Source organism: Pristiophorus japonicus, chromosome 14, assembly GCF_044704955.1.
Source record: "Pristiophorus japonicus isolate sPriJap1 chromosome 14, sPriJap1.hap1, whole genome shotgun sequence".
Classification (NCBI taxonomy): domain Eukaryota; kingdom Metazoa; phylum Chordata; class Chondrichthyes; family Pristiophoridae; genus Pristiophorus; species Pristiophorus japonicus.
The window spans coordinates 128,621,340-128,693,428 of NC_091990.1; the positions used below are offsets into that span (position 1 = coordinate 128,621,340).

Below are 72,089 nucleotides of genomic sequence, written 5' to 3' on the forward strand. Positions count from 1 at the left end.
GTTCTCAATCCACGTCAGCACACTACCCCCAATCCCATGTGCTTTAACTTTGCACATTAATCTCTTGTGTGGGACCTTGTCGAAAGCCTTCTGAAAGTCCAAATACACCACATCAACTGGTTCTCCCTTGTCCATGGAAACATCCTCAAAAAATTCCAGAAGATTTGTCAAACATGATTTCCCTTTCACAAATCCATGCTGACTTGGACCTATCATGTCACCTCTTTCCAAATGCGCTGCTATGTCACCCTTAATAAATGATTCCATCAGTTTACCCACTACCGATGTCAGGCTGACCGGTCTATAATTCCCTGTTTTCTCTCTCCCTCCTTTTTTAAAAAGTGGGGTTACATTGGCTACTCTCCACTCCATAGGAACTGATCCAGAGTCTATGGAATGTTGGAAAATGACTGTCAATGCATCGCTATTTCCAAGGCCACCTCCTTAAGTACTCTGGGATGCAGACCATCAGGCCCTGGGGATTTATCGGCCTTCAATCCCATCAATTTCCCCAACACAATTTCCCGACTAATAAGGGTTTCCTTCAGTTCTTCCTTCTTAATAGACCCTCTGACCCCTTTTATATCCGGAAGGTTGTTTGTGTCCTCCTTAGTGAATACCGAACCAAAGTACTTGTTCAATTGGTCTGCCATTTCTTTGTTCCCTATTATGACTTCCCCTGATTCTAACTGCAGGGGACCTACGTTTGTCTTTACTAACCTTTTTCTCTTTACATATCTATAGAAGCTTTTGCGGTCCGTTTTAATGTTCCCTGCCAGCTTCCTCTCGTACTCTATTTTCCTTGCCCTAATCAAACCCTTTGTCCTCCTCTGCTGAGTTCTAAATTTCTCCCAGTCCCCAGGTTCGCTGCTATTTCTGGCCAATTTGTATGCCACTTCCTTGGCTTTAATACTATCCCTGATTTCCCTTGATAGCCACGGTTGAGCCACCTTCCCTTTTTTATTTTTACGCCAGACAGGGATGTACAATTGTTGTAGTTCATCCATGCGGTCTCTAAATGTCTGCCATTGCCCATCCACTGTCAACCCCTTAAGTATCATTCGCCAATCTATCCTCGCCAATTCACGCCTCATACCTTCAAAGTTACCCTTCTTTAAGTTCTGGACCATGGTCTCTGAATTAACTGTTTCATTCTCCATCCTAATGTAGAATTCCACCATATTATGGTCACTCTTCCCCAAGGTGCCTCGCACAACGAGATTGCTAATTAATCCTCTCTCATTACACAACACCCAGTCTAAGATGGCCTCCCCCCTAGTTGGTTCCTCGACATATTGGTCTAGAAAACCATCCCTTATGCACTCCAGGAAATCCTCCTCCACCGTATTGCTTCCAGTTTGGTTAGCCCAATCTATATGCATATTAAAGTCACCCATGATAACTGCTGCACCTTTATTGTATGCACCCCTAATTTCCTGTTTGATGCCCTCCCCAACATCACTACTACCGTTTGGAGGTCTGTACACAACTCCCACTAACATTTTTTGCCCTTTGATGTTCTGCAGCTCTACCCATATAGATTCCACATCATCCAAACTAATTCCACCCAGGTAAGTGGTGAGGCGATTGGGGGAGTTTGGCAGCCTAAATTACATTTTCTTTTAATTAAAGTTACCTACACAATCTAATTCCCTGCAGGTCTGGTCTGATAGGAAAGCCATCACTGTGCCCCCGCTCAGGCCTCCAACTAAAATTGCAGATCGGGTTCAGATGACATCATTGGAACCCAATCTGGATATTTAAAGAAGAACCCCACTGCCTTCCTGTGTGTGTCCCGTTCACCTGCTCAAAAGAACAGGTTGATATCGGGACACAGCGAGAAGGCAGCGAGATCAGAAGGGTAAATCACTGCTCTAATTTTAACTGCCCTGCCCAGATTCCATCAGCAGGGGGAGTTAAAATCAGTACCCCCGTGTCGAAGTTCACACATGATGCGCTAGAAATTCAGTTCTTAGCAATAACGGTATTTTTTCGCCAAAATTACCATTATCACTTCACTAGCAGGTCTGAAATTCAAGGTTTAATTTGTGCAGTGGTAAAAATCGGCGTTGCACGAGGACAAACCGCGAATTTCGGCAACTTTAGTCCGAGGCTGATACCGCTACGAATTGGGCCTTCGGAGGGCGGAAAAACACCTAAAAATAAATTGGGAAAAAAAAATTCACAAAACATTTACATTTATCTATCAGATCGCTGCAAAAGAATTTAAAAATAAAAACTTTAATTTACCTTTGTGCAGGTCTTCATACTTACCGCTACTGGCAGGCTTGCTACGACAGGTTTTTCTGTGTCGGTTTTTCTCACGCAAAATACGGGTGCGCACAGAGCCAAATTTTTGGTGAAAACGCTATTTCGGGTCTTGCGCAGTGGCGCTTCTCTCTCCAGCAGTATTTGAAAATTGCTGCCGCAAAATGTCACTGAATTTTACGCCAACCAGATTTTCGCCAAAAAAAGTGAAATAGCAGCAAAAACCCAGTCACAAAATTGCCGAATTTCCAGCCCAAAGAATGGTTACTTGATTGCTCAATGAACCATGCCCCATTATGAATTGCAGCTTTCAGAAGAGCAGGGGAGGAAATTTAAGAATCCCCTTCCTTCTCAACAAGTTTGTTTCAAACACTTCATAGTATTTTACATGGTTGTACAATTTGAAATGCTGTTTGCTTTAAATGCCCTCAAAACAGTGGCAAGTTAAAGATTGTAGAGGGGCAGTGGCTGTAATGTGAGCTCCGAAACTATTAACAAAAACGTGCACTTTAAATTTAACAAATTAACATATTAATGCTCACTTTAAGGGCAATATATTCCATACTGGCTTCAACATGATGTGGCTGTACATTTTGTAATCATTGGAATGAGTTATTTAGAAATTCCTTTTTGAAAAATATACTTAAAAGAAATCTTTCCACTCTATCCCCCACCGCAAATCAGGAAATCCAAATTTTACACTTCAGAAAATGTGAAAATAAATTATTTCTTCAGTGCTTGGATCTGTTAAGGGAGTCATGTTTGACTAACTTGATTGAATTTTTTGAGGAGATAACAGGGAGGGTCGACGAGGGTAGTCTCCATATAGTCTCCATGGATTTTAGCAAGGCTTTTGACAAAGTCCCACATGACAGAAAAGTAAAAGCCCACGGGATTCAAGGGAAAGTGGCAAGGATATCACAGCTCTTGCTGGTGGCAGGAAATCATTGAGAGGGAAAACATAAACTTTATGCTTCGATGGGAAAGATATAAGGTGTTTATTAACAGTTCATTTTAAAAGTTACCACAAAATCGTGGATTCTAGAGTTGGGGATACATAAATCATTGATGCAAGATGGGCAGTTACTGTTTTTCTACATAAAAACAAACACTTACTTCATCCCATGTTTTCATAAATAGAATTTGGATGAACAGAGCCCAAAATGTTACTTTTTTGTCAAAATTAAAGATTGTTAACCCAAATGCTGTTAGATAAATAGGAAACCCTTAGAGCTAGCACAATTAAATTATTAAAGAAACAGTAGCAAGACATTTGGAACAGCTAAATTCAGTCAGGCAGAGTCAGCATGGATTTATGAAGCGGAAGTCATGTTTGACAAATTTGCTGGAATTCTTTGAGGATGTAACGAACAGAGTGGATAAAGGGGAACCAGTGGATGTGGTGTATTTGGACTTCCAGAAGGTATTTGACAAGGAGCCACATAAAAGGTTACTGCACAAGATAAAAGTTCACGGGGTTGGGGGTAATATATTAGCATGGATGGAGGATTGGCTAACGAATAGAAAACAGAGTCGGGATAAATGGTTCATTCTCTGGTTGGCAATCAATAACTAGTGGGGTGCCACAGGGATCAGTGCTGGGACCCCAACTATTTACAATCTATATTAACAACTTGGAAGAAGGGACTGAGTGTAACGTAGCCAAGTTTGCTGACGATACAAAGATGGCAGGAAAAGCAATGTGGGAGGACACAAAAAATCTGCAAAAGGACATAGACAGTCTAAGTGAGTGGATAAAAATTTGGCAGATGGAGTATAATGTTGGAAAGTGTGAGGTCATGCACTTTGGCAGAAAAAAAATCAAAGAAGTTATTATTTAAATGGAGAAAGATTGCAAAGTGCTGCAGTACAGCGGGACCTGGGGGTACTTATGCATGAAATACAAAAGGATAGTAAGCAGGTACAGCAAGTAATCATGTAGGCCAATGGAATCTTGGCCTTTATTGCAAAGGAGATGGAGTATAAAAAGCAGGGAAGTCTTGCTCCAGCTATACAGGGTATTGGTGAGGCCACACCTGAAATACTGCGTGCAGTTTTGGTTTCCATATTTACGAAAGGATATACTTGCTTTGGAGGCAGTTCAGAGAAGGTTCACTAGGTTGATTCCAGAGATGAGGAGGTTGACTTATGAGGCAAGGTTGAGTAGGTTGGGGCTCTACTCATTGGAATTCAGAAGAATGAGAGGTGATCTTATCGAAACGTATAAGAGATTATGAGGAGGCTTGACAAAGTGGATGCAGAGAGGATGTTTCCACTGATGGGGGAAGACTAGGGGGCATAATCTTAGAATAAGGAGCCGCCCATTTAAAACAGAGATGAGGAGAAATTTCTTCTCTCAGTGTTGTAAATCTGTGGAATTCATTGCCTCAGAGAGCTGTGGAAGCTGGGACATTGAATAAATTTAAGACAGAAATAGAGAGTTTCTTAAACGATAAGGGGATAAGGGGTTATGGGGAGCGGGCAGGGAAATGGAGATGAGTCCATGATCAGATCAGCCTTGATCTTATTGAATGGTGGAGCAGTCTCGAGGGGCCGTATGGCCTACTCCTGCTCCTATTTCTTATGTTTTAAAATATTCCATTGTTCGTGCTTTAAATGATTCATCCTTTATGTGGTTCTGATACATATCTATACTTTATTCAGAGATCAGTAGCAGATAATAGCAGTTGGGTCAAATTATTCCAGTTTTCTTTCAAAACCAATATAAAAATTAGGCATGAGACAGGTTATTCTGGCCAACATACTTCTTGATCAATAATTTTTTTTTCTAAGTCTCTTAGAATATTTTATAAACTTTACTTTTTTGCTTTGAGTTCACAATAAGGCAGCGAATGATTAAGAAAGACAGCCACAGTATATTAGCGAGATTCACTCTTGCTCAGAGGTGAGCTTGTCAGTGTTACGGGGAGGGTGAGATGGTTGGAAACTGTACAAGCAGTCCTTCCCTCTGCCCGGCAGTCAATGTAAGGTCGTTGTATATTCATAGACATTTACAGCATCGAAGGAAGTCATTCGGCTCACTGTGTCCGTGCCATCCGACAATGAACTATCCAGCCTCATCCCACTTTCCAGCTCTTGGTCCCTCCTCCAATTAAGTATTTTTATTCTAGATTGCTCCTTTTCCTTCTCCATATCTAATCTAAACCTTACGATACGAAGATCATTATTCCCGAAATGCTTTCTAACTGTGACATTCTCCACGTGACCCACCTCATTCCCCAGGACGAGATCCAGCAGTGCCTCCTTCCTTGTTGGGCAGGAAATACACTGATGAAAATTCTCCTGAACACACCTCAGGAATTCCTCCCCTTAACACCATCACTGCCCCATTCAATCTCCCACGGTTAAAGGCTCCCACGGTGATTTCTTTGCAAATCTGCTTCTTAGCTCCTTCACATTATTTGGTGGCCTATGAAATACACCAAGTAGTGTAATAGCTCCTTTATTGTTTCTCAACTCCAACCAAATAGATTTCATCCTTGATCCCTCAAGGACATTCTTTCTAGCCTTGTAATATTTTCCTTAATCAAAACTACTCCCCGTCCTTTTTTATCCTTCTCTATCTTTCTTCAATACCTTGTACCCAGGTTCAGTAAGATTTTTAATGCATTGTAACAGCACCCTCCCACAAACTCACAATTCAACCTCTACCTATTAAAAGGACTTCAATGTTTCTGAAACAGAAACATGCTGCACTTTTAATTGCACCATCTTTACTCATGTTCCACTCTCCTTGGTTAAGAGGATGCAAACGTTCAGTTCAGCAATCAACACTGGGAAGAAATAGAGGAGCAAAAAAGGAGAAAAACGTACAGGAGGAACATCCCTATCAACAAGAGTTTTGAGTATTTCCATCCATTCCATAAGGTTTTGTTGGCTTATCAGCTCCAACAGTAGAGTGTACTGAACAAGTGCATAGAAACCGGCAGGAGCCCTGTGAATTGGGAGCCAGGAATGCGGACATGGGGCGTTGCAATAAAAAAGCAGCTCAAGACTGGCATTGATGGAAAAATTCAAAGGCCAGACATCATGCTCTCTTATGTGAAAGGAGCAATTTAGATTAGGGCAAGAGATTAAAAAGAAATGCCCAGATCCACTCAGAAACCTTAATTTTACTACATTGGGACATTTTTAACAGAATTCCAGTACTCAGGAAGGAAATAGAGCTAAATTTAGAAATTTGCAAGATATATCATGAGATATTGCACCATACCAAAGCACTTGCCCTTTTATTATTAAAAACATTTATCTTCATCTTGAACAAGCTCCACTCTGCACTTTTTGACATTAGTTTGTGGAGGTAACACAGCAAGGCATTTGCCCAGTGATCTGGATTAGCACACAACAGTACCAACTCATACAAGGGCTCCTCGGCCAATCTGGCCAAGGTTACAATAAAACTGCTCATTTCTGGTCGTTAAAAACTTGGCTTTCCCCTCTCCGACTGGCTACCTGAACAATGAAGGGCCACCTTGAGACTTCGTCGATAGTTCACAATTCTCATCAACTCGGAAGTGACGACCATCAATATCACAATACAAGTTTTATTCGAGAACTGCATCTGGTGATACCAGATTTGTATTCAAATTTCTTTGCAGACAGGAACGTTGCTGGCACCACTTCTAAATTAACCGAAGTAAGGCATACAAGGTTGGTATCTGAATACTTTGAAACAGATTTCAAACTGTCCAGTGCATGATTTGAAAGGCATTACATCCTTCCTTCAGTTAGGTAGATGCTTTTGACCCAAATATCTTCCCCCAAAAATGGGAATACTTGAGTTAGACAGCAGGTTTGTCAGCATCACTAAAGCGATAAGCTGTGCTGATGTTTTGGGTGTCGACTTTTAGTCAGGGGTCATTATCTTTCGTCTTTACAGCAGTCAATTGGCCTGCTACGTATTTCGAGCATTCTGATTCTGTTTTCTTTCAGCAATTGGAAGTTTTATCAGGATTAAAAAGTGAGTGGATTTCCCAGGCTGTTGATAATCGACATCCTGCACAAATTATAAATTAGTAAGAATTTGAAAATTGCTTCCATAGTTTATTTAGCAGCAGTTTTGTTTGACAGCTGAACAATAAGACTTTGATCATTCAGGTTCACTGTTCAAGATATATAAGACAGCAGAATTGCATTGCAAGCTCTCATGCAACAGTCTTTATTATCTTCTGTGATCCCACTTCAAAAGTATTTTTCCCTTACTCCAAGGGTTTCCTTCAGCCATACTCAAACTCTTGATTAGGCAGGAAACCTTCCTCCGTCCTCCACAGGCCTCTCCAAACAGCAACTTGATATTGTTAGGACAAAACAAGAGTGGCCTAATATGACTTGCTCTGATTTCTCTCTTCTTGCCCCCACTCTGCCCCCCCCCCCACCCCCCAATTACTCTATGAGGTGGGACATCAACCTCTGCTTGATGTCTCCTCCAGATAGCAAAGCTGAAACTGGGAATTCACCAAGAGGCTAACCTTATTGTACCCTCCATAACACCAGGTGTTCAGAGGTGGCATGCCACCTAGTGGCCATTTTATTACTAACATCAGTACAGAAGGGAAAATTATAATACCTGTCCAACCATTTTCAGAAAACACATGCAATCGTCTACAGTGCAGTTAGGCATCGTGCTACTTGTTCTTTAGGATTTTTACAGACACTGGTTTATTAAAATTACAACATATAGCCATATTATACTACTTAAAACTGAACAAATAGCTACACAGGGAGTGAGTACAGAATTAACAATCCAGCCTCTATCCCATCCAATAAATATTTGGACCCAGAAAGTTAAAACTGTTGATATTATGTAACCATTTAGGAACCAAAAACATGTATGATACAAATAATGATATGCCAACATTGTGTGTATTTATTGCAGTGTTGATGTTCTTAATACTGTTACAGGCATAGGATTTCAGCTAGTTAATTATTTTTTTTAAATTGGAAGTACCTTGCACAAATGCCTCCACAACATGTCACCACAAGCACAGAAAAAAGGCTGGGTATAAAATGTGCAAAGTGTGGAAGTGAGCTGAACTTCGCATCGGAATTGGGAAGGGCTTGCTGCAATTCCATCGCGTGCTTAACACAGTTCAGCTCCATTCTGCACAAAATTCCATTGTGAAGAATAGAAAAGCAGACAAGCCATATGCAGTCATTCTAATCAAAAGCCAGTACACGACATATGGCCTAGACAATGCTAATGTAGGGGAACTAAAAACAGGCAAAGGTGAAAATGTTATGACCAAAGAATAAATGCAAATCACATTTTGTGCACCATTAGAAAAAATGTTAAGTGATTTATTTATCTTTAAAATCCAAATATAATTTTTACTACAACCCCACTTAGTGGACATTCGTTAGGCCCTGTGTAACTGAAGGTAATTTAAAGGCAAATTCTGAGCCAAGATGTATGAGATGCAAGATTGTGCTATGGTTATGAGAACTTTTGCTTCAGCTTTTTCTGAAAAAACACTGGAAGGAGGGAGAGGACTGCCAAGATCATGAGAACAAAGACTGAATTCCAGGAAACAGCTTCGCCTGCCGTTGTAAGTTGGTAAAGGGTTGTACCAGCTTTAATAGCCACAAACGATGGAGGTGCCACACCTGAAGGGAAACAAAAGGACTTGGTTTAACAATTTCTTTAGTGGCAATATCCATGTCATTTGAACTTTGACATCAACATTTTAGTGATTAAGATTATTTTGATTAAAATTGATTCATAGCTCTTGCAATAGTGCACTAAGCCATATACATCAGAAGGTCCCGGGTCCATGCTGAATTAGTTTAGGTCAGGCAAGATAGTGAGAAGCACACTACAATTGAATTCAGTATCCCTGGGCCAGGAAGGCAAAAAAACAACACTCTTGATCGCTATCCAATTGCTGGAAAGTGTGCAAAACATCTGGTATGGCTAAGATGAGGCTTAGGCCTTTGCAGTCGACATTCAGCTTGCATTAGCACAAAACTAAAATTAAGCTATTTGCCTTAAAAGCAATATGCCTGCTTAAGGGTAAACAATTAAAAAATATTTGTTTGACTTTCATCTGACCGTACTGTATCACTTCCCTCCAACTCAAGAACAGGCCTTTGTCTTTCCACAGGTGTCAGGAAAGTGACACAAGTGCACCACTTTGCTGTATTTACACACAAGAGTGGAGTCGGTTTCTTATTTAAATCAGTCCCTGGATCCATGCACGCTTGAATGACTTTAGCAATATGGCCACGGCACACGCACAAAGTACTGATGTAATGACACCTGCTACAACCAACTCCATGTGCAAGTACGAGGCAACAGAGCACTCAGGTTGTTCTCTCATTGCCCAAAATCCGGAAGCCTCAGAGTAATAGCACCAAAAGTATGATCTGCATTATTTAAAGTTTAACGTGAAGGGTGGAGGTACATGACATCTCTTCCCACTACCCTCTGGCACCATCTCCCCCTTTGAGCACCTCGCCTTGTTCCACCCCTCTTGCCTCTCCTCTAAAATCTTCATTCTCTATCACCCACCCAAGTACCACGCCAAGTTTCTCACCAAGGTATCGTCACTGCTTTTCTCCCTCAGCCCCAGCATTGAGCAACTTCTCATCCTCTGTGATTTCAATCGCCATCTCAATTCACCTTGTTCTCTTTCCTAGGAATTCACTGCCCGCCTGTCTTTCCTTAATCTTCCCCACCATACAACCGCCCCCCCCCCCACCACCACCTATATTCACAACCCCCTGCCCCAGGGCATTGCCATCTCATATGGCCTCTCTATTCCTATTATGTCAATCACAGAAGAGGACATCTGATTGCTTTCTTATATCCCTCCCCTTTCAAAACCCACTTCCTCTGCATCCATCCCTGGGGAAAAAAAACTCTCCCAAGTCAATTACAACTGCACTTTCAAACTCCTATCTGTCTAGCCTGTGGCCGTCTCTTTTGCCACAATACTTGTGCAGGTCTGTTTGTCTGCGCAAACACACCCTCAAGTCCAAAAGTCGCAGAATTGAATGCATCTCTGACAAACCGGTTTAACCATTCATTGCCAGATCTAGCTAGACCACGACAAGCACGATTGGGCTGTTCTCCTCTGCTAAAACTTCTCACTTTTCCAGGATCATCCTGGAAGGCAAAGATAAATCCCAGTTTATTTCTTCCACCATCAACTCTTTCCTTACACCCCTCTCTGCTCCCCTCCAACAAGTGCGATGAGCTCATGGACTTCTTTGTCACTAAGACTGAGAAATCCATACAGCTGCATTCCCTTTCAGTTTGCCAAACAAGCCAAACTTGTCCCAAGGTCCCCCCTCGCCTAGCCCTGAACCCAAGTCTAGTTTCTCTCCTACCTCCTCTCATGCCCTATCCAAGCTCAGGCCGTCCATTAGACCACCTCCTGCTCTCTCAATTCCATTCCAACTAAACTGCTGACTAGCCAACTTCCCTTCAGGTTCCCATGCTGGCTAACATTACAAACGGTTCCCGCCTCTCAGGTTAATGTCCCCCTCCATTTCAAAACTACCTTCAAAGATACCCCCTTCCTCAAAAAGTCCACACTCGACCTCTCTCATTACAACAGTGACTGCACTCCAAAAAGTACTTCATTGGCTGTAAAGCACTTTGACATGTCCTGTGGTTATGAAAGGCGCAATATGAATGCAAGACTTTCTTTCTTTCTGTCCTTGTAAACTACCGCCCTATCTCCAACCTACCATACTCTCCAAAGACTGTTAAAATGTTGTCGCCTCCCAAATCAGTGCTAGAAATCGGAAACTCTTCAGTAAGCATAACAGCTGAATAAAGTGTTCCCTTAAATTGGCATTGGTGCATCCTACTGCTGCTTTAATGTGAAAAAATACAGGATTCTGGATTAATGCCGTTAGAGTAATACTAGAACAAAAGCTTCAAAAAGGCTCCCGATTGCAATTTACACCTGGGTGAAGTACTTAGTCATACAGACCAGAAGGTCCCAGGTTCGATTCCGGATCTGCATTGAGTCAGGTGATCTCAGCTGGACCAATAGCGAGGGAGCAGGGATATTGAGCAAGGACAAGATTGAGCATTGCCATCGTGTTCTGCACAGATATTGCCATTGCCATGCTCATATATAAAAGCTGGCTGTTTGAGGAGCTTGGGTGGGGATGGAACTGTACCAAACACAAGTGAATTATCAAGAGTGGAGAAAACTAGAGTAGAAGGGGACAGGGAAGAACCACCTTGCTGTTGTTAGACTGAAGTTTTGGCAAAAGTAATTTTTCAATTAAACAAATAATTATTGTACCCAACCTCTCCATTATGGAATCCAGTAGAGGAGAAAAAGAAATGTAAAACACATGGCCGTTTTAAATGCTTGTTTTAAAACATGAGCTCACAACAAACAGCAAGAGTCTTTAAACATGAGTAACTGTAGCTCAATCTTACAAGCTCATAGTTTTCACCCAGCAGCACTTAAAAGTCAGGATTTTCCTCGTCCAGAGAAGTCAGGCAGAATCCTATGGACAAGTTTAACCTAGATGAGCCGACATATTTTAATTTAATAAAAATTCACTACCCTATCATGGCACAGAGTAAGATAAAATAAAAGTTCTATGGAAAGCACACCAGTTTAAATGTGACAACTGATTATTAAAGCCCTGTTGATCACCCAGGTTTTACGATTAAGGTTTTGCTTTATCCTAATTTAGATCCAAATGAACAGAGGTGAGGGAGGGGCAGGAGGTAATAGACGTTCGGTGCAGGGGTTGTTGTTGTTTTGTTGTTGCTATTTTATAAAAGTTTTAAAGTTTGCCAATTCTGTTGAGTTATAAAAGTTCACAATAATGTTGAATAAATGTTATTCCCGTTACATAGAAACATAGAAAATAGGTGCAGGAGTAGGCCATTTGGCACTTCCAGCCTGCACCGCCATTCAATGAGTTCATGGCTGAACATGCAACTTCAGTACCCCATTCCTGCTTTCTCACCATACCCCTTGATCCCCCTAGTAGTAAGGACTACATCTAACTCCTTTTTGAATATATTTAGTGAATTGGCCTCAACAACTTTCTGTGGTAGAGAATTCCACAGGTTCACCACTCTCTGGGTGAAGAAGTTTCTCCTCATCTCGGTCCTAAATGGCTTACCCCTTATCCTTAGACTGTGACCCCTGGTTCTGGACTTCCCCAACATTGGGAACATTCTTCCTGCATCTAACCTGTCTAAACCCGTCAGAATTTTAAAAGTTTCTATGAGATCCCCTCTCACAATGTTTTGATCACCTTAACCATTCCTGTGTCGTGTCTCATTTGCAGAATAAGAGAGGGAATGGTCAACATGGTGGGATAGAGTGGCCAGGCAATGGTCAAATGTGCCGTTCACCCTTCAAGCAAAGCGTTGAATTGTGAGCTGCTGACGTAAGGCTTTTGCAGTGGCGAGAGCTTCAGGAGGTCTCCCCTGTGGAGGTGGCATGGGTTTCTCGCCACGCTCCTCGTCCTCCTCCCCTCTCTCCTGAGATGGTCCTGCAGTCTCCAGTGGCAAATCCTGTTCCCTCATGATGGCTAAATTGTGTAGCATGCAGCACACCACAATGAACTCAGAGACCTGCTATGGGGACTTTTGCACACAGCCTCCAGAGTGGTCCAGGCATCGGAAGAGCTGCTGGAACATTCCAATTGTCCATTTGACAATGTTGCATGTGTGGCTATATGGCTCTCATTTTAGCGATGCTTGGCTTCTATCTTGAGAGTTCCGGGGGACAGGGGAGGGTCATGAGCCAGGTGGCGAGGCCGTAACCTTTGTCCCTGAGCATCCAGCTCTGGCCTTGTGGTTGACACTCGAACATGCTTGAGACACTGCTCTCACGCAAGTTGAAAGTATCATGGATGCTCCTGGATATTGGGCATTTACTGCCATGACGCGCTGAGCATGGTTGCAGACGATCAGTACGTTCATAGAGTGGAATCACTTTTGGTTTCGGTAAACCTTTGGATTGAATAAAGATGCTCGCAGGGCAATGTGTGTACAGTCAATGGCACCCTGAACCTTGGGGAAGCCAGCAAATTGCCCAAAACCTACAGCCTTCTCATTCTGTGCCTTCTTGGTCATTGGGAAGTTTATGAAGTCCATCCTGTGTGCGTACAGTGCAGTAGTCACCTGGCGAACGCAGCAATGTGTAGCATAATGTGAGATGGAGCATATGTCCCCTGCTGATGCCTGAAAGGAGCTGGAGGCATAGAAGGCAAGTACTGCAGTCACCTTCACCTCAACGGGCTGTCCTGTTGCCGCTGGTAAGCTGTAGGTCTGCCTTTATGAGCTGGCATATCTGTGACCACCTCTTTTTGGAAGCGGAGCCTTCTAATGCAATGCCTCAGGTAGCTGCAGGTATGAGCGATGTTCCCTGTAAACTTGTGGAGGGTAATGCCTCCTCCCCATACATCTGCAACCTCTTCGATTACACTCACAATGCTCATCAATAAGTCTTCTTCCAACTCGATGCTGCATAGAAAAAGCAGCCAGGAATAATGGCTGACATAGTATAGCCCCCTTTTTTTTCAATGTCCTTAAATATCCTTTAAAACGAATTATAGACTCACATAAAACTTCAGTGTAACACATAGCCTTCCTTCTCCAAATCCTTTTATGCACTGAACTTCTGCTCAGTTTTGAAGATGGTGTCGTTAGCGTCGGGTGTGTCCTGGATCCGACTGATTTTTCCAGGCGGGTTTCTGGGCAGGCGGTAAAACAGGCGATATCGCCGAATTTTCTGCCCGGGGCGATAGCGTGGCGTTGCATGCCGATTGATGTCATCCAAACGGTGAAAATAAGTTTTTGCACCACGGCCTAACCACCGCTGAAATTTCAGCCCGACACAAAATGTTGTGCGACTCATTTAGCACCAAAAAAAAATTGTTTTTGTACTTCGCCCAGGCGGAAAACCGGTCGCAAACCTGTCGAAAATCTAGCCCTAAGTGTACTAGATTTAGAACAGAGTGCAGGAGAAACGTTCTTACACACAGAGTGGTGAGGATGTGGAATTCACGCTCAGGTTACTGGTTAATGCAGAACAATCAACACTCATGATTGGATTGAATAAGTGGATGAAGGAAATGGGGGTTGAAGGGATATGGGAATAAAATAGATAAATGTGATTAGAACTATTGCCCACATGGAGTGTAAATGCGAACACAGACTGGCTGGGCCAAATGGGCAGTTTCTGCGTTCTATGAGATACTGTTCCAACAATGATCAGTGCCAACTTTACAAACAATGTAGGAAGCCAAAGAGGAGATGGAGAGATTCAGAATGGGAGAGGGAGGCAAAGATCAAAGTTGTGATAAAATGGACAATTTTCACAAAGAAAACTCTCAATTTGGAGTTTGCCCTCACCTGGAACAACAGATACAGCATTCTCGAATTGAGAAAGTACGTGGAAATGGGTCTCCAACCACAGGAATTGGTCTTTCCCTATTCACTCTATCTAAACTCTTTATAACTTTCAACCACTCTATTAAATCTCTTCTTGACCTTCTTTGCTCCAGTGTAAAAGTCCACGTATCTAAAAGCTCTTCACATAACTATAGCTTCCTATTTCTGACATCATCCTGGTGAATCTATGCTGAACAGTCACTACAGCTTTAATGTTCCTTCTATAATGGGATGCCCAAAACTGCAGACAGCACTCCAACTCTGAGCTAACCACTGTTTTATACAAATTGATATGTTTCGTCATGTACTCTATACCCCTATTTATAAAACCCCAAATTATTTTATTTTTGTTCAGCCGACGCGCAAAATCAATCATGCTTAAGAATCTCCAAACCAAGCTACTGAGAAATCCACACCAGTAGAGTAACTGCTTCGCAAATGTGGTGTACACATTCCCTCCCCTATAGAGATACTCCACATACCTAGTCCAGAAAATTCTGGTGTAAGCTGACAAGCGCCAAATCTCAGGGATCTCCCACGTGTGTAGGGATACTACAGGAGATTAAGCAGGATCACATTGGTAAGATTTCCATTGTTTGTCTAACCAGAACCAGTCTACCAATTATTAAAATTAGCTGGACTGTGTCGCATATTTCAATGACAGGTCTACCTCTCCAGATTTCATAAGTGAACTCGGGTAGCTAGTTAATCATTACCACTAACCTCGGAAACATGGAACTGGCTAAGGTATCACATTACGGAGTCTGTCATGAAAGAATTGACTTGGTTCCAATGTTCCATTATCACATGTCACTTTAGGGCCATCTCAATCCTAAATAAAACAGCTTACCTTTTCCCAAGCTACCACATGGAGAACAGTCACTATTTTGTCATTAAATAACTCACAAAGTGTGGGTTTAAACACTCACTAGGAAGAAAACAAATTAATACCAGAAACAAGCAGCATAACTCACTAATTTCCCCCCAAAAACATGGTTTAAGCAAGCTAACTCCAATCAAATCATGGACATTTTAAAAATAAAACAGACACCCAAAGAAACACACATACTTACCTAAAAATGTGCCAATGAAAAAGACACCCAGAGGTACGTTTATTACAGGACTGGTGATGTTAATGAACCAGTTTGGCAGGAAAGGCGTTATTCTCAAGAAGATTATATAATTAATAAGATGCTCCCTGTGTTTGTCAACCTGCAAGAAAATGTCAATAAAAACACGGCAATTAGGCACAATTTGAATGATTTTCAGTCCACTGCATGAATACTTCTCTTGCACTCCCCTTTAGGGATACCTGCATTATGAATTCTGTAATTATATAGCAGTGTCACATTACACACAGAACAAAGCATCATTCTCAATAGACTACATTCCCAACAAATAATCATATGTTTGCCAATGGCATAACAGATTAGGCAGTTAACTTGTAACCAGGCCTCTAGTGATGCCACTCTGATCACTGAAAAGTGCATGAAGGCAGAACTAAGTGATTTGATGCATCCATTTTGTTTCTGTGAGGAAGCTCTCAGGTGATGCTCCAATTCGTTCATTCCCTTGCACCTACAATAACGTGGATGACAATGGCATCTGGTTGTGCAAGGTATCAAGAGTGAACCTTTATCTTACTGCGCCGATGCACTTCTGCAAGACAAGATTGTAGTTTCTGCTCTTCTCTTTCCTTCCAACCTTAAAATGCTGTAATTTGACCCAATGCAGACAGATAACTTCAAATATTACTCAACATTGCAATTTTCTTTCAATGCTTCCTTTGAGAAACATAGAAATTTACAGCGCAGGAGGCGGCCATTTCGGCCCATCGTATCCGTGCCGGCCGATAAAGAGCCATTCTGCCCTCGGTCAGCGGCCCTAAAGGTTACATATAAGCCTATGAACAATGACTGAAAGCCAAAGAGCACCTAACCCAAGCATTCCATCTCACACAACTGTGGCACGCCTTATACTGAAATATTCTACACTCCACCCCAACCGGAGTCATGTGATCTCCTGAAGAGACAAAAACCAGATAAAAACCCAGGCCAATTGAGGGAGAAAAAATCTGGGAAAATTCCTCTCCGACCCATCCAGGCGATGGAAACTAGTCCAGGAGATCACCCTGGGTGTATTCTATTCCCTGCAGTACTTACCATTATATCTGCTCCGTCCAACAAAAGGTCATCCAGTCTAATCCCAATTACCAGCTCTAGGTCCGTAACCCTGCAGGTTACTGCACTTCAAGTGCCCATCCAATCATCCCTTAAAAGTGGTGAGGGTTTCTGTATCCACCCAGGCAGCAAGTTCCAGATCCCCACAACCTTCTGCATAAAGAAGCCCCCCTCAAAACCTTCCACCAACCACCTTAAAACTATGCCCCCTCATAATAGACCCCTCCACCAATGGAAATAGATCCTTACTATCCACTATGTCCAGGTCCCTCAATATTTTGTACACCTCAATGAGGCCTCCTCCCAACCTCCTCTGTTCCAATGAGAACAAACCCAGCCTATCCAATCTGTCCTCATAACTAAGATTCTCCATTCCAGGCAGCATCCTAGGAAATCTCCTCTGCACCCTCTCTAGTGCAATCACGTCCTTCCTATAGTACCCGACCAGAACTGCACGCAGTACTCCAGCTGTGGCCTAACCAAAGTATTATACAATTTAAGCATAACCTCCCTGCTCTTATATTCTATGCCTCGGCCAATAAAGGCAAGCATTCCGTATGCTTTCTTAACCACCTATCCACCTGGCCTGCTACTTTCAGGGATCTGTGGACAAGCACTCCAAGGTCCCTTTGTTCATCTACACTATTAAGTGGCCTACTGCTTAATGTGTATATCCTTTCCTTATTAGCCCTCCCAAAGTGTATCACCTCACACTTCTCTGAATTAAATTCCATTTGCCACTATTCTCCTCACCTGAACAGTAGATTGATATCCTCCTGCAGGCCATGACTTTCCTCTTCATTATCAACCACACAGCCAATTTTAGTGTTGTGTGCAAACTTCTTAATCATACTTCCTATATTCAAATCTAAATCGTTGATATATACCACAAAAAACAAGGGACCAAGTACTGAGCTCTGCGGAAACATCCTTCCAGTCACAAAAACATACATCAATCATTACCCTTTGCTTCCTACCTCCAAGCCAATTTTGGATCCAACTTGCCACTTTGCCATGGGCATTAACCTTCATGACCAGTCTACCATGTGGGACCTTATCAAAAGCCTTACTAAAGTCCATATATACTACATCGTACGCACTATCCTCATCGACCCTCTTGGTTACCTCCTCAAAAAATTCAATCAGGTTAGTCAAACACGATCTTCCCTTAACAAATCCGTGCTGACTGTCCCTAATTAATCTTTGCCTTTCCAAATGCAGATAATTTTCTTTCTTTGTAAACGATACTTCTTCCTAGTCCCACTGGCTGTGTTTCTAAGTGGATGGAAGGCTAGCCTATGGCCAGAATTCCACTAATGCCTCCCACAATCAGCTGTGAGGATGCCCTTCAGACATAACTCACATTTCAACCTTCCCTCATTCTTTCCTTGAGATGCTGTAATCTTCATGATACCTCCCTGTACAGGCCCATTCAGATCAGGAATCAAACTTACTCTGTCACTTAATGTGCGACCTAACTTAGGATTTCAATTTGTAACTTTGAGGTTAGGAGAACACTCCATGCCCAAATCTTTATTAACAACTCTCCACTAAGAAAAAGGAAAAACAATTTATGTAGATGCAAGTTGCAGTTTGCCTAAAATTGAGATCAAAACAATATATTCTGTTGCCCAACTGAAATTTACTAGATATGAACATTCATAGCAAGTATTCTTTCCAAATTTGAAGGACACATCATTTTCTGTCATAGAGCAAATGTAAATTGTGATTTTCTACACATTCCAAAGACCGATTAGAAAATAGCATGTCAAATATACAAAACAAGAACACATTTTAATTTCCAATAATCTCTCGGTTAAACAAAATAAAAGGTGTAGGTTGGCATCAATATTCCATCAGCATGAATAAATTGCAAGACTAATTTTCCATACAGCCCTGAGATTGTCAGCAAAGTAAACAAGGTAATGCACATCAGTAAAAGTCAACAGGATTAATGCTCACGGGAGGCAGCCATGAATCAAAAATAGAAAATGCTCAAAACACACAGCAAGTCAGTCAGCATCTGTGGAGGGAACAGGTAAGTTTGCATTTTGGATATGGTCCCTTCTTGAGAACTGAAACAATCTGTTACATTATTTTAAGTCATGATTCCACTCTGTGTTTGGGTGTTTTAGCATGTAATTTCTCCCTCCCCTTTTTCTGATTGTATTACAATGCCTGTCTGACTCTTCCTTTTTAAGTTCCAAGGGTCCACACCTGAAATGTAAACATTGTGTTCTCTCCACAGATGCTGACTGATTTCCTGTGTTTCTCTAACATTTTGCTTTTGTTTCAGATTTTCAGCATCAGCAGTATTTTGCCTTTTACATGTTTTTGGCTTCAGGGGATTGAGCAGCTGAATGCTCATGACTGTCCATTTCAGGGCAATAAAGTGTTTCTTTAGTTCACTGGCCTGTACATCTATATTTACCAGTCAGTGGGGAACACAGCAATCCAGATTAAAAAGTCAACCAATGACTGTGATACAGCTGTGCAAGTAGAGGTTGTACCTCTCCAGTCCAGGACTCTTTAGTCCGGAAACATCTCCTGGTCCGGCATCAGTCCTGGCGTGGGTGGCGTCCATTGTGCTAAACGTATGTGATGCATTTTGGATGACAAATCTTGACAGCCTTTCCCTGGCCAGCTGGAGGTTTTACACACTGGCTGGTGCTGTGGTTTGACACGTGCTCCTCACTGTCGAGGCCGCCTCTCCTTGCCTGTTTGGTGGCGGGCGCGCATGCTCTGAAGGCTGCAGCTGCAGCGCCGGGCTGAACCGACATTTTCCCCTCCCCCCAGTCTCGGGGGGTGTTGTTGTGTGTGTCTCGGTGTGAGGACGCTGCCGCTTCCACCAGTCAAGCTCTGCCCATGGCTTACACACGGACTGGCGCCAGGAGTAGGATTATGGGTAAGGGTGGGCATCTCTCCTTGACTTTATCCTCCACTTTATCTCCGATCTCTAGTTTTTTTGTGTGTGTATGTATGTGGTTTTTTGACATGTTGGTGTTCATTGAGGTAAGCGGGCCAGGCAAGGAAAGGGAAGAGCAGGCGGCTGACTGAGGTGTCGAAGCTGGGCCTGAGGATTTTTTTAAAAAGTGTGATTCTGGACGACTAAATGCTGTGCAGTAGGCTTCTGTGCAACGCATGCGCAGAAGGTGTTAGGGTCGTTATTAGCAGCGTTGTCACCAGTTGACCTCCCGTGGTTCGGAAAATTCTCTAGTCCGGCACTGGTCAGGTCCCAAGGGTGCCAGACCAGAGAGGTCCAATTGTACAGTCCTTTTAGAAGGTCAAGCATATGCTGAACAAACTGCCCCACAGCGTAAATAAAAGCCATTTCCAAATCACCAGGAACCACATCCGGCATTACAAAAACATTTTCTGTTACATCTAAAATCGAGTTTCTGTTGCTACATTATTTAGCATTTCTTTTAAACTGCAATTGATCAACTTCACTCATAGTGAAGTCTCTAAATAAATGAAAATGAGAATAACGTTACCTGTTGTGACCATTTTGTCGCCCTGTCTGTCAAATATTTATAAACAACTGGTCGTCCGACTAAATATGAGAGCATATAGCAGAAGGAAGCTCCAAGACCAGAACACTGCAATTATTGGAGAAAAACAGAATACATATTGAATTAATAGTTTAACAAAAACATGGGTTACTTCACAAATGTGGTTATATGCCACTGCTTATGGCTTAAACTGCTTTCAACTTGGCTCCACTACAGGAAGCCTTTCCGTCAAGTTATTCCCTTCCCTCTCCACTAGCAAACAAATCCCAGAATGCATTGCTCTCTACTAATTAGTTACACAAAGTTAAAAAGAGCAAATACTAACATTTGCAGAAATTAGATTTTTTTTGTAAAAACCAAGTTTTGAGATTGAAATTTTACCCTCAACCATAATACATGGATTACAGTGGAGAACTACAAATAACTCCATTTTTAAGCAATAGATGTACAATGAGACAGCACAAAGAGATAAAATACATATAGTATTATCAAAAACGCTAATCCTCATAGTTTAGGCTTTCAATTATTTACCAAATTATTCTGCCTAAACTTTGCCAGTTTCATTAAAGGAGTAATGGGGCCAAGTTTCGGCCTGAGTTGCTCCTGGTTTTTTGGAGCAACTGGTTTAGAATGGAGTATCTTAGAAATTGCAATTCTCGGCATTTAGTTTGCTCCAGTTCTAGTCAGTTAGAACAGTTTCAGTTTGGAACAGATTTTTTTTTCAAAAGGGGGCGTGTCCGGCCACTTACGCCCATTTTGAAAGTTTAGGCAGTGAAAACTTACTCCAAACTAATTTAGAATGGAGTAAGTGTAGCTTTTTGTACGCTCAGAAAAACCTTGCCTACACTTAGAAAATCAGGCGTAGCAAATCAAGCGTAGGGAATGGGGGGGGGGGGGGTTTAAAGTGAAGTTTACAAACATTAAACACTTCAGTTTTACAAATAAAGAGCCATCATCAATAATAAATGATAAATACATCAATAAATCAATCCAAAAAAATTAATAAAAATTAAAATAAAATTAAAAATAAAATAAAACAAAACATTTTCTACTTACCGACTGCAGCACCGGGTGCCCTCCAACAGGGTGCTGGGACGCTCTTCCCCACCCCACCCCTCATCCCCAGTGTGTCTCTTTCAGTGTTTCTATCTCTCTGTCTGTCTGTGTGTGTCTCTCACTCTCTGTCTGTCAGTGTCTGTGTTTCTGACAGCGAGAGGAGGGGTGTGGGGGATGGGGTGGGGAAGAGGAGGGGGGTGGAGGTGGAGGGGGAGAGAGGGGGGGAGAGAGGGGGGCTGGGGGAGAGCAGAGGCAGAGGGGGGGGAGAGAGGGGGAGAAAGTGGGAGGGGGGGGAGAGAGGGGGAGAAAGTGGGAGTGGGGGGAGAGAGGGGGAGAAAGTGGGAGGGGGAGGGGGAGAGAGAAGGAGGGGGAGGGGGAGAGAGAGGGAGGGGGAGGGGGAGAGAGAGGGAGGGGGAGGGGGGGAGAGAGGGAGAGGAGGGGGAGGGGGAGGGGGGGGAGAGAGGGAGGGGAGGGGGAGGAGAGGGAGGAGCAGGGGGAGAAGGGAGGGAGAGGACGGGGGTAGAGAAGGGGTGGGGGGGGGGGGAGAGAAGGGAGAGAGGAGAGAGGAGAGAGGAGAGAGGAGAGGGAGGCTGAACGGGCCCGGCCCGGCCGGGCCCAAGACTTGATTTAAAGGTAGGTGGCCGGGGATCAGGTCGGGTCCGGGGGCGGTGGGGGGAGTAAGAGTCTGTTCGGGTCTGGTCCGGTCACGGGGGCGGGGGGGTAGTGAGTGTCTGTTCGGGTCCGGGGGTGGAGAGTCTGTTCGGGTCCGGTCAGGGGCGGGGAGTGGGAGTCTGTTCAGGTCGGGGGGGGGGGGGGGCGCGTGGGAGGTGCAGCCTGATTTCAGCGCAGGGACCTGGCTCCGCCCCCCACAGCTCGTGCTGCGCCGCGCCCAGCTCCAGAGGACCTGCCGGGAGCCGGAGAATCGGTAAGTATTTTTTAGGCGCACTTTCTGGCGCGAAAAACGGGCGTCCAGGTCGGGGCTGCGCCGTTCTAGGCGCGGCCCGAAACTTGGGCCCAATGTTTCTAAATAGTCAAACCAAAATTCTAGCAGCAAATCTGAGCATAAAAATCATAAATTAACCTCAAACAGAAGGTGTAAGGACTGCAGCAGCTAAATCGGGAATATCAGAAAGGAGTAAGATTTAGAAAAACAGAACAAAAATATTAATAATTGGCTCACAAGCTGCTTTTATATTGCATGAAACCTGCACTAGCCCGGTCAGTTTCTGAAGTCAAAAGTAAAATTGCCAAACCCACTTAACACCAGCTGTTGGGAAGTTCCATTTATAGGTCATACAGACCAAGAAAGTCCCACGTAACTTTTGATCCTGCCTGTTCATATTTGGCCCTCAGCCATGGCAATGGCAGGAGAATTGCAATAGGCCTCAGTGCCCCGGGGAGGGAAAAAATGGGAAAACAATCAGGACTAACATTCTTAATCACCATCTCCCGATGGAATGTGCGCAAGTGAACTTTGCACAAGAACACAATTGGCTTTAGCTTTGATTTCACACTCAGTGAAATTAAACAGCTCATTGTTTATGTTTGTAAATGAAAAACAACTACTTGGGGCAGCCTGTACCATTGGAATCATGCCCCAGCACAAGTCACCGACCGCTTTTACAACAGATGTCGGGGGCAGATTGAGAGAAGGAAAGCAAAGCAACATCATCCTAGGTCACTTTCCTATGCCAACTAGGGGAGAGCTGTGTGGTCATGTGGTCATGCACCAGAAAGAGAAATAACTGAATTAAATATTCAGTTTAGGGCTATAAGAGCAGAGGGATCTGGGGGTCCAGACACACAAATCACTAAAAAGTAGCGATGCAGATCAATAAAGCCATTACAAAACAAACAAAGCACTGGGGTTTATTTCTAGAGAAATAGAACTGGAAAGCAGAGAAGTTGTATTAAACGGGTTTTGAACCTTGGGTAGACCACACTTGGGAGTAATGTGAACAATTTCGTTTCAGTAACAACAAATTTATTCAATTTTCTTATCAACTTACCAGACAGACAAGGAACAGGGCTAATGGGAATGGGTACAGAAATCCTGAGAGGATACTAAGAAATATGGAACCTGGTATTGCAAAGGTTTGTAAACTGGAGAGAATGAGGTCAAGGATTATTTCAATACAAAATTTGATATGCGGTGCAACACTGGGATCTCAAATTCATCGAACTGCATTATACCATGTACACTGTAATTCTAAATGTCCTGTAACTGCCATTAATGCAAACTTAAATGTTTACCATATGCACAACATCATTTAAGGTTCCCTGTTCTCGGATTTGTGTGATGTAACTGTAACAATGACCTGAACATTGAACAAGTCACAAGTCATTAAGCTAACATGCATGCAATTTAAACAACTAATCACATAATCTCATCATGAAGTGGAGACAATGAAATTAAAAAGTTTTAATCACATTTGTGAGACTCCAAAGTAATCACTGAATTTTTAGACAATGAGTGGGAGAAGCTCAAGATGAAGGCAAAATAGATCTCCTAGAGCCTCACCGAGTTTGCTGATAATCAGTAAACATCAAAAATATTTGTAGAGTGAGAATTGCGTTAAGGTTAGCTTTATAGAAAGCAGTCACTGCCCTTCCCCCTTCTTGGGTCGCCTTGCAACATCCTGCCAAAATGGACGCTAACCCTCCACCAGTTGGTGTGAGAGCAGTTCCCCCTTCTCTATAGGGAAACCAACTGGTCTCCAATCAGTAACTCTACATGGTGGCACACTTTAAATATAGATCCTGACACATCTTGTAAGGGGTGGGAAGAGGAAGGAATAGTCTTTGGGGGAAGGGGGGGGGGGGGAAACTGGGGGTTAAACAGCGACTTGAAAAGTGGCAGCTTCGGCTCAGTGGTAGCACTCTTGCCTCAAGAATCAGAAGGTTGTGGGTTCAAGTCTCACTCCAGAGACTGGAGCACTTAAATTAAGGCTGACACTCCTGTATAGTGCTGAGGGAGTGCTGCACCGTCGGAGGTGCAGTCTCTTGGATGAGATATTAAACGAAGGCCCCATCAGCCCTCTAAGGTACACATAAAAGATCCAAGAATGCGGGAAGGCGCTGAACACCAAGTCTTTTCGCCGAGAGCAAGCTGAAGCCAAGCGTAGACAGTGGAAGGAGTGCGCGGCAACCCAAGCACCCCACCCACCCATCCCTTCAACCACCGTCTGCCCCACCTGTGACAGAGACTAATTCCCGCATTGGACTCTTCAGTCACCCGAGAACTCATTTTTAGAGTGGAAGCAAGTCATCCTCTACTCCGAGGGACTGCCTATGATGATGATGAGGCCGAATTATCCCCACTATTCTGGTTAATATTTATCCCTCAACCAACATCACTAAAACAGATTATCTGATCATTATCTCATTGCTATGCATGGGATATTATTGTCTGCAAATTGGATGCCGAGTTTCCCTAGTTTATGACAGCGACCATACCTCAAAACTAATTCATTGGCTGTAAAGCACTTTGGGACATCCGGAGTTTGTGAAATGTGCTATATAAATGCAAGTTCTTTCCTTTCTTTCTAACAAAAATACTTTGCAAGCCTTCCATTTTAAGAGGTCCTGTACTACACTAATTGCACGCTCATTCCTATAAGCAAATAGATCAGAAACCATTACCTGCATTTTGACTCTACACATACACAAACCAAACAGTATTTGAGAAACATACAGTTATAGAAACATTACAGCACAGTAGGAGGTCATTTGGCCCGTTGAGCCTGTGCCGGCATAGTGCTCCCCAGGGGAAAAATTAAATGAGTTTGTCATTGAAAGATGTGAAACTCAACAGCAGTAATGAACAAACTCAAATGGCAAACAAGAAGAAAGTTCTATCGTTCCACGTGTATGCTAATGACACCCAGCTCTACCTCACCACCACCTCTTTCATAGAAACATAGAAAATAGGTACAGGAGTAGGCTATTCGGCCCTTCGAGCCTGCACCACCATTCAATGAGTTCATGGCTGAACATGCAACTTCAGTACCCCATTCCTGCTTTCTTGCCATACCCCTTGATCCCCCTAGTAGTAAGGACTACATCTAACTCCTTTTTGAATATATTTAGTGAATTGGCCTCAACAACTTTCTGTGGTAGAGAATTCCACAGGTTCACCACTCTCTGGGTGAAATAGTTTCTCCTCATCTCGGTCCTAAATGGCTTACCCCTTATCCTTAGACTGTGACCCCTGGTTCTGGACTTCCTCAACATTGGGAACATTCTTCCTGCTTTTAACCTGTCTAAACCCCTCCACTGCCTCCAATTTGTCCGACATCTAGTATTGGACAAACAGAAATTTCCTCCATTTAAATATTGGGAAGACCAAAGCCATAGTCTTCGACCTCTTCTTCAAACTTAGTTCCCTAGCTACCTACTCCATCCCTATCCCTTGCCACTGTTTGAGGCTGAACCAGACTGTTCCCAACCTTGGTGTCCTATTTAAGCCAGAGATGAATTTCCGACCCCATATCCTCTCCATCACCACGACTGCCTACTTCCACCTCCTTAACATTGCCCATCTCCATCCCTGCCTCAAGCTCACCTGCTGCTGAAACCTCCATCCATGCCTTTGTTGGCTCTAGACTCGACGATTCCAATGCTCTTCTGGCCGTTCGGCTGGCCACCCACCTTGCACCCTCCGTAAATGTGAGTTCATCCAAATTTCTGCTGCACGTATCCTAACTCGCACCAAGTCCCATTCACCCATCACCCCTGTGCTCGCTGACCAACACAGGCTCCAAGTCCGGCAACGCCTCGATATTAAAACTCATCCTTCTTTTAAAATCCCTCCATGGCCCGTCCCTATTTCTGTAACCTCTTCCAGTCCCACAGACCTCCAAGAACACTGTGTTCCTCCAATTCTGGCCTCTTATGCATTCCCTATTTTCATCACTCTACCACTGGTGGCAGTGCCTTCAGCTGCCTAAGCCGTTAACTCTGGAAGTCCATCCCTAAGCCTCTCCGCCTCTCTTTCCTCCTTTAAAAACGCTCCTCAAATCTACATCTTTGGCCAAGCCTGTCCTAATATCTCCTATGTGACTCGGTGTCAAGTTTTGTTTGTTAACACTCAGTGAATGTTATACTACGTTAAAGATGCTTTATAAATGCAAGTTGTTATTGTTATACCAGGGAAAAAAATTACAGCACAGGATTCTGGTAAAGCTTGCTCTTTGATCAGTGTTGATTTAACTGATGTCAGTCTGAAATAAGGGTGCTACAATTGGTCTCAGTGCCACGGATTAAGGAGGGGTAAATGAAATCAGACTTCCTAGCAACTCCTGCTGAAGTGTGTGCATGTGGTTGTTTGCAGTCAAATAGCCCACTAATATTCAGTCTCCAGGCTCATACATCAGTAATGGGGACGAGTTCGACATCCAACAACACAAATATCCAACATGATGGAGGTATTTCTCAAAACAGAGAAAACACTCTCCAGCAAAATGTTATGCTGTATGTACAAGGTACCACCAATAAAATACTGGGGCACTCTTCAAAGGCTCAGCGGATAAATAGTGTTCCTTGCGATACTAAGCCATACAAATCAGAAAGGTGTCAGTATCCATCCTGCTACTGCACGGCAAACGAGCCAAAGGTGGCAGAGGAAACGTTACAAGGACGCCCTCAAAGCCTCCCTGATGAAGTGCAACATCCTCACTGACACCTGGGAGTCCCTGGCCAAAGACCGTCCTAGGTGGAGGAAATGCATCCGGGAGGGCGCTGAGCACCACGAGTCTCGTCGCCGAGAGCATGCAGAAATCAAGCGCAGGCAGCGGAAGGAGCACATGGCAAACCAGTCCCACCCACGACTATCTGTCCCACTGTGACAGTGACTGTGGTTCTCTTATTGGACTGTTCAGCCACCTATGGACTCATTTTTAGAGTGGAAGCAAGTCTTCCTCGATTCCGAGGGACTGCCTATGATGACTGCAGTCTTTTGTAAGAGGAGTATCTTTATAAGAACATAAGAAATAGGATCAGGAGTAGCCATACGGCCCCTCGAGCCTGCTCCGCCATTTCAATAAGATCATGGCTGATCTGATCAGGGACTCAGTTCCACTTCCCCGCCTGCTCCCCATAACCCCTTATCGTTTAAGAAACTGTCTATTTCGGTCTTAAATTTATTCAATGTCCCAGCTTCCACAGCTCTCTAAGGATTTACAACCCACCGAGAAGAAATTTCTCCTCATCTCTGTTTTAATGGGCGGCCCCTTATTCTAAGATCATGCCCTCTAGTTCTAATCTCCCCCAACAGTGGAAACATCCTCTCTGCATCCACCTTGTCAAGCCCCCTCATAATCTTTTCCGTTTCGATAAGATCACCTCTCATTCTTCTGAATTCCAATGAGTAGAGGCCCAACCTACTCAACCTTTCCTCATAAGTCAACCCCCTCATCCCCAGAATCAACCTAGTGAACCTTCTCTGAACTGCCTCCAAAGCAAGTATATCCTTTCTTAAATATGGAAACCAAAACTGCACGCAGTATTCCAAGTGTGGCCTCACCAATACCTTATATAGCTGTAGAAAGACTTCCCTGCTTTTATACTCCATCTCCTTTGCAATAAAGGCCAAGATTCCATTAAGAGCAAATAGATCTACCATAATCTCCAGGGAGAAGACAAAACAAGTAGATTTTATCTACTTACCACTCACTCAAGGGTCCCTATGCTAATCTGTATAAAGTTAACAATGAAACGTGTTTTCTAACATTCTGCAGCCCTCATCGGAGGAGTGAGGTCACCTTACTTTTATACAGAAGGCAATATGAACAGGAGATGCATTGTATTTTTTTCTCAAGCCATTTAACATTTATTTTTTATCATCTGCTTTCAGCTCCCTCCACAACCATTTCCTAGCATTAAGGACTTCACCATTACTACTTCAACCTAATGCTAAGAGTTACGAGTGCAGCATAAGCAGACTCTCCCGTCGATTTTTCCCTCCATCCTTGTAGGGATATGCTTCGCATCTGCTCCACGCCTCCACCAGGACACCATTAAAATCAGGACCTTGTTCTGCGAGCACAAACCCATTCACGGTACATTGGGTACAGCACGTTGCACAACGCAAAGATGAGAATCTATTTAGTAGACTAAAGTAGATGCTGCACTCTTTTATTATGCAAACATGGCACTGATCGCATGCGAAAGGATACAAAATATATGTGGTAAAATATGCCACCAGTACTTGTACATAGTAAGTGTCCTTGTATTTGGAAAGAACCTTTCCCAGTGCCTTGGCATCATCCATGTCTTTAGGAATTACAATAGTCTTTCGCTCCTCTCTATCGAGATCCAAAAACAGAACGACAAAGTTAATAAGCAGCTTTAAGGCAAATATTTTTAAAATGCTATTATTTCATGGAAAATACACATTTTCTCAACAAACAATTATTTTTTAAAGGTTCCCCATAGTACATTATTTTATGTTTCCAATATTCCCATTTCACCATCCTGACTTGGAAATATATCGCCGTTCCTTCATCGTTGCTGGGTCAAAACCCTGGAATTCCCTCCCTCACAGCACTGTGGGAGTACTTCCACCATAAGGACTCCAGCAGTTCATGGCGGTGGCTCACCACCACCTTCTCAAGGGCATTTAGGGATGGGCAATAAATGCAGGCCTTGCCAGCAATACCCACATCCCAGGAATTAATTTTAAAAATTTCCAGCTTTGTCTCTGTATTCTTAGTTTATTAATTGTTCCATTTGATTAACATCTGCCTGGGCCATGAAGGTGTGCAAAGGGAGGGGGGGGGGGGGGGGACACTTCGGCCCTCAATACGAACAGAACCCAACCCTTCTAAGTAACCAGTTAACCAAAAAAAAGCCTGAACTATAGCAGGGGATGGTTTCCCCTGGCTGGAGAATCTAGAACTGAGGGGCATAGTCTCAGGATAAGGGGTCGGCCATTTAAGACTGAGATGAGAAGGAATTTCTTGTTGTGAATGTTGTAGGTTGAAGGTTGTGAATCTTTGGAATTCTCTGCCCCAAAGTTCTGTGAATGCTCAGTCATTGAGTATATTCAAGGCAGAGATAGACTTTTGACTCTTGGGGAATCAAGGGATATGCGGATGGGGCAGAAAAGTAGAGTTGAGGTTGAAGATCAGCCATGGTCTTATTTGAATGGCGAAGCAGGCTCGAGGGGCCGTATGGCCTACTCTAGCTCCTAATTCTTATGTTGTTAGGGGAATGGGACTAATTGGGTAGCTCTTTCAAACAATTGGCACAGACACCATGAGCAAAATAGCCTCCTTCTGTGTTGTATGATTCTGATTCATTTATATATCACCTTTAGCATAGAAGACATTCCAAGGAGCTTTGCAAAGGAAGGGAGAGGGAAGAAAAACATGTGTAAAAAGGAGTCAACATTGAGCCATGGTGTCAGAATTAGGAGAGGTGACCAAAAGTGTGGTTTAAAAAAAAGCGCTTTTGGGAAGGTTTTAAAAATAAAGAGGGGGCAAAGGGTTTTGGACAGGTCTTTTAAGATGATAGGGTTGAGGGTCAGTCACCAAAGGTAGGAAAAAGGGAGGGGTAGAGAATGCACAAAAAAACAGATTGGGAGGACTGATGGTCGTGGATGGGGATGCAAGGTTGGAGGAGTTTGCAGAGATAGGGTGGTGCAAGGGCATGGAGGGATTTGAAGAGGAGAACAAGGAATTAAATTTAATGCTTCGGGACACAGAACCAATGTAGGATTCATTAACTGAGTTTAACTTTTTGATTTTCAAATTTAATTTTCAACATAAATATGCATACTATATAGTGCTAAATTCATACTGGAACATACAAAGTAATTGGTGAGAATGTGTACCTATTAAAATGAAATATTTAAGAACCAGAACAAACAAATGATGAGCAGTAAAATGCAGGCGTATACAAACAGTTGGACATTATTGAACATTTCATGCTGGGGTACAGTTCCAACACGACTGGCAGCTCTCTGGTAACTCTCCCCAGTGGCTATGTGAGCCTAAACAATAAGCTACTTAATTGTAGGAACCTTGCGTCTGCTTGTTCTTATCCAAAATTCAAAGATATAACCTTGTCAGCAGTGGTTGTTGGATGGAAATCAGGAACAAGATGCCAAGTCAAATTTTATCCTCCTTGGGATACTGAGGCCAACAGTAGCCATCAGCCACCGGAGATTAGCTAACTCAGCACAGATCAGGAATCCAAGCAGAGACATTACTAGTCTGTGTAATTGCCCACTCGGCCATCAAAGGAGCTTCACCCTCTGAGCTTAAACAATTCTTAGAGGATAGCGTTTGTTCTGTTTGTTCTGTTTGATGCACCCAAACTGTCAATAATAATCTTGTTCGCATTGTATTCAACACAAAGATGATCTACACATTGAAATAAAGTTACATGAGAAATGCTCAGGAATATTTTTTCAAGGATTTTGCTACATCTAAATAATGGATTTCACATCCTACAGCCATTAACACATGTTCATATCATTACTATTTAGTTACATTTCTTTCAGCTGCATATAGTGCCAGTGGAGCCTGGTCTCCAGTCATCTAAGATCCCCTTGCCACTGGACCAAGACCTTGCTCCGCTAAGCCCGTGTGGTAGTCGGTGTGCAATGGCCACCCCACGTTAAAAGAATTCATGCACAGGCATCTTCCACCCTTCAAAATGAAGTTCGGGACCTGGAACATCAGGACCCTCATGGACAACCCCAACTGCTATTGTTGCCCGGGAACTCAGACTTTACGATGTAAACATCGCCGCCCTAAGCAAGACCCGGTGGGCAGGGGTAGGCCAGCTCAAAGAACAAGGTGGTGGTTACACCTTCTTCTGGAGAGGTAAACCAGAAGAACGCCACCTCCATGGGGTAGGCTTCACCATAGAAAATTAGACCATCTCAGAGACTCCCTTTGCGAGATAAACGAATGCCTCATGACTCTTCGGCTCACCCGAGCCCGGAACCAGTGCGCTACGGTTTTCAGCGCGTACGCCCAAACACTGGAAGCTACAGACGAGACCAAAGAGGAATTCTACTCCAGCCTCAAACAATCCCTGTCCCAAGACCCAACGAGCAACAAGCTAATCCTCCTTGGCGACTTCAATAGCAAAGTTGGAAAGGACACAGACCTCTGGGGAGATGTGATCGGCAGAGAGGGGGGTAGGAAAAACCAACTCCAAATGGTAACATCCTCCTGATGAAATGCTTAGAATGTGGCCTTGTCATAACCAATACCTTGTTCCGTCAGAAAGACAAATATAAGGCATCATGGCAACACCCTCGCTCCAAGCACTGGCATCTGCTCGACTACGTCATCGCCCAAGCAAAGGACTGCAAGGACGTGCACATCACCTACGCCATGACAGGAGCCGACAACCGCTGGACGGACCACCATCTAATCCGCTCTGTCATCACCATCAATGTAGCCCCAAAACAGCAATGGCAACAGAAACAAAGCCGCAGGAAAATCAATGCTGGAACACTCAAAGATCCTACGAAGAAACCCAAGCACCCAAGGCCCTACCCCACTGCTGGCCAAGAACGGAGAGGCAGTCATCAAGGACAGAAAGGCAATTAGTGCCCGCTGGAAGGAGCACTTTGAAGATCTCCTTAACCGAGACTCTGTCTTTGACGCGAGTGTCCTCGACTCCATCCCGCAGCATGCTACCCGCCACCATTTCAGCACAATCCCAGCATGTGGTAGAAAAGGCCATCCGACAACTAAAGAACAACAAGGCCTCGGGAGCAGATGGAATCCCCGCCGAAGCACTAAAACATGGCGGAGAAGCATTATTGACGTGAATACATGATCTCATTTCTCTTATCTGGAAGGAGGAGCGCATGCCAGAGGATTTCAGATGCCGTAATCGTGACCATCTTCAAGAAAGGTGACCAGTCCAACTGCGGTAACAACAGAGGAGTTTCCCTGCTGTCTGCCACAGGGGAAGTCATTGCAAGGATCCTCCTCAGTCGCCTTCTCCCTGTGGCTGAAGAGCTCCTCCCAGAGTCGCAATGCAGATTCTGCCCACCATGAGGCATAATGGACATGATCTTCACCGCATGGCAAATCCACGGGAAATGCAGGGAACAGCACCAACCCCTGTATATGGCCTTCTTTGATCTCACTAAAGGCCGTCAACACTGTCAACCGTGAGGGATTATGGAGCGTCCTCCTCAAATTCAGCTGCCCTCCAAAGTTTGTCACCATCCTGCGCCTGCTTCACGATGACATGCAAGCCGTGATCCTGACCAATGGATCCACCACAGACCCAATTCACATTCGGACTGGGATCAAGCAAGGCTGTGTCATTGCACCAACGCTCTTCTCGATCTTCCTTGCTGAAATGCTCCATCTCACCCTCAGTAAGCTCCCTGCTGGAGTGGAGCTCATTTACAAAACAAACGGGAATCTGTTCAACCTCCGCCGCCTCCAGGCCAGATCCAAGATCGTCCCATCCTCTCAGTGAACTACAATACGCAGACGACGTTTGCGCACACTCAGAGGCTGAACCCCAAGCCCTTCACCGAGGCATATGAGAGCATGGGCCTTAAACTAAACATCCGTAAGACAAAGGTCCTCCACCAACCTGCCCCCGCCACACAGCACTTCCCGCCGATTATCAAAATCCACGACAAGGCCTTGGACAACGTGCACCATTTTCCATACCTCGAGAGCCTACTGTCAACAAGGGCAGACATTGACAACGAGGTCCAACACTGCCTTCAGTGTGCCAGTGCAGCCGTCGCTTGAGGAAGAGTGTGTTTGAAGACCAGGACCTCAAATCCAGCACCAAGCTCATGGTCTACAGTGCAGTCGTGAAACCCGCCCTCCTATACGGTTCAGAGACATGGACTATGTACAGAGGCACCTCAAAACACTGGTGAAGTACCACCAATTTGCCTCCGCAAAATCCTGCAAATCCATTGGCAAGATCGGCGCATCAATGTCAGTGTTTTTACTCAGGCCAACATCCCAGCATCGAAGCATTGAATTTCACTTCCTGAACTTGGCAACTCAAGACTGTGCACCAATGAGATTTTGACCTTTACAAGAAATTGGGGAAGTGGTTACATCTCGACCAATAACTGAGGTCAGAGAAAGACAACACAATGTGGGCTGATGAGGGGATGCAGTTCGGTTAACTAACAGAATCTATTTTCTCCAAATTTTTCAAACTTCTCATTGCTTCTAGAAGCACACAAAATAGCTAATTTTTATGGTTGCTACAATGTTCCCGGTATGCCCCACGCATTACATTTTTATGTTTCTAATTAAACAAGGATACAGAGAATCAATTAATCAATCCCATTAACTCCCTCACACCACCTCTACATTTAAATCTTCCTCACTTATGCATGTGCCTGATGGTGTTGTACCACACATCAGAAAGCAACTGCTGCCAAGCCACTACAGCAAGACTCTATTAAATGCAATCATATTTGAAATGCCTACCTACCAAACTTGGCCAGGTTGGTGGTACCGGTTGAACCTCCCTTATCCGGCACCCTCGGGACCTAGCCTGATCCGAATTAAGGATTTTGCCAGATGAGGGGAGGTCACGTTTGGGTGGACTGCATCTTTAAGTGTTCTTGCTGAGCTGGGGTACTGCTATGGTCAGTTCGTGTGCGGCAATTGGCTGGAACGGCTATCAGTCAGTCAGCGTGCAGGGGGCTGAGAGTCGGCGAGTCCAGAAGAGCCGGCCCGACCCCCCCAGTGGGAGCATTGTGGGGAGGAGCGGCCGGCCCAAGGTCTGTGGCTGCAGGAGTTCCAGCAGAGCGACTGAGGAGAAAGATTATATTGGTGAGTAGGATTTTGACTGGCGTTCTACGCATGCGCCACCCGGTGGCCAGAAATGGTTCTGGATGAGGGGTGGTGCCAGATTAGGGAGTCCCGGATAAAAGAGGTTCAACCTGTACTCTCATCTCTGGGTCATAAGGCTGTCTCTTTGACCTCCATACCAAGCATGGAGTAAATAATCCACGCCAACATTCCAGTTCAGCACTGATAGGGAGCTGCATTGTGAGAGGTACCACCCTTCAGATGAGATGTTAAACTGAGGTCCTGTTCGCCTGTACAGACGGATGTTAAAGATACTATGATACTGCTTGAAGAGCAAGATATTATTCTGGTGTGCTGTTGATCAGTTCTACCTTAGCCAATGGACCACTGGTCATTTATTTTATGGCTTTTTGTGGCACAGAATGACTGCTGTACTGGCTTAAGGAAACCGCAGACATTGCACAACAAAAGTTATTAATTGTGTGAAATGTCTAAGGCGTTTTAACATGATAAATGCAAATGTTATTTATTTGGAAGCAATAGTGTTCCTTTCAATTATACAGCTACTTACTCTTCAAGCTCTGGGAAATTCCTGTACACGAAGTACATTACAGAAGCAGCCGAGAGGAAGACAGAAATAAGAATGAAGAGAGACATCCGGGCTGATCCTCCTTCCAATGAGATTTTCCCTAAAAATATAAAACTATGATTAATAGAAACTATTGACAGAACTATTAGAATCAACTGGCATTATAGAAATAATTTCAGCGACAGTACAGAAATATTAAATATTTATCAATGTATTAAATGTCGTATGACTTTGTTCCTGTGTCCCAATTTGGTCATGCTCTGTGTAACAATTCTCTCCCACCTGAGTAATGTCTCAATGCGTTACCGTATAAAGTTGAAATGTTTACATACTCACCATTACTTACCTTGCACTATCATCCGCCTAAGAATAGGTGGTCTGTTGCCTTTCTCCCACCATCTCAGTTCACCCAGCCCCAGATCATAGAATGGTTACAGCACAGAAGGTGGCCATTCAGCCCGTCGAGCCCGTGCTGGCTCTCAGCTAGTCCCACTCCTAGCCCTGATTCATACCATCTACCATTCAGCCTCCACCCCCAACGAGAGTGAGAGAAAGAGCGAGAAAAGAGAGAGCAAGAAAAGAGAGCGAGGGCAAGAGAAAAAAAAAGGGGAGAAAAGGAGAGAAAAAGAGAGAAGAGACAGAGAAAAGAGGGAAGAGAGAGAAAAGAGGGTAAGAGAGAAAAACACAAATAAAACACTGAATTGAATGTTAAGAGATCTCTTGGAAACTGACAAACCATCGATGCCAGATATGGAACCCTCACAACTCCTCCCCTCCCCTCCAGTGTTGTCATGTCTGTGCCCTTCCCCTCACTGCTCAGGGATACCAGGAATTCACCAGTGAATCAAACCACAAATTCAACTTCCCAATACACTAAACCTCAGGTTTCCTCTCTGAAGTTCTGCCAAAGCTCACTCCTATAGTGATATCAAACCAGAAGTTCTTTATTCTCACTCTCTTTCCACCAATGCTGCCAAACTGCAGTCCTCCATTTCCGAAAACACAAGGACAATCCCTCCAATGCTACCAAAGCCAGGTTGGCCACAGTGCTACTAAAGCCCAGGCCAGATTCATAAATGATTCAAGGTGACCAACCATAACTAGCCAAGGTATTATGAATACTGTCTTTAGAACAAGTAAAATTTCACCAAACAAGAAATATTCTGGAGGAATTTGCTTTCATGACGATTTCAAGTTTTATTTTTTTCTTATTCATTTTCCAACATCAGAATCTTATTTCACATATATTATGACGACAGTAAAAAAACAGCCGCATCAGGTATGTGTTCCCCACCACCAACCCCACCCCCCTGCAAATTCCAGTTTTTGTCGGAGACTTTTCCATATCCATGGTAACACACAAGGGAAGAATAGCCAGACACTTTTTAGAAGACTTACAATGAATGAAAATAATCAGTTATATCTTCACTCTCCCAGAAAGGTTATTCCAAAACAATGCCTGTCACAATCCATAGCCTCAGTATATCTCATTTCTTTAACAGTTGCCTTCATTCTGTCAGATTTGGCATGACCAGTGGAAGAAGTTTTGGTCTGTCAAGTTGCGATTGTACTGAGAAAGATAGTGCGTCTGCATCACATTTAACCTGGAGGGCTGAATATTATCAGTATGCCTGTTTGAAATGCGATCCCGTTCTCTCCTGGATAAACACAGGCACTGTCATTTTTCAGGATTTCTATCTTGACGACATCATCCGAAATCATAACATGAACATGTATGCTGACGACACAGTCACCATCACCTCTCTTGACTCCTCCACTGCCTTGGATTTGTCATGCCACTCGTCAGATATCCAGTATTCAATGAGCAGAAATTTCCTCCAATTAAATATTGGGAAGGCCAAAGCCATGGACTTCATACCGAACACAAACTCCTTCCCTAAACCCCAACTACATCCCTCTCCCTGCCTACTGGTTGAGGCCAAGACTGTTTGCAACCTCAGGATCCTATTTGACCGAACTGAGCTTCCGACCCCATATCATCACCATCACCAAGACCACCTCCATATCATCGTCCGTCTCCACCCCTGCCTCAGCTCATCAGCTGCTGAAACCCTCATTCATGCCTTTGTTGCCTCCAGGCTCAACTATTTCAATGCTCTCTTGGCTAACCTCCCATCTTGCGCCCGACATAAACTTAAACTCATCCAAAACTCTGCTGCCTGCATCCTAACTCACGCCAAGTTCCATTCACCCATCACCCCTGTGCTCGCTGACTGACATTGGCTCCCGGTCCAGCAACACCTCTATTTGGTTTTTTTTTTTAAAAACATCCTCGTTTTCAAAGCCCTCCATGGCTTCTCCCCATCCTTTCCCCAACCTCCTCCAGAAAGAAATAAAAAAGAAAAGAGAAGAACATCACATCTCTCAAATCTTACAAATTCTAACCTCCAATGAATTACTTATTTGAGGTATCGTCAATTATCTGAATAAATATAGCAGCCAATTTATACACAGCAAGATCCCACAAACAGCAAGAGATGAATCTCATCATCATCATCATAGGCAGTCCCTCGGAATCAAGGAAGACGTGCTTCCACTCTAAAAATGAGTCCTTAGGTGGCTGTACAGTCCAATATGAGAACCAGTCTCTGTCACAGGTGGGACAAATAGTCGTTGAAGGAAAGGGTAGGTGGCACTGGTTTGCCGCACGCTCTTTCTGCTGCCTCACCTTGATTTCTGCATGCTCGCGACGACAAACTCTAGGTGCTCAGCTCCCTCTCAGATACACTTCCTCCACTTAGAGCAGTCTTTGGCCAGGAACTCCCAGGTGTCGGTGGGAATGTTGCACTTTATCAGGGAGGCTTTGGGGGTGTCCTTGTAACTTTTCCTCTGCTCACCTTTGGCTCGTTTGCTATGAAGGAGTTCCGAGTAGAGTGCTTGCTTTGGGAGTTTCGTGTCTGGCATGCGAACGACGTGGCCTGCCCAGCGGAGCTGATCAAGTGTGGTCAGTGCTTCAATGCTGGGGATGTTGGCCTGGACGAGGACGCTAACATTGGTGTGTCTGTCCTCCCAGGGGATTTGTAGGATCTTGCAGAGACATCGTTGGTGGCATTTCTCCAGCGACTTGAGGTGTCTACTGTACATGGTCCATGTTTCTGAGCCATAGAGGAGGGCGGGTATTACTACAGCCCTGTAGACCATGAGCTTGGTGGCAGTTTTGAGGGCCTGATCTTCAAACACTCTTTTCCTCAGGCGGCCGAAGGCTGCACTGACACACTGGAGGCGGTGTTGGATCACGTCGTCAATGCCTGCTCTTGTTGATAGGAGGCTCCCGAGATATGGGAAGTGGTCCACGTTGTCCAGGGTCACGCCCGTGGATCTTGATGGCTGGGGGAGGGGGGGGGGGGGGGCAGTGCTGTGCGGCGAGGACAGGTTGGTGGAGGATCTTTGTCTTACTGATATTTAGCGTAAGGCCCATGCTTTTGTACATCTCAGTAAATATGTCGACTATGTCCTGGAGTTCAGCCTCTGAATGTACGCAAACGCAGGCGTTGTCCGCGTACTGTAGCTCGACGACAGAGGTTGGGGTGGTCTTGGATCTGGCCTGGCGACAGCGAAGGTTGAACAGGTTCCCACCGGTTCTGTCGTTTAGCTCCACTTCAGCAGGGAACTTGTCAACTGTGAGGTGCAGCATTGCAGCGAGGAAGATTGAGAAGAGGGTTGGGGTGATGATGCAGCCCTGCTTGACCCCGGTCCGGACGTGGATTGGGTCTGTAATGGATCCGTTGGTAAGGATCGCAGCCTGCATGTCGTCGTGGAGCAGGTGGAGGATGGTGACGAACTTTTGGGGGCATCCGAAACGGAGGAGGATGCTCCATAGACCCTCGCGGTTGACAGTGTCAAAGGCCTTTGTAAGGTCGAAGGCGGCCATGTATAAAGGCTGGCGCTGTTCTCTACATTTTTCCTGCAGCTGTCGCACTGCAAAAATCATGTCCACTGTGCCCCGTGGGGGACGAAATCCGCACTGCGACTCGGGGAGGAGCTCCTCGGCCACAGGGAGAAGACAGTTGAAGAGGACTCTAGCGATGACTTTCCCAGTGGCTGATAGCAGGGAGATTCCTCTGTAAGTGCCACAGTCGGACTTGTCCCCTTTTTTAAAGATGGTCACGATCACTGCATCTCTGAGATCTCCCGGCATGCTCTCCTCCCTCCAGAGGAGAGAGATGAGGTCATGTATTCACATCAACAGTGCCTCTCCGCCATACTTCAGTGCCTCAGCAGGGATTACATCCGCACCCGCAGCCTTGTTGTTTTTAAGCTGAATCTACAGTTCGCTTAGAGGACTGCTACAAACGACTTGGAAGAAGGGACCGAGTGTAACGTAGCCAAGTTTGCTGACAATACAAAGATGGGAGGAAAAGTAATGTGTGAGGACACCACAAAAAATCTGCAAAAGGACATAGACAGGCTAAGTGAGTGGGAAAAAATTTGGCGGATGGAGTATAATGTTAGAAAGTATGAGGTCATGCACTCTGGCAGAAAAAAATCAAAGCGCAAGTTATTATTTAAATGGAGAAAGATTGCAAAGTGCTGCAGTACAGAGGGACCTGGGGGTACTTGTGCATGAAACACAAAAGGTTTGTATGCAGGTACAGCAAGTGATCAGGAAGGCCAATGGAATCTTGGCCTTTATTGCAAAGGGGATGGAGTATAAAAGCAAGGAAGTCTTGCTGTAGTTGTACAGGGTATTGGTGAGGCCACACCTGGAATACTGCATGCAGTTTTGGTTTCCATATTTACAAAAGGATATACTTGCTTTGCAGGCAGTTCAGAGAAGATTCACAAGGTTGATTCCGGAGATGAGGGGGTTGACTTATGAGGAAAGGTTGAGCCTCTATTCATTGGAATTCAGAAGAATGAGAGGTGATCTTATCGCAACGTGTAAGATTATGAGGGGGCTTGACAAGGTGGATGCAGAGAGGATGTTTCCACTGATGGGGGAGATTAGAACTAGAGGGCATGATCTTAGAATAAGAGGACGTCCATTTAAAACTGAGATGAGGAGAAATTTCTTCTCTCAGAGGGTTGTGGATCTGTCGAATTCGCTGCCTCAGAGAACTGTGGAAGCTGGGACATTGAATAAATTTAGGACAGAAATAGAGTGTTTCTTAAACGATAAGGGGATAAGGGGTTATAGGGAACGGGCAGGGAGGTGGATCTGAGTCCATGATCGGATTAGCCATGATCTTGTTGAATGGCGGAGCAGGCTCGAGGGGCCGTATGGCCGACTCCTGTTCCTATTTCTTACGTTATGTTAGCCAGAACTGTACTTCTTCAAACAATGCCATGGAGTCTTTTACATCCATCTGAACCATTGGAACAGACAAATAGCCTCAATTTAACAACACATTTGAAGGATGGCACCCGACAATGCAGCACGCCCTTCGTATTGCAGAGTGACAGCCTAGACTATGCACTCAAGTCCTGAACCTGCAACCTTCTCACTCAGAGGCATGAGCACGAGTTAATATGACACGTAACAGTTTTACCTAGTTTCCCACAGCCTAATTTGGTTTAAAAACACAGCTTTATAATTGTTAGATTATTTATAGCAGTCATTGTCTTTCTCAATCAATTAATATAATTTAACCTCACAAAAATAAATAGTATATTCTCCTAATAGGTTGATGATAATGTCAGATTTATTTGTGTGTATGGTTAAAATCTGTTCATAAAGTGAAGAAAATCATCAGGGACACGGCCTTTTTCCAAGCTCGGTGCCACACTTGCATGAGGTGTTGTTCCCATATCTGCATATACAGCGTCTCATGACCAAGAATCTCAGTTGTTGACAGATACTGGTACAAATAAAAATAGAACTGTTTCATGATCGGAAGGGGTAGAAACGGTGGGAACTAAATTATGGGCTCAATTTTCCCCAGTGACTTGTGTCGTTTTTTTTGGAGCAGGCTGCTTTTTCTGGCTTAACTTAAAAATCCACAGTTTCCCCAATCAATTTGCACCTGCGTAACTTGTTTAGTTACATTTTTCTTTAGGTACTTTTTTTATTTCATCCAAAGGGGGCGTAACCAGCCACCTACGCCAATTCTGGCAGCCATTTAGTGAACTTTGGCCAGCTAATAGTTACTCTATTTCTGTTCAGGCTAGCGTATGTGGCCTCGAGAAAACCCTTGCAGAGAGTTAAAGAAATCGGCGCAGGTAAGTACATCGGAGGCATTTGGCCTGGGCTAGGGGGCGAGGAGCGGAGCGGACAGGGAAGGCAGTCACTCGGGGCCAGGGTCGGAGACAGCCGATCAGAAGGCGCAGTGCCCGGGGAGGGGGAGGGAGAGAGGTCCCCGCTGGGGGGGGGGGGGGTGGAAACGAGGAGAGGTCGCAAGACCTTTGTTTGTGGTCCATCCATATAGACCTTGGGGAGAGAGAGAACACTGCTAACCTGTGCTGCCTGCTTTCCTGCCGTTTTGAGCTTCTTTGAAAGTTTAACTTTTAGTATGGGGACAATACTGGCAATGCCATACCTTGTGCGAGCGTTGTGCATCATAGTGCGACATAGGAGACAATTGATTAGAGCTCATCGCATCAGGAACATCAGAGCCCATAGGGTGCTGGGCAGAAGGCCTTAACCACCTCAGGTATATTGAGACAGGCGTTCGTACCTGCACCCGAGTGATGCAGACTGTCAGAAGGCTGCAATTCCACAAAAAGGTTGTCCATGAGATCTGTGAGTTGGTGAAACCAGACCTGCAGCAGAGAAGCGTCAGGAGGACTGCTTTGTCAGTTGATGTGAAGGTTACAGCTGCACTTTCATTCAATGCCTCTGGATCGTTTCAAGCTACAACTGGGGATGCGGGTACCATCTCTCAACATGTAACACATTTCTGCATTCGCCAGGTCACGGCTTCACTGTACGCACGGAGGAATGACTACATAAAGTTCCCATGACCACCCAGGCAACGCGTGATAGGGCTGTGGGCTTCTCCAGGATTGCTGGTGTCCCAAAGGTACAGGGCTGCATTGATTGTACCCACATCGCCTTTGGAGGATTCCGAGATGTACAGGAACAGAAAAGGCTTCCACTCCATTAACATACAGCTCAAGTGTGGCGACATGCATCACATCATGTCAGTCGATGCAAGATACCCTGGGAGCACCCATGATGCGTTCATCCTATGCGACAGCGTTATATCTGCCATGTTTCAGCAGCAGCCAGAAGGGCAGAGCTGGCTACTGGGAGACAAAGGGTATGGCCTCGCCACCTGGCTCATGATGCCGCTACGCGTAACCCGGACGGAAGCAGATCATCAATACAACATGTCGCACATTGCGACGCGCAGCATCATTGAGAGGACAATTGGCATATTGAAACAGTGTTTTCAATGCCTGGACCATTCCGGAGGCTACTTGCTGTACTCCCCGGAGATTGTCGGTCAGTTCATTGTTTAATGCAGCACACCTCAGCCATCATGAGGCAGCAGCACCTGGTAGTGGAAGACCCACCTGCAGTGAGAGTGGTTGATGATAATGATGTGGAAGATGCAGGTGACGTGCAGGAGGAGGAGGAGGGTGACGACGAGGAAGCCATGCAAGTGCCCGAGGCCGGAGCACGACGGCGGCGGAGGGTTGGCCATCGTTCTCCTTTAACGATTGCTCGAGCCTTGCGCCAGCAGCTCATCTGTAAACGCTTTATTGATGCTCGAGAGCTCAGCGACAACTATTGCACATGGACATGTTTACTGTTTGGAGCTGTTCTGTAATGCTGTGCTGTGTTAATGGAACATGATTCAGTTTTAATGTAAAATATATTTTATTCAAAAGTTTACAATGTACTTAACTTTAATAAAATTATTCTTGTATCAAACTGTACTTTAATGTCACTCTTTAAGATCACTTATAAATTTGTAAATTTACATAACCTACAAAAAACATTTAATTTGAGAACAGTTACAACAACAAAGAAAGGCTGCACCCATCTCTCATTCCCCTTAGTCTAAGACCGCCCACTGTGCTTGGACTCGCCACCACCCCTGCCCGCAAGCGGTGGCGCAGTGATTTTGGGCTTGGCACCAAGCTTATTCCTTCTAACATCTCGGGTACCGAGCCCCTCTTGACGGTAGGGGGCATCAGCATCAGGCATCAAGTTGGAGGGCCCAGCTTGGGGCTCTTCAGAGGCTGGTGCGGGGATCGCAGTGGGAGTGACAGTTGATTCTGTCAATGGGCGCAGGGTCTGGGCGTGTTCCCTTACTACAGCAGCTAACTCACACATGCCGTCCCTCGTGCGTCCTGACAGTGTCTCAGCGGCCTGCAACATTCCCTCCCTAATGGCCAGTACTACCCCAACATTCCCTCACTCATTGCCAGTGTCATGGTTTGCACTACCTCGGACATTCCCTCCCTCATGGTCACTGATGGTCCTGGCGAGTGTTGTTACTTCTCCCGACAGTCCCACTACCGCATCACTCACCCCACTGATGGTGTCCAGGAGTGAGCAGGTAAGGTCAATGCTCTCCGCACTCAATGACATCATCTGAATCACATCTGTTACATCCTGCATCTCAGGAGAGCATGGTCAAGCTCTCCTTCCCCTCACCCTGGGTGTGCCTCGCTGCACCCCACTACTGGGACCCACAACCTCGGAAGGTGCGAAGCCATGGAAAGTCCCACCAACACTCAAACCACTAGTCACGGAAGGGGCTGTCAACTCCATAAGCGGCACTTCCTCCAAAGTCAGTACAACAGTGGGAGCTTCATCTAGCTCCATCCCCTCCCTCTCCCCCTTCCCCTTCCCCCCATGGATGGATTGGAAGATGTTCTCCTCTTCAAGCTCGTCCGCTTCTGAATTTTCTTCTGTATCTTAAGGATTGGTCTCAAGTTCTGCAAAATATAACAGAACAGTTAAATGGTTAGCAGCAGAGTAGGCTCACACATCACAGGCCAGGCAGCAGGTTGATTTGAAGGGCCACGATGAATTTGCAGGACTAGCCCTCTCCCTCAAGTGTGGGCCCACCTTGTGCAGTACTGATTGATGGGTCCTGACTGGAGAAAAACAAAGCAGCAATCCTCTCTTCCAAGAGTGTCGGTGGGTGCAGATTTGCCGGGCCTCCTCCTGTTTGAGTTCTTTCCCTTTTGTTGTGTGCCACTTTCCACTGCAAAGATAAAAATGCAACTTTTTAAAAGAGAGAGTGTCTTTCTGCTGGGTGGGATATATACAGCTGGTCACATTTACAATTGCATTGAATAAGTGAAAATATTACTTACACTAACGACTTGACTAAGGTCCTGCCATTTCTTTTTACACTTGCCTCCAGATCTCATGGTGTTCACCACTGCACAGTAATCTTCTGCAACTTGGTTCCAGCGTTTCTTCATTTCTTTTGATGGAACTTGTGTGTGACCTCTGCTGGTGTCCAGCTCCTGCCATCTGTTCTCAATCACAGTAACTAGTGTCTCCACTTCTCCCAGCAAAAGATTCTTGGTCCTTGGTCCACATTGCATCTTGTACTGCTGCAGCTGCTCTCAGACACACACAGCACTCCTTCTGCATGCAGCTGCAATTTTGCAATGCTTTAACACACACAGAGCACTCCTTCTGTCACACACACACAACTGGCTCTTTAAAAATGGCCGATTGCCAACTCGGAGCTGTACTGCGCATGCGCGTCCATTTCAGCGACATCAAAAACGTAAGTTTTTTTCCCACGCATGCACAGAAGGCGTTTTTCGGCGCAGACAGCAGGCTCAACCCCCCCCAAGGCGACTGGCTGCGCTGCGCGGCTCTGGATTGCAGTGTAAAGATCGGGGAAATTTTGGACATGTTTTTCTGGCGCATTTCTGGACCTAAAAACCCGGCGAAACTTTGGCAATATGCCAGAAAACAGGCTTGGGTAAAATTGAGCCTTATATTCCTAGAATGTGGATGACCAAACCTCCAATTAATACTCCGCTCAGCTGCTGCTGAAACCCTCATCCATGCCTTTGTTACCTCTAGACTCGACTACTCCGACTCCTAACTGGACTCTCACCTTCCATAAAATTAAGCTCATCCAAAACTCGCACCAAGTCCCGTTCACCAGTCAGTCCCAGGCTTGCTGAGCTACACTGACTCCCGGTTAAGCAACGCCTTGATTGGAAAATATTCTCATCCTGGTTTTCAAATACCTCCATAGCCTCGCCCCTCCTGAGCTCTGTAACCTCCTCCAACCCTGGTGGCGTGCTATCTGCTGCCTAAGCCCCAAGCTCTGGAATTCCCTCCCACTCCTCCTTTAAGACGCTACTTAAAACTTTTCTTTGATCAAGCTTTTAGTCATCTGTCCTAATATCTCATTCGACTCAGGTGTCAAATTTTGCTTGGTAAAGCTCCTGTAAAGCACCTTGGAACATTATATTACTTTAAAAGGCGCTATAGAAATGCAAGTTGTTGTTGATCATCTAACATTCTTGCCTCTTTATTCAATATTGCTTACAAATAAGTGTACAACAAAGTGGTGCAAAATATGGAGATGGGATCCTCCTAAATGTGTATACCAGCTTGGAGCATTGCAACACTGAAGCACCAGCTGTCTTACTCTGATAAATCAAGATAATTAATGCAATGTAAAAGCAGTTAAATTGGTTCAGCGACTGTCCTACTAACAACATTTTACTAAAATCCATTACAGATTGATTCATGAGTGTCATAGCATAGGTAGAATGGGTATGAAGTTGCCAATTGCTTTTAGACAATGAAAAAGTTGCAAAAGGCAGGGGAGTCGGACTAGAGGAGACCCGGCACGGGCTCGACGGGCCAAATGGCTTTGTTCTGTGCTGTAACCATGCTATGATTCTATCTTCTAACATTATTGTGGTACAGTAGTATAGTGGTTATATTACTGGATTAGCAATCCAGACGTTGGGATTAATAACCCAGAAAATGTGAATTCAAATCCCACCGCGGCGGTTTGAGAATTTGAATTCCACTTTTTTTTAAAATGTGGAAATAAAAAAAAGACTGATATCAGCAAGAGTGACAAAGAAGCTGGCGGATTGTTGTAAAATCCCAATTGGTTCAGTGAAGTCCTATAGAGAAGGAAAACTGCAGCTTTTATACCAATATGGAGTATCAGTAAAGAATTTAGTCAACAGGGCTGGATTCCCCTATACAATTAGTATCTTGGTGTTAATTGAGGTGGGCATTTTAATCAGAGCTGAAATGCAGACAACTGAATTAGCTTTCACTAACACCTGTGCAAATAACAATGTTAGTACTGGAACATCAAGCTGACACCATAAAACCCACGTCACGTGCGTTGTCATTGGATCAGCTGCAGACTCCAGGGGTGAGCAGTTTTGTGACTTGACCTGGAGGAGGTTCCGAGAGACCTTTGCCCGTGTGTCCCCTTGGCCTTATGCGCCAACGCAAAAAAAAAATTGTATCTTTTTCTAATAGTTGCTGAACAGAGTTCTGATTTGTATCCAATCTTTTCATGTGAAGCTCTGAGGAAATGGAACTCAAGTTCTTTTGCTGAGATGAACTGAATTTGAACAGAAAAAACTTCATTGAAAGTAAAGTTTTTATAATTTCTCAAGTGGTTCGACATCGTAACTCACACCTTCAATTCTTCTGATTTTAGACTCTGTACTTCCTTCCTCCTGTCATTCTACCATAGATAAAAGTGCCCTCAGCAATCTCACCCTAAATCTTCTCCCAAATTCTTGTTGAGTATCCAATCCCACCTGCTCTACTGCTTTAGGGACATAATTCACAACCTCATTGCAAATGATTATATCGACATTACAGCTTTGACTGAAACTTGGCTCATGGATGGCGACACCTTGCCCCTTATCCAAGTCTCCCTGCCTAGCTATGCTTTCCATCATCTGTCCCGCCTAAACTGTCATGGTGGTGGTGTGGTCTTCATCGCCAAATAATACCTTGGTCTCCCCCTACTCCTCTGGCATCTTGTGATAGGGGATTCGATGGTGAGGGGAATAGATAGGCGTTTCTGCGGACGCAACCGAGACTCCAGGATGGTATGTTGCCTCCCTGGTGCAAGGGTCAAGGATGTCTCGGAGCGGGTGCAGGACATTCTGAAATGGGAGGGAGAACAGCCAGTTGTCGTGGTGCACATTGGTACCAACGACATAGGTAAAAAAAGGGATGAGGTCCTACGAAAAGAATTTAAGGAGCTAGGAGCTAAATTAAAAAGTAGGACCTCAAAAGTAGTAATCTCGGGATTGCTACCAGTGCCACGTGCTAGTCAGAGTAGGAATCGCAGGATAGCGCAGATGAATACATGGCTTGAGCAGTGGTGCAGCAGGGAGGGATTCAAATTCTTGGGGCATTGGAACCGGTTCTGGGGGAGGTGGGACCAGTACAAACCGGACGGTCTGCACCTGGGCAGGTCCGGAACCAATGTCCTAGGGGGAGTGTTTGCTAGTGCTGTTGGGGAGGAGTTAAACTAATATTGCAGGGGGATGGGAACCTATACAGGGAGACAGAGGGAGACAAAAAGGAAGCAAAAGCAAAAGACAGAAAGGAGATGAGGAAAAGTGGAGGGCAGAGAAACCCAAGGCAAAGAACAAAAAGGGCCACTGTACAGCAAAATTCTAAAAGGACAAAGGGTGTTAAAAAAACAAGCCTGAAGGCTTTGTGTCTTAATGCAAGGAGTATCCGCAATAAGGTGGATGAATTAATTGTGCAAATAGATGTTAACAAATATGATGTGATTGGGATTACGGAGACGTGGCTCCAGGATGATCAGGGCTGGGAACTCAACATCCAGGGGTATTCAACATTCAGGAAGGATAGAATAAAAGGAAAAGGAGGTGGGGTAGCATTACTGGTTAAAGAGGAGATTAATGCAATAGTTAGGAAAGACATTAGCTTGGATGATGTGGAATCTATATGGGTGGAGCTGCAGAACACTAAAGGGCAAAAATCGTTAGTGGGAGTTGTGTACAGACCTCCAAACAGTAGTAGTGATGTTGGGGAGGGCATCAAACAGGAAATTAGGAGTGCATGCAATAAAGGTGCAGCAGTTATAATGGGTGACTTTAATATGCACATAGATTGGGCTAGCCAAACTGGAAGCAATACGGTGGAGGAGGATTTCCTGGAATGCATAAGGGATGGTTTTCTAGACCAATATGTCGAGGAACCAACTAGGGGGGAGGCCATCTTAGACTGGGTGTTGTGTAATGAGAGAGGATTAATTAGCAATCTCATTGTGCGAGGCCCCTTGGGGAAGAGTGACCATAATATGGTGGAATTCTGCATTAGGATGGAGAATGAAACAGTTAATTCAGAGACCATGGTCCAGAACTTAAAGAAGGGTAACTTTGAAGGTATGAGGCATGAATTGGCTAAGATAGATTGGCTAATGATACTTAAGGGGTTGACTGTGGATGGGCAATGGCAGACATTTAGAGAACGCATGGATGAATTACAACAATTGTACATTCCTGTCTGGCGTAAAAATAAAAAAGGGAAGGTGGCTCAACCGTGGCTATCTAGGGAAATCAGGGATAGTATTAAAGCCAAGGAAGTGGCATACAAATTGGCCAGAAATAGCAGCGAACCTGAGGACTGGGAGAAATTTAGAACTCAGCAGAGGAGGACAAAGGGTTTGATTAGGGCAGGGAAAATGGAGTACGAGAAGAAGCTTGCAGGGAACATTAAGGCGGATTGCAAAAGTTTCTATAGGTATGTAAAAAGAAAGAGGTTAGTAAAAACAAACGTAGGTCCCCTGCAGTCAGAATCAGGGGAAGTCATAACGGGGAACAAAGAAATGGCAGACCAATTGAACAAGTACTTTGGTTCAGTATTCACTAAGGAGGACACAAACAACCTTCCGGATATAAAAGGGGTCAGAGGGTCTAGTAAAGAGGGGGAACTGAGGGAAATCTTTATTAGTCGGGAAATTGTGTTGGGGAAATTGATGGGATTGAAGGCCGATAAATCCCCAGGGCCTGATGGACTGCATCCCAGAGTACTTAAGGAGGTGGCCTTGGAAATAGCGGATGCATTGACAGTCATTTTCCAACATTCCATTGACTCTGGATCAGTTCCTATCGAGTGGAGGGTAGCCAATGTAACCCCACTTTTTAAAAAAGGAGGGAGAGAGAAAGCAGGGAATTATAGACCGGTCAGCCTGACCTCAGTAGTGGGTAAAATGATGGAATCAATTATTAAGGATGTCATAGCAGCGCATTTGGAAAATGGTGACATGATAGGTCCAAGTCAGCATGGATTTGTAAAAGGGAGATCATGCTTGACAAATCTTCTGGAATTTTTTGAGGATGTTTCCAATAAAGTGGACAAAGGAGTACCAGTTGATGTGGTATATTTGGACTTTCAGAAGGCTTTCGACAAGGTCCCACACAGGAGATTAATGTGCAAAGTTGAAGCACATGGGATTGGGGGTAGTGTGCTGACGTGGATTGAGAACTGGTTGTCAGACAGGAAGCAAAGAGTAGGAGTAAATGGGTACTTTTCGGAATGGCAGGCAGTGACTAGTGGGGTACCGCAGGGTTCTGTGCTGGGGCCCCAGCTGTTTACATTATACATTAATGATTTAGACGAAGGGATTAAATGTAGTATCTCCAAATTTGCGGATGACACTAAGTTGGGTGGCAGTGTGAGCTGCGAGGAGGATGCTATGAGGCTACAGAGTGACTTGGATAGGTTAGGTGAGTGGGCAAATGCGTGGCAGATGAAGTATAATGTGGATAAATGTGAGGTTATCCACTTTGGTGGTAAAAACAGAGAGACAGACTATTATCTGAATGGTGACAGATTAGGAAAAGGGAAGGTGCAACGAGACCTGGGTGTCATGGTACATCAGTCATTGAAGGTTGGCATGCAGGTACAGCAGGCGGTTAAGAAAGCAAATGGCATGTTGGCCTTCATAGCGAGGGGATTTGAGTACAGGGGCAGGGAGGTGTTGCTACAGTTGTACAGGGCCTTGGTGAGGCCACACCTGGAGTATTGTGTACAGTTTTGGTCTCCTAACTTGAGGAAGGACATACTTGCTGTTGAGGGAGTGCAGCGAAGATTCACCAGACTGATTCCCGGGATGGTGGGACTGACCTATCAAGAAAGACTGAATCAACTGGGCTTGTATTCACTGGAGTTCAGAAGAGTGAGAGGGGACCTCATAGAAACGTTTAAAATTCTGACGGGTTTGGACAGGTTGGATGCAGGAAGAATGTTCCCAATGTTGGGGAAGTCCAGAACCAGGGGTCACAGTCTAAGGATAAGGGGTAAGCCATTTAGGACCGAGATAAGGAGAAACTTCTTCACCCAGAGAGTGGTGAACCTGTGGAATTCTCTACCACAGGAAGTAGTTGAGGCCAATTCACTAAATATATTCAAAAGGGAGTTAGATGAAGTCCTTAGTACTCGGGGGATCAAGGGGTATGGCGTGAAAGCAGGAAGTGGGTACTGAAGTTTCATGTTCAGCCATGAACTCGTTGAATGGCGGTGCAGGCTAGAAGGGCTGAATGGCCTGCTCCTGCACCTATTTTCTATGTTTCTATGTTTCTATGTTTCTACTTTGAGCATCTCCCCTTGTTCCACCCCACTCACCTCTACTTTAAAATCCTCTTGTCTACCTCCTCTCTATCCCCATCAAGCCTATACCATGTTTCTCACCGATATTGCCCCTCCTTTCTTCCCCCAGCCTCTGCACTCTGACTCTGTGATTGCAATTTCCACCTTGGCTTCCCGTGCCCTCTCGCCTCTGAATTCATTGCCCTCCTGTTCTCTCCAAGGTCTCCTACCCCTATTCACCGCCACCCCCTTAACTTTACCATCTACAGTCTCTCTACTCCCATGGTCTCTATCACTGCCATGGCCATCTCCAACCACAGACTTAAGCGCACAACTGGGTTAACCATCCATCACCAGATATGGTTGGACCACACCCAGCATTATTGGGCCTCACTCACCTCTGCCAAACCACCCATTAATCCAGGATCATTCTGGAGAACATAGATAACCACCAGCTTCTTTTCAAGATTACCAGCTATCTCAAGCCCCTCTCCCCTGCCCTCTCCATTCTCACCTCCAACAAGTGCGAAGTTCTCATGCACTTCTTTGTCACCAAGGTTGAGACTATCTGTTCAACTATTTTTCAATTCATTCTTGGGATGTGGGCATCACTGGCAAGGTGGCATTTATTACACATCCACCGTTGGCCTGAGAAAATAGTGGTAGATCTTTTTGAACTGCTGCCACACGTATCTAACTGTAGCCAAACGATCTTGAACAAGGGCTTCTCTTCCTCCCCTCACACCATCATTTCAGTAGAGTCCCTTAAGGATCCATTCTTGGCCCCTCCATCAGCCATGGCTCAAGTTGGTCGTACTCTCGCCTGAGTCAGTAGGTTGTGGACTCAAGTCCGATTCCAGAGACTTGAGAAAAATCTAGGCAGACACTCCAGTCCAGTACTGAGGGAGCGCTGCACCGATTTTCAGATGAGACATTAAATTGAGGCCCCGTCTCCCTCTCAGGTGGACATAAAAGATCACATGGCACTATTTTAAAGCAGCGCAGGTGGGGGGTCTTGGTCACTATCTATCCCTCAATCATTATCACCAAAACAGATTATCTGGTCATTATCACATTGCTGTTTGTAGAACCTTGTGTACATCTTTTTAAAATTATTCATTCACGGGATGTGGGAGACGCTGGCAAAGCTAGCATTTATTTCCCATCCCCAATTACCCTCGAGAAGGTGGTGGTGGTGAGCCATCTTCTTGAACTCCTGCAGTCTGTGTGGTGAAGATACTCCCACAGTGCTGTTTGGGAGTGAGTTAAAGGGCTAGGACTTTCCATTATTATCGCTATCGCCCAAAAACCATCGATATTTACGGCGTTAGTGGTTGTTTTATTTTTTCAGGATCGCCGGAATATCGCCCATTTTAAAAACCGCTAGTTTTGCCTTTTTAATTTAGGCGATAGCCTTAGCGATGTGAAATGGGCGACAGCGATGTATTCAGTCGTGCAAGGCTGGCGTCCATAGCAATAGCCGTTCTGCGTATGTGCGTTTTTTTTGTCAATTAACTTACCCTGCGATTCGGGAGGTCAGAGGTCATCAGGGAGTGAGCGAGAGAGAGAAGGTAGGTTGTGTCGAGGCAATGGAGGTGGAACAATGGAGGTGGAGAGTGATGTTGCGGAGGTTTAAGGGAGAAAGAGGGCGGAAGTCTTTTCTGATGAAGCCAATGAAGCTCTGGTGGAGACTCGGTGGGGCCAATTAACCCGGGCTGGGCGTGGGAAACCCTCCCCTGGATATACCAGCGAATATGGGCGAACATCGCCGAAGTGGTAACTTCAGCAGCCCACGACACGAGAGTGCCAAAGCAGTGCCACAAGCACTGGAACAGTCTGGTGGCATCTGCAAGAGTAAGTATTAAATTAATTTATAATTGTAATGATGCACTGACTCATTAATTACAATGTAAATCTGCCAAATTATAAATAAGCTGGGTAATCTTGGGTAGCATCCCTGTTAAGATTTGGATTGGGGTTGGAATCTGCACCCCTAGAACTCTAACCCTGGAAGGGCAGGTGTCCCAGGAACCATTCCGTGCTTATAGGCATTTGTAATCTTACTGAGATGCCTTAAACTGACCGACAGTATTATTATTTAAAGGCTTTGATCGAAAATTGGGGCCAACGAATGACTGGAAGCCGACAGACCGCAAACACTCGGCATTTCTATCACTTTAGTTTAGAAGGAGAATTATTAAATTATTTCGCTGCTTGTGTGCTGTGAGACACTCTTTATCTTGGGCACCATCTCCTTTTTGGTTAGGTTGGTGGATTGGGGCACGACTGAGCGCTGAGGGGGCCGCTCAGCTTTGCCCAGACTGTGTGAGTCTCTCCGGCTGCTGTCAGTCACAGTGACCCAGCCTGGATTGGAGGAGAGTTGCCCTGGCTCACTAGCTCCGGCCACACGGAGGTCTTCGAGCACAGCCCAGGGACACAGTGCTCCCTTCCCTCATGGCCCGGTCATTGCCGAGCTCACCAGCAGTCCTGATTTCTTCCCCGCCCCCTCGGGGACCTCCATCGGTTACAATAACCCGGCTCCCTCCCCTCAGGCGGCGAATGGCACAGCCCATGGATAGGGCCTTTCCTGGGGATTGTACGCGAGAGGGTTGGTATCACACATTAGTTCCTAACCATGATCTTTTTTAATTTCTTCTTTGAACGTAGATGTTATAACCATGCATCAATTGCATACAAACTGTATTAGCATACAACGTTAACGACCAATAGCATGTACGATGACCAATTGTGGATTACAATATCTCTGTTTCCCTAATTGTACCTCGGCAATTAGCTTATGCCATGCGCTTGTCACATTTACAGATGATGATATCTAAGAATTGGGCAGAGCAAAGGTGGACCGGAGGAGGGCCTGCGGATCTTTTTCAGTTAACCAATCTGGAGGAGCGTGCTCAATCCTTGTAGGGGTGCATAATCGTTCTGCCACCTGTGGTGGTGCAGATCCCGTTGTTGCGCCACGTGAGTAATGTGTAAACCAATGGTAATTTAAAGCCATTTGATTACAATATGAATGATGTAATGTTATGCATGCAGCTTCTGTACTTTCATGTTAATTATATGTAACGTCTCTTGTTCACATTTATTGCAGTAGTGTTGCTCCTTGTACATATGCCTGTGCAGCGCAAGCATTCTCATGTCTCCCCTTCTAACCTCAATTATATTTACCAGCTGCCCAGGCGCAAAGGGAGGCCCCAGAGCATCACCCCAATTGCTGCAGGTCGTGCTGACCACGGAGGAAGATGATGATACAACCGAGGATTATGAGCCTCAAGGGTTGTCTGCAGTACCTGTTGCCATGTCAACCTCAATGGATGAAGTAACGGGGCCAAGCGGCTTGCTGCAGGGCACTCCGAGTCGTCCAGTGCCCACACCGACCCTGCGGAGGTTGGGTCAGCGAGATAGACACGCGCAGTGACGGGCAGATGTGAATGAGGACATGGTGTCTCGGTCGAGGGCGAGCGTCGACATTGGTCGAGAGCTCCTCCAAGTGCTTGGTGGGTTGACCGGCAACATTGCCACACTATCTGCTAGAATCTCGGAGGACATGGGGTAGATGATTGCGGCAAATGGCCAACTCCGTCGATGCCATGCGGTAAGCGATGGTTTCGGGATATGGCACTGCACCCCAAGGTGCCATACCACCAACAACGTCTATAGATGCGAGTCAGGAGGAAGCAGTTGCTTCTGACTCGGAAGATGGTTCTTCGGAAACGTCTTCTCCTCGGCCCCCTGAATTGAATTGGCCAACGTCACCACCTCCCACAGCAACAGCCCTCGAGGTGCTCTACTGCAAGATGACTTGGCCCCATTACTACGGGCGTAAATGGGAAAGGGGGGGGGGTTTATGAGGAGGGGGGTAAAGGTAGGGGAGGGAAGCGTGGCCGCAGGTAGGGAGGGTGGGGCCTAATCTATTTTAATTAAAATTGTTGCCTGTTCTTAATGTTATTGAAAATTTGTTGAATGTTGGGGGTGGTGGGAGGGTGTTTTTGTAGTGTTATCATTATTTAAAATTTATTGTTGGGTGAAAAATATTGACTGTTGGTGGTGTTGGGGGGGGGGGCTTGGGGAGATGGGTGTTAGTTTGTTTATACATTTTTTTACATCAATTGTTAAATTAAAACATTTTATTAAACTTTACAATTGTTGTGAAGTGTCTTCTAATAACACAAGGTTAAACATCAGTACAAGGGCTGCAAACAAAGGCCAGGCCAGGCAAGGATGAAACGTAACGCAACTGTAATTGTCACCAATGTAACTTCACGCAAAGTGTTCATTTATGAGCTGCTGACGCAACAGTCTTGCAGCTGCATAACTACCATGGAGCTTTTCCAGTGGTGTGGGGGGGGGCGATGGGGGAATGGGTTCATCGCCAGGCTGATTGTCCTCCCTGAGACCGACAGTCTCATCTGACAATTGTCCTCTCCTGATAGCTATGTTATGCAACATGCAGCACACCACAATGAACTCAGCGACCTGCTCAGGGTGGTATTGTAGGTTGCCTCCTGAGTGGTCCAATCATCTGAAGCGCTGCTTCAGATCTCCAATGGTCTTTTTGACGATATTGCGTGTGGCTATATGGCTTTTGATGTAGCGCTTCTCGGCTTCTGTCTGGGGCTTAAGCGGGGGGGGGGGGGGGGGGGGGGTCATGAACTATCTGGCAAGGCCATATCCTTTATCCCCCAGCATCCAACCGTGACCTTGTGGCTGACTCTTAAACAGGTCAGAAACCGTGCTCTCACACAAGATGTGTACTTCATGGATGCTCCCTGGAAAATTTGCATTTACTGTCATTATTATTTGCTTGTGGTCGGCAACGAGCTGCACATTCAGGGAGTGGAATCCCTTTCGGTTCTGAAACACCTCTGCATCCTGTAAAGATGCTTGCAGGGCGATGTGCGTACAGTCTATTGCTTCCTACACCTTGGGGAAGTTTGCTATTCTCAAGAACCCCCAAAGCCCCCTCGTCATAGGGAAGGTTATAAAGTCCATCCTGCGTGCGTAAACGGCTTCAGTCACCTGTCGAATGTAGCAATGTGCTGTGTGCTGAGTGATACAGCAAATATCGCCAGCTGAAGCCTGAAAGGAGCCCGATGCATAAAGGAAAGTGCCGCAGCAACCTTAACCTCAATGGGCAGTGCGGTCCTGATAGGCTGCAGATCTCCCTTAATTAGCTGGCATATCTCACCAATGACTTCCTTTTGGAATCGCAGCCTTCTAACGCATGTGTTATTGGACAAGTCCAGGTATGATCGCTTATCCCTGTAAATGCGTTGGGTAAAAGGTCTCCTCCTCCTCAGCAGTCTGCCCCTCTTTGATTGGGAATGCTCTTCAATGAACCTTCTCCCATTTCTATTCTGCAGCATGTGAGTAATCAATACTGGTGAGAAATTACAGGCTGCATCACTATAAATACCCTAATCTGTCTTCAAATAAGTCTTAAATTGTCTTCAACAAATATAATACAAACTCAATATTGACCACAATGTAATTAGATGATTGGCAAGATTCTAAAACGCCCTTATGATTCAAGAATTACTTCAATGCTCCCACCCACTTCAAGCAGCCTTTTATTAAACTTCCTTCTCACAAAATGGCATCCATGCTGCCAGGTTAAGGTCAGGTGAGTGCAGCTTTTCTTGAGCGATCATTTGGGCGCAATATGGGCGAAATGCTGAAAGTAGCACTCGGCGATAATCTGGGCGATATTTGGGCGCTAGTTTCCATTACAAACAGTATCCTGGGCCTTGCACGAGTCATGACGCCAGATTTTATTTATTTATTTTTTTTTAAAATAGGCCAGGCGATTCAGCTCATTCCTATATGCTGAAAGTTGCGCCGGCAATAAATGGGCGATAATTGGGTGCTAGTTTCCATTTATCATCAAATATGGGCAGTAAACAGCTTATATGGGCAAAAAGTCTAGCCCTATGGGTTTTGACCCAGCGACAATGAAGGAACGGCGATATATTCCCAAGTCAGGATGGTATGTGACTTGGAGGGGAACATGAGAGTTGGTCGTGTTCCCATGCGCCTGCTGCCCGTGTCGTTCTCGGCTGTAGAGCTAGCGGGTTTGAGAGATGCTGCCGAAGAAGCCTTGGCGAGTTGCTGCACTGCATCTTGGAGATGGTACATACTACTGTCACTGTGTGCGGTGATAGAGGGAGTGAATGTTTACGGTGGTGGATGGAGTGACAATCAAGTGGGCTGCTTTATCTTAATAGTCACTCGAGCGTTGTTGGAGCTGCACTCCTTCACACTCCTGACTTATGCATTGTAGATGGTGGAAAGGCTTTGGGGAGTTAGGAGGTGAGACACTCGCTGCAGAATATCCAGCCTCTGACCTGTTCTTGTAGCCACAGTGTGTGTGTGGCTGGTCAATGATGACCCCCAAGTTGTTGATAGTGAGGGATTTGACGATAGCATTGAATGACAGGGGGAGGTGGTTAGGCTCTCTCGTATTGGAGATAGTCATTGCCTGGCACTTGCATGACACAAATGTTATTTGCCACTTATCAACGCAAGCAGGGATGTTGTCCGGGTCTCACACGTTGGCACTGCAAATTGGCTGCTGCGTTTCCTACATTACAACAATGACTACACTTCAAACGTACTTCATGAGCTGTAAAGTGCTTTGGGACATCCTGAGATAGTGAAAGGCAAGTTATTTCTTCTTACTCATCTACATACTACCTCTTGGCAACATAATTCACAGATATGGCATCAGCTTCCACATGACTCTTGTGTCATCCAGCTCGACCTCACCACCATGTCTTTCGACCACTGTGTGGTCAGACTGCTTGTCTATCATCCACTCTTGGGTAGGCTGTAGTCTCCTTTTGCTAGACATTGGGAAGATCAAATCCATCATCTTCAGCCATCACCATAAACTTCAAACCCTTGTCACTGTTTCAGGCATCCTATTCGACCCTGAGCTAAGCTTCTGGCACCATATGCTCTCCGTAACTTTGACCACCTTCGCCCTTGTCTCAGCCAATAGATGTGTCAGCTGTGCTTCAGTGGGTATCACACTCATTGGAGTCAAAAGGTTGTGGGTTCAAGACCCACTCCAGGAACCTGAGCACGTAAAAATCTAGACTGACACTCCAGTGCAGTGCTGAGGGAATGCTGCACTGTCGGAGGTGCCATCTTTCTGATGAGGCGTTAAACTGACGTCTGCCCTCTCAGCTGGATGTAAAAGATCCCATGGTACTATTTCGAAGAAAAGCAGGCAAGTTATCCCGGTGTCCTGGCCAATATTTATCCCTCAAATCAACATAACAAAAACAGATTATCTGGTCAATATCACATTGTTGTTTGTGGGACCTTGCTATGCGCAAGTTGGCTGCCGCCGTTTCCCACATTACAACAGCGACGACACTCCAAAAGTACTTCATTGGTTGTAAAGCGCTTTGAGACGTCCGGTGGTCGTGATAGGCGCTATATAAATGCAAGTCTCTCTTTCATACCTAGCAACCTCCAGACGCGACTATTCCAATTCTCTCCCATCCACCACCCAGAAAGAGTTTCTCTCACCCCCTCCCACGAACTCGGAACCAAGCGCCATTTACCCGCACATCGATACTAACGGCAATCGCCGCCCGTTTCCCGGACACACCATTTACCTTCCGCGGCGTCGCCGTCACCGTCGCCGCCGCCCGTGGGGTTCAAGTCGTGAAGAGGCGCCGCTTCCTGTCTGGCAGCATTGTTCGAAACCAAGCCCGATTGTCTCACGGCTTCAACACTTCTCTTTCTGGCCATTTTCTGCGCTGTAAAGATCGAATCAGCGAGCCGTTGAGCAAGCAATGGATGCCGGCACTTGTGCCCTTTCACCCTTCACACAACAAGACGCGTCTGCAAGAGCGGCAACTATCCGCTTCGTGGACGTGTCAAGAGCTCTAGCGCCACCTGGCCTGGCGGTACAAGTACTATTGCATCACCTATGTGCTCTCTTTAATCCTGCATTTCGATTTTGACTTGTTCCTTTGTGCAACCAGCAATTAAACTAAGACTATGACACCTTAAAATCCACCGTGATTTCCTAATGCTCAACAGTATTTTAAATATAGAAATTTACAGCGCAGAAGGAGGCCATTTCGGCCCATCGTGTCCACGCCGGCCGACAAAAGAGCCACACAGCCCTTGGTCAGCGGTCCTAAAGGTTACATACAAACCCACGAACAATAACGGAAAGGCAAAGAGCATTCAGCCCAACCAGTCCGCCCCACACCACTGCAACACCCCTTATACTGAAACATTCTACACTCCACTCCAACCAGGGCCATGTGACCTCCTGGGCGAGGCAAAAACCAGATAAAAACTCAGGCCAATTTAGGGAGAAAAAAATCTGGGAAAATTCCTCTCCGGCCCATCCAGGTGATCAAAACCAGTCCAGGAGATCACCCTGGCCATATTCTATTCCCTGCAGTATCTACCATTATATCTGCGCTGTCCAACAAAAGGTCATCCAGTCTAATCCCAATTACCAGCTCTAGGTCCATAACCCTACAGGTTATGGCACTTTAAGCACCCATCCAACCATCTCTTAAAAGTGGTGAGGGTTTCTGCATCCACCACTCTTCCAGGCAGCTATATTTATATATTTATATAATTTCTTCATTGATTGGTATATTTCATATCACAAAGAATAATGAAAGATCTGTGATAACCCAAAGCTTCCAGGGTCCCAAACCAAACCCCTGAATGCCTGGCAAATTTTTCCAGATTTTATGTATTGGGTTCTTGTCAGTTCAATAGTTCATGGTCACGCAGGAAAAATGTCCACTTCAGCAAGATACCAGATACGTCAGCCCCTGTAGAACCCAGTAAGAAATGAACACCTTTAGAAGAGGAGGGAGGGGAGAACAGTGGCCGAGAAAAGAGAAATAATTTTTCCTAATGACAGTAGAGAATAACAATGTATTATATTCCAGAGTAATGTGATACTGAGTCATAGAGATGGAAAGGTTCCAGATTCAATTTCTAATCTGCAGAGTTAGCTGATCTCCATGACAGTGGTGGGGGTGTTACAATTGGCCGCAACATCCCTGGATCAGGAAGGTATATGCTTGCTTTTTTGGAAATAGGAGGTGGGTGGGGTGGCTTGACCCATCCACCTCCATGGCACGAACCTGGTATTGCAGTACTTCCAGGAACGGTGCAGTGGCTCTAGGCCTTTTGGCTAAGAGCATTGGCGCAGAGTGATCCTTGAATGGACCCAAGGTGACCTCTGGCGTTTGTGATTTGACAAAGAATTGGAACGATTGGCTACGAATTTAAAAATAAATAAATAAATAAATCCCTGAGCCAGGAAGCAGAAATCTACCAAGGTAGAATAGGTAATATATTTCAAAGTCATCTTTGTTTGTTCCTAACAGGATAACTAGAGTCAGGGAATCATAAAACTTTAAGGGTTAGAAATTGGCCAAACTTGCCCCCGTTTTTTCGGCGATATTTTGCCTTTTTTGACAGAAAAAGGTGTTCACCTAAATTGGCCAAAGTTATGCGCCGGCGGTTTTGAAATACCACTGAAAAGCGGACCGCCGCCGTGCAAGATGAAAGAAAGTGATATCGCTTTAAATTGGCCGTATTCTGGGTGGAAAAAAACGCTCGAGAAAAGCCTGCGTTGCAACCCCAGAAACAGTGGTAAGTATGAAGACCGGCAAAAAAGATAAGTTAAAGTTTTTATTTTTTAATTCTTTTTCAGCGATTCGCTAAATAAGTGTCTTGTGAATGTTTTGTGATTTTTTTTATTTTTTACTTATTTTTTTTGTGTTTTCCCCCTCTCAGGGCCTGTCTTTTTAGCAGTAATCGGCCTCGGACTAAAGTTGGTGAGGACCACGGTTTCCACCGCGAATCCTCGTACAACGCTGATTTTTACCATTGGGCGCGTTTTGTTGCCAATTTTAGGCCTTTAAAAAAATAGCGGTATTTTAATGGTATTTTTGGCGAAAAATGCCCAAGAAATATCACTATCGCCAAAAGACCAATTTCTAGCCCAGTACTGTGTGTTCATCAGGAATGAGTATGGGCCCCACTTGTCTGTGGCCAGTTAGATGATATATGGCTGCTGCTTACAAATGGCCTTTTTTAAGTGAGGGAGAACTCAAGTTCTGATATATATTCTCCATAACATCACAGAGTCAATCAAATTCTGAACTGAATGTTTCTCCTTTTTCTTGTGAACTTGCCCCAAATTTGGTACCTGTATTATGAATTACCTATATAACAATGTGATAGTTAACTTCATGCTTTTGCATTTTCATTTATACATAAAGGATCTATCTCTCTAATGAAAATGCCTGTGACTGTAATCTTTGTAACTATTTCTGATTGGTTACATGTCTGTACCTAAGAACAAGTGTAGATTACTCAGCACATTGAACCTGTTCCACCATTTATTAACCATGACAGTTCTATTTTTGAATTCAAATTCACTGCCCTTTCTCTATATCTCCAAATACTCTTACTTCCCACATTACAATAGTGACTATGCTCAAAAAAGTACTTCATTGGCTGTAAAGCGGTTTGATACATCTGGTGGACGTGAAAGGCGCTATATAAATGCAAGTCTTTCTTTAAGTCTTTATCAAGTAAGTATTGATCTCCCTTTTCAACACCTCAGTTGAGTTTGTATCTCTGACCTTCTGGACCAGTGCATTCCATATTCTCATAAACCTTTGTGAGAAAAAAACTTTTTCCAAGTTTTCTTTGTAACTGACATTGAGTTGAATTATAAGCTATGTCTCCTTGTTCTTGATTCCTCTATGAGAGGGAAGAATTATTCCCTATTAATCTTGTTGATTTCTTTCAGTATTTTAAACACCTCAATCAGATCACCCCTTAACCCTCTCATCTGCAGTTTACTGAGTCTCTCATCATATCCAAGTTCTCATCCTGATGAATTGTTGCTGGACTTTCTCCAAGACCAGTTTTTCCTTCCTAGTGTAGGACACATAAAATTGAACTCAGTATTCCAAGTGATGTCTGACCAGTGCGTTGTATAACTGTAGTAAAATCTCATTGCTTTTGTATTCTGTGCCTCATGATGAAGACGAGAATTCTGAAATGTTTTTTGCTTGCTTTTTGCACTTGCAAGCTATCTTTTGATGACTTCTGTAACTGCATTCTGCTTTGTTCATTTACCTGCCATACTACTTTCCCATTTAGACTGTATTCCCATCTACCAGTCTGATGTACTACTGCGTTTTATGTTAAACTGTTCTTTCTAGCATTCTCCCATTCATTTTATGTCCTTTTGCACTTTCTGGTCTCTTCTTCACAATTCACTCTACTTTCTAGCTTAATATCTGCAAATTTGGCTAAAATCCATTTTATTTCCAAATCTTGGTCCTTTATATGTGAAGTGGAAAGCTTGGATCCTACAACCAATCCCTAAGAGACACTACTTTTCATTGCCTTCAATTCTGAGATTGTTGCCTTTACCCCAACTCTCTGTCTCCCACCTTCCTTTCCATGACACAAAGTTGCGTCCATCTTCATGTGAATCAATTTTATTCAGTAACTTTATCAAATGCCATCTGAAAATTCAACAACTCACCAATGTTACTTCAACAGCAGCTTTCTCTCCTACAACTCTCCCAGAGAGAAAGACAAGAACAGCAATGTCGTGGGAACATTATCACCTCCAAGTTCTCCTCCGAGTAACATACCATCCCAACTCGGACATATGTTGGCTTTCCTTCATCATTGCTGGGTCGATATCCTGGAATTCTTTAGTTAACACCATCATGGGAGCATCATCACCATAATGATTACATCTTGGCCTTTCCTTTATGAATAATAGTGCAAGGCTTCCTGTTTTCCCGCTACTAACCCAAATCCAGAGATCTTTGGAAGGTTATAACTAATGTATCCCCAATTTCCTTGCCAATTTCTTTGAATATGCTTGCGTGGAAGCCGAAGGTACCTATTCGTTTATCTGGCTTTACTTCCATTAATTTAGCCGTTGCAATGTTTCTGTTTATGCTAAATTTGTTCCGTTAAAAAACCTGTATCTCTAATGCAGTATTCTCATTTTTCACTGTGAAAGCAAAATATTCATTTATGAGTTATTTAATTTCTTATGTTCTGCTACTGTAATATCTAAATCTGTTTTTAATGGGGACACCTGCTCCTTAACTACTGTATTTTTCTTGGTGTACTTATAACAATTCTTGAGACCATCTGCAAGTTTTTTTCATACTTCCTCTTTGCCATCCTTATTATTTTCCTGGACTTGTTTTGTTGCTTTCTGCAACCTTCCTCAACTTCATTTTTGCCACTTATTTCCACCCGTACTCAATTCTTCTACATTTGTTTAATAGTGGTCCTGATAACTCTTGTAGATCATGGTTGCATCACGCCAGAAGTATGTATTTTGCCTGTTGGAAATTGTCCCAATTTTCAGGTCTTGCACTAGACATTCTATCGGGTTCGGCAACACCAGTCACTCCTGAAAGCAGACCTCTCACGTCCATTATGATGCAGAGTGCACATTTACTGCCCAATATCCAGTGCTTTCTGCAACAATGTGAAACACTCTATGGAATGTCATTAATGTTAAGGTTGTACCTTTATACTTTAAAATATTTATGTTGTTCATGATTTTGTATGCATAGATTTTCCTTCTCTGGGTTCCTAGTGCGTTGCACCTGAGAGGGGACAGCTGTCCACATTTGTTCTCCCAAGCTCCACACTCCAGGTGCAGACCTGTCCCATGACTGGCCCAACCATCCAAAAATTGGGAGGAAATCAGAGCACAGCTGGAGGCCTCCAAGATCCGGAGATTTTGGCTGCGGATGGAGATCAGGACCTAGAAGGCCCAAATGCCTCCAATTATCCTGGGAGGGAGGATACAAAGAAAATTTCACTTGACTTCAGTCTGCAGCCTGCCTCTGGATCGCCAAAAACCCGCTAATCAGCTGGGGTCATAGTTTAGGTCTGGGACGCATATCAAGTGGATCCATCAAAGAATGAGCTGGGAGATCAGGAATGCACCTTTCTACCTCAAAAAACACATGTGCTTGCCATATAATTATGGACAACGTGCATCAAAACTCTTTGTTAGTATTCTATAGTGCCATTGTAATATTAAATTTAATTTTAAAGTAATATTATGAGGGTTCGCATCATTGTTACATGTCAAAATAATATTGTGTCTTGATATTCAGTTCTGAATCCCAAGATAATTTTTTCCAATTTTCAAAGGCTAACCATTTTGGCTGCTTGAAGTACGACAGTTCTTTTAGGTGTTGGCCGTGGCTCAGTGGGTAGTATTATGTATACAAGAACTCCACGAGGCTGAGTACTGTGAGTTAAACTTAGTGTGACCTTAGTCTACTTTATAACTCCAAAGTGTCTAAACAACATGGCAGCCAACCTTTTATACTGGCCCTGCACATGTGTGCAGGTGACCATTAGGACTCCAATAGTCGCGCCCTCTGGTAGCAAGTATTACATAGTTGCATACATAACATCACTGCCCCCCCAAAGTCTTCGGGTACAAATTAGTTACAAGTTGAGGCGATCCGGAGCCCTTCGTTCCCTGGTTGATCGTCTAAGTTCAAACCCTGGCGTGTGTGAGTTGGTCGGACCATTGCTGCATTGCACTGCGGCTGGTCTGACCGAACTGTCAGGAACGGTGGGTTCATCCTCGTGATTGACAGCGAGGTCGATTGCTGGTTGGATGTGTGTTGGTGGATCGTCAATGGTGATGTCCTCTTCAAGTCATTCCTGGTTGTCAGTAAATTACAATTTGGTCTGATCTAAATGCTTTCTGCACGTTTGGCCATTTAATATCCTATTCCCTTCCTTGGCCAAAACAGTGCCAGCAACCCACTTGGGACTATGACCGTAATTCAGGACAAATACAGGGTCGTTAACATCAATGTCGCGTGAAACAGCCGTGCGATCGTGGTGCATGTTCTGCCGGTGTCGGCGGGTTTCCACGTGATCATTAAGATCCGGGTGGACTAGGGAGAGCCTGGTTTTAACAATTCTGCCGGTTAACCCCGGTGAGCGAGTGGGGTCGCGTCCAGTAACTGAGCAGAACGCAAGACAAGCAGGTCTGCAGGGAGCTCTGCTTGATTGTTTGGACTGCCCACTCCACTTGACCGTTAGACACGGGCTTAAACGGAGCGGACCTGACATGCTTGTGCCATTGTGGGTCATAAACTCGTTGAACTCCGAGCTGGTGAAACACGGTCCATTGTCGCCGACAAGGACATCAAGCAAGCCATGGGTGGTGAACATGGCCCGGAGGCTTTCAATGGTGGCTGTGGACGTGCAGGATGACATGATTACACATTCAATCTGTTATGTCTTGAATAAAGAATCTGACCAGATACTATAAGCTCAAAGTAATGTGTGACCCTAATCCTTTATTACAGGTCTCCTGAGTGCCTCTCCAGCCTGTGAGGCCTCCATATGTACAGGTGCTCTCAAGGGATTGTGGGATCCCTTGGGACTCCAGGGGATGAGCCCTCTTGTGGTTAAACAAGGTATTTACAGGTTTACATATATAATGACATTCCCCCCAAAGTCAATAGTGTAACAATTTACAATGTGAGTCGATCTGGGGCCTTCCTTTCCCTGGTTGATTGTCTCGGTGCAAATGCTGATTTTGGTGAGTCGTTTGTTGGGCCCTCGCCGGGCTGCTGGGTGTGGTGAGTCCTGCTGGGCTGTTGCGGGTAATGGGTTCTGCTTCGTGGTCAACCGCTGGGTTGGTTGCCACTTGTGTATGTGTTGGGGATTGAAAAAGGTAGAGTCTATTGTGGGTTATTCTGGATAGTCTGTGAATCTGAGTTTGGTTTGGTCCAAGTGTTTTCTGCAGGTGAGTCCATTTGAAAGTTTGACCAGAAACACCCTGCTCCACTCTTTGGCCACGACAGTGCCGGGAAGCCATTTGGGACCTCGTCCATAGTTCAACACAAATACAGGATCATTAATCTTGATTTCGCGTGACATATTTGCGCGATCATGATATGTATTCTGTTGAAGCCGCCTGCTCTCTACCTGTTCATGTGATCAGGATGGACTAACGAGAGCCTTGTCTTAAATGCCCTTTTCATGAGCAGTTCAGCGGGGAGAACCCCAGTGAGCGAGTGGGGTCTTGTGCGGTAACTAAGCAGGACTCGGGATAGGCGAGTCTGCAGTGAGCCTTCAGTTACCCTCTTCAGGCTCTGCTTGATTGTTTGCACTGTTCGCTCTGCCTGACCATTGGACGCTGGTTTAAACGGGGAAGATGTGACGTGTTTGATCCCAATGTGGGTCATGAACTCTTTGAACTCGGCACTGGTAAATCACGGCCCATTGTCACTCACAAGGACATCAGGCAGGCCTTGCGTGGCAAACATGGCCCGCAGGCTTTCAATGGTGGCAGCGGACGTGCTTGCCGACATTATCTCACATTCAATCCGTTTGGAGTACACATCTACGACCACAAGAAACATTTTTCCCAAGAATGGGCCTGCATAGTCGTCATGGACCCTGGACCATGGTTTGGAGGGCCAGGACCATAAACTTAGTGGCACCTTCCTGGGTGCATTGCTTAACTGTGAACATGTGTTACATTTGTGCATGCAGGACTCTAAGTCTGCATCGATACCGGGCCACAACACGTGGGATCTGGGTATCGCTTTCATCATTACAATGCCTGGGTGGGTACTGTGGAGGTCACTAATGAACGTGTCCCTGCCCTTTTTTGGCACCACTACCCGATTACCCTGTAGAAGGCAGTCTGTCTGTATGGCCATCTCTGCGCTGCTGGTATGGTTTTATTTCTTCCTGCATCTCTAATGGGACACTAGACCAACTCCTGTGGAGCAAACAGTTTTTTACTAAGGACAGTAAGGGGTCCTGGCTCGTCCAGGTTCTAATCTGTTGGGCGGTAACAGGTGATTGCTCACTCTCGAATGCTTCCATTACCATAACTAAATCTACGGGCTGTGCCATCTCCACCCCTGTGGTGGGCAATGGCAGCCTACTGAGAGCATCGGCACAGTTTTCTGTGCCTGGCCTGTAGCGGATGGCGTAGTTGTATGCGGACAACGTGAGCGCCCATCTCTGGATGTGGGCCGATGCATTCGTATTTATCCCCTTACTTTCAGAAAAGAGGACAATAAGTGACTTATGGTCGGTTTCCAATTCAAATTTGAGCACAAACAGATATTGATGCATTTTCTTTACCCCATAAACACATGCTAATGCTTCTTTTTCAATCATGCTGTAGGCCCTCTCAGCCTTAGACAGACATCTGGATGCATAAACAAAGGGTTGCAATTTCCCAGATTCATTAGCTTGTTGCAATACACACCCGACATCATATGACGACGCATCACATGCGAGTACCAAACGCTTACATGGACCATACAACACAAGCAATTTGTTTGAGCATAACAGTTTCCTAGCTTACTCAAAGGCATTTTCTTGGCTTTTACCCCATACCCATTCATCTCCTTTACGCAGTAAAGAGTGCAGTGGTTCTAGCAGTGTGCTAAGACCCAGTAAGAAGTTACCAAAGTAGTTCAGCAGCTGTCCTAGAAACGACCGCAGCTCCGTCACGTTCTGTGGTCTCGGTGCATTCTTGATTGCCTCCGTCTTCGAATCGGTGGGCCTGATGCCATCTGCCGTGATTCTTCTCCCCAGGAACTCCACTTCAGGCACCAGGAAAATGCACTTCGAGCGTTTTAACGTGAGCCCCACATGATTAAGCCGACTGAGAACCTCCTCCAGGTTCTGCAGGTGTTCGACGGTGTCCTGACCTACAACCAAGATGTCGTCCTGGAAGACAACGGTGTGCGGGACCAACTTCAGCAAGCTTTCCATGTTCCTCTGGAATATCGCCGCGGCTGATCGAATCCCAAACGGGCATCTGTTGTAAATGAAGAGACCTTTGTGCATGTTGATGCAGGTGAGGCCCTTCGATGGTTCCTCCAGCTCCTGCATCATGTAGACCGAGGTCAAGTTCAGCTTCGTGATCGGCTTTCCTCCCGCCAGCCTCGCAAATAGGTCGTCTGCCTTTGGTAGCGGGCATTGATCCTGCAGGGAGAAACAATTGATAGTTACTTTGTAATTGTTGTGTATGCATGCCTGTTTACTGTGTGATGTCTGTAACACTGTATGCAACATTGAATGTGCCCTTGTACTGTACACACCTTACTGGTACACTAGAGTGTGCTGTTGCTGGAGACCCAGGGGTTACCTGCACACGGCAGGTAACCCAGTATAAAAAGGAACACACAGCTTGTTGACAGGCACTCAGGAGCTGCTAATAAAAGACTGCAAGCCTGCAGAGTTTAAGACCATACCCTGCTTGTGGAGTCATTATTAAAGGTGCCTACATACACTACAGTAATCCCACCACAGATTCTGACGGTGCCGTCTTCCTTGAGGACTGGCCCACTCGTTGAATTCAATTGGCAAGATGATGCTCTCTTGTTGCAGCCGGTCCAGCTCGATCTTCACCCTCTCTTTCATCATGTACGGTACCGCTCTCGCCTTGTGATGGATGGGTCGCGCCCCGGAATCAAGTGGATCTGCACTTTTGCTCCTTGGAACTTCCTGATGCCCGGTTCAAACAGTGAGGGGAACCTGTTTAGGACCTGGGCACATGAAGTGTCGTCGACGGACAAGAGCGCTCGGACGTCGTCCCACTTCTAGCATATCTTTCCCGGCCAGCTCCTGCCGAACAGCGTGGGGCCATCACCCGGTACCACCCAGAGTGGTAAGTTGTGCACCGCTCCATCGTAGGAGACCTTTATGGTAGCACTGCCGATTACGGGAATCAGTTCCTTTGTGTACGTTCTCAGTTTAGTATGAAAGGGAGTCAGGACTGGCCTTGAGGCCTTGCTGCACCACAATTTATCGAAAGTTTTTTTGCTCATTATGGACTGGCTCACGCCCGTGTCCAGCTCCATTGACACCAGGAGTCCATTTAATTCAACCTTCAGCATTATCGGGGGACACTTTATGGTAAATGTGTGCATCCCATATACCTCTGCCTCCTCAGTCTGAGGCTCTGGTTTGTCGTGATCCACCGTGGATCTGTCCTCCTCTGCAACATGGTGGTTTGCAGGATTAGCAGGGTTCGCAGCTCGCCTGCACATATGTTGGAGGTGTCCCATTGTTCCACAGCCCTTGTAAACGTTTCCTTTGAAGCGGCATGAATGGAAGCGATGATCATCTCCGCAGTGCCAACAAGGTGTTCATGGCTTGCATTCACCATCCTTGATGGTGGACTCTTGAGACATCTGCGGATGTGCAGCTGCAGCCATGTGAGTCATGCCTTGTATGTTACAATTCGAAAACAACATTACTTTGTTCACAGTGTGCACTTTTGTGCTGAGAGATTTGTTTGGTATTGTCACGAGTGGCGATGAACACCTGGGCTATCACTATGGCTTTATTCAAGGTTGGGGTCTCTACAGTCAAAAGTTTGCAAAGTATTACTTCATGGCTAATGCCAAGTACAAAGAAGTCCCTGATCATGTGCTCCAAGTGTCCTTCAAATTCGCAATGTCCTGCAAGGCGCCTTAGCTCGCCGATGCAGCTCGCCACTTCCTAGCCTTCAGACCTCTTGTACGTGTCGAACCGGTACCTCGCCATCAGAATGCTTTCCCTCGGCTTTAGATGCTCCCGGACCAGTGTGCACAAATCACCGTACGACTTCTCTGTGGGTTTCGCTGGAACGAGCAGATTTTTCATGAGGCCATACGTTGGTGCCCCGCAAACAGTGGGGATTGCCCTTCGTTTGGCAGCGTTCGCTTCTCCTTCCAGCTCGTTGGCCACGAAGTATTGGTTGAGTCGCTCCACGAATCCCAATCATCTCTCTCCGAAAATTTCTCTAGGATGCCCACTGTTCTCTGCATTGATGCGGTGGGGTTCGTCATCCGTATCTCGTCACCAGTTGTTATGTCTTGAATAAAGAATCTGACCAGATACTGTGAGCTCAAAGTAATGTGTGACCATAGTCCTTTATTTCAGGTCTCCTGAGTGCCTCTCCAGCCTGTGAGGCCTCCTTATGTACAGGTGCTCCCAAGGGATTGTGGGATCCCTTGGGAACCAGGGGATGAGCCCTCTGGTGGTTAAACAAGATATTTACAGGTTTACATATAACAGTATCCATTTGGAGTAAGCGTCCACTACTACTAATCTTTCCGAGAAAGGGGCCGGCAAAATCTACGTGGATCCTGTACCATGGTTTGGAGGGCCATGACCACAGACTCAGTGGAGCCTCCCTTGGTGCATTGCTCAGTTGCGAGCAAGTGTTGCACTGATGCACGCATGACTCCAAGTCCGAGACAATGCCGGGCCACCAAACATGCGACCTGGCAATGGCTTCATCATGACAATGCCTGGATGGATACTGTGTAGGTCGCGTATAAACGTTTCCCTGCCTTTTTTTGTCAAAACCACGCTATTACCCCATAAGAGACAATCCGACCGGATGGACATTTCATCTTTGCGTCGGTGAAACGGCTTAATTCCATCTTGTATTTCCCTGGGAACGGCCGACCAGTTCCCATTTAGGACGCAACTTTTTACTAATGATAGCACAGGATCCTGGCTGGTCCAAGTCCTGATCTGGCGAGCAATGATGGGTGACCCCTCGCTCTCAAAAGCATCCATGACTAGCAGCAAGTCTGCGGGCTGCGCCATTTCAACCCCAGTGGTGGGTAATGGTAGCCGGCTGAGAGCATCGACACAGTTTTCAGTGCCTGGTCTGTGGCGGATAACATAGTCATAGGCGAATAATGTTAGTGCCCATCTTTGGATGCGGGACGAAGCATTGGTGTTTATACCTTTGCTTTCTGAAAACAGCAAAATGAGCGGCTTGTGGTCAGTTTCAAGCTCAAACCAAAGTCCAAATAGGGAGCACCTGTACATAAGGAGGCCTCACAGCAGGCTCGAGGGGCTAGATGGCCTACTCCTGTTCCTAATTCTTATGTATTGGTGCATTTTCTCAACCCCATATGCACATGCTAACTAACGCCTCCTTCTCAACCGTACCATAAGCTCTCTCAGCCTTAGACAGATTTCTAGATGCTTATGCAACCGGTTGGAGGTTGCCCGATACATTGGCTTGCTGTAACACACAGCCGACCCCGTACGATGAGGCGTCACAAGCTAGCGCTAAACGTTTACATGGATCATAGTGTATAAGTAACTTATTTGAAAATAGCAGGTTCCTGGCCTTCTCAAAGGCTGTGTCTTGAGATTTACCCCAAACCCAGTCATCACCCTTAGGTAGCAACATGTGCAAAGGCTCAACCCGGGTAGAAAGTTACCGAAATAGTTGAGGAGTCCCAGGAACTAATGCAGCTCCGTCACATTCTGTGGTCTGCGTGCATTCTTGATGGCCTCTGTCTTTGAGTCCGTGGGTCTGATGCCGTCTGCTGCAATCTTTCTCCCCAAAAATACGACTTCTAGCACCAGGAAAACACATTTGGAGTGTTTCAGCCTGAGTCCCACTCTGTCTAGGTGACTTAGAACCTCTTCCAGGTTGTGGAGATGTTCGATGGTGTCACGACCGGTGATCTGGATGTCGTCTTGAAATAAAACGGTGCGCGGAACAGATTTCAGTACACTCTCCATGTTTCTCTGGAAAATGGCTACAGCCGAGCGAATCCCGAAAGGGCACCTGTGGTACATAAACAGCCCTTTGTGTGTGTTGAAGCACGTCAGTCTTTTTGAAGATTCAGCCAGCTTCTGTGTCATGTAGGCGGAGGTTAGATCCAACTTGGTGAACGACTCCGCCCCGCCCCCCCCCCCCCCCCCGCCTCGCTGATAACATTGCGAACAGGTCATCCGTCTTGGGCAGCGGGTACTAGTCCTGTAGTAAGACTCGGTTAATCGTTACCTTATAGTCTCCACAGATTCTGACCGTGTTATCGCTTTTCAACACCAGAAAAATTGGACTGGCCCACTCGTCGAACTCGACTGGCGATATGATTCCGTCGCGTTGGAATCTGTCTAGTTTGATCTCGACTTTCTCCCTTATCATGTACGGAACCGTCCAAGCCTTGTGATGGACGGGCCGTGCATCGGGGCCTAGATGGATCTGTACCTTGGCGCCTGTGAAATTGCCGATGCCTGGTTCGAATAGTGAGGGAAACTTGCTCAGCACTTGAGCACATGGGGCATCATCCACTGAAGATAGTGCTTTGATGTCGTTCCAATTGCATCTAATCTTTTCTAGCCAGCTTCTGCCGAACAGCATTGGTCCATTGCCTGGAACAATCCACAATGATAGGTCATGCACAGCTCCATCATACGATAACTTCACTGACGCACTTCCAATGACTGATATGAGCTCTTTGGTGTAGGTATGCAGCTTTGCATTAAACAGGCTCAGTTTGGGCCTTTGTGCTTTATTGCCCCACAGTTTCTCAAAAGTCTTCTGGCTCATTATTGACTGACTCGCACACGTGTCCAACTCCATGGTTACTGGAACTCCATTACTTTGACTTTCAGCATTATTAGAGGGCTCTTGGTGGTGAAGGTATGTACCCCATACACTTCTTCCTCAGGTTGAGTTGCCTGTGCTGCGTGATCCGCGCCGGATCGATCATCCTCTGCCACGTGATCTGTCACAGCATGTTTGCACATTTGCTGGAGGTGCCCCATTGTTGCGCAGCCTTTGCACACGTACTGCTTGAATCGACATTGATGGGTCTGATGATTGTCCCGCAGCACCAACACGGTGCTAATGGATTCACATTCACCCCCGATGGCGGACTCTGAGTCATCACAGGTCTTGCAGCCGCAGGCGTAGAGGCCCTGCCATA

At 45.3% G+C, this 72,089-nt stretch overlaps 1 protein-coding gene across 2 annotated transcripts; it reads right to left on the reverse strand.

Moving 5' to 3' along the window:
* Positions 1–7,785: 7,785 nt before the first annotated feature.
* Positions 7,786–58,133, reverse strand: tmem41b (transmembrane protein 41B). Of its 2 annotated transcripts, none has more exons than XM_070899603.1 (7): positions 57,927–58,133; positions 34,761–34,878; positions 28,595–28,723; positions 23,429–23,522; positions 20,346–20,450; positions 15,745–15,883; positions 7,786–8,892 (listed from the first exon to the last, which is right to left on the reverse strand). In XM_070899603.1, exons 1-7 carry the CDS (start codon positions 58,060–58,062, stop codon positions 8,723–8,725), a joined length of 891 nt encoding a protein of 296 aa, XP_070755704.1. In that variant the 5' UTR covers positions 58,063–58,133; the 3' UTR covers positions 7,786–8,722. The 2 variants fall into 2 exon arrangements, with proteins under 2 accessions (XP_070755704.1, XP_070755705.1); XM_070899604.1 differs by lacking the exon at positions 57,927–58,133 and adding an exon at positions 56,995–57,048.
* Between the last annotated feature and the right edge of the window lie 13,956 nt (positions 58,134–72,089).

Excerpts from the sequence above, each read along its gene's own strand:
- tmem41b (XM_070899603.1), bottom strand. The coding sequence starts at position 58,062 with ATGGCCAGAAAGAGAAGTGTTGAAGCCGTGAGACAATCGGGCTTGGTT. Across the intron at positions 23,523-28,594 it reads TATTTTACCACATATATTTT|TTTACAAACCTTTGCAATAC; the intron begins GTATCCTTTCGC and ends CATTCTCTCCAG. Across the intron at positions 15,884-20,345 it reads CGACAAAATGGTCACAACAG|GTTGACAAACACAGGGAGCA; the intron begins GTAACGTTATTC and ends ATTTTCTTGCAG.